At 41.2% G+C, this 72,089-nt stretch overlaps 2 protein-coding genes across 2 annotated transcripts in view; one reads left to right on the top strand and one right to left on the bottom strand.

Moving 5' to 3' along the window:
* Window positions 1-9,748: 9,748 nt before the first annotated feature.
* fbxo41 (F-box protein 41) lies at window positions 9,749-49,243 on the top strand. The gene is made up of 13 exons (XM_073477673.1): window positions 9,749-10,297; window positions 11,342-11,571; window positions 29,418-29,625; window positions 35,863-35,936; window positions 41,007-41,395; window positions 44,904-45,139; window positions 45,261-45,376; window positions 45,842-45,994; window positions 46,177-46,272; window positions 46,399-46,517; window positions 46,896-47,054; window positions 47,270-47,385; window positions 49,181-49,243. Exons 1-13 carry the CDS (start codon window positions 9,749-9,751, stop codon window positions 49,241-49,243), a joined length of 2,508 nt encoding a protein of 835 aa, XP_073333774.1.
* Window positions 49,244-56,124: 6,881 nt separating this feature from the next.
* smox (spermine oxidase) overlaps window positions 56,125-72,089 on the bottom strand; it is a 16,840-nt gene continuing 875 nt past the window's right edge. The window contains exons 2-7 of the mRNA XM_073479041.1: window positions 66,314-66,548; window positions 64,577-64,803; window positions 61,702-61,875; window positions 60,540-61,272; window positions 58,137-58,297; window positions 56,125-56,681 (exon numbers count right to left, since the gene is read on the bottom strand). Of these exons, the coding sequence (XP_073335142.1) occupies window positions 56,529-56,681; window positions 58,137-58,297; window positions 60,540-61,272; window positions 61,702-61,875; window positions 64,577-64,803; window positions 66,314-66,521 (1,656 nt within the window). The 5' untranslated portion in view covers window positions 66,522-66,548 and the 3' untranslated portion in view covers window positions 56,125-56,528. The remainder of the gene's footprint in view (window positions 56,682-58,136; window positions 58,298-60,539; window positions 61,273-61,701; window positions 61,876-64,576; window positions 64,804-66,313; window positions 66,549-72,089) is intronic.

Below are 72,089 nucleotides of genomic sequence, written 5' to 3' on the forward strand. Positions count from 1 at the left end.
GTTCGTGTCACACCTCTATTACAGTCTTGGCACCTCCAGCATTATGTACAGTTGTGTACTGCTAACTGCTAGTTTGAGTTCAGTGCCGCAGCATCTCTGGGTGAAGCTTTGCATAGGACTGGCATGACTGCTGTGATGCACCTTGACTCACTCTGCTCCTCACACCTCCAAGCAAAACAAATCTTTATCAGAGAGCACAGGCACACAGGAATAAATCTCACCTGACCGTGCTGAGTTAGAGCTCCAGAGTCAGTCCTGTGAACCAAAACCGTGTGAAGCTGAGTGACATTTTGCTTGTAGCTGGCGACTTGTATTATTAATGAATGAATTCAGACCAATTTGATCAGTTGGTGTTCATCCTTTAGAGCTGAACTTTTCACAGTCACGTCATTAGCCTAGCCTGAGGGCAGGCTGATGTTTTATGCACATGGTGCAGAGTTTAGGAATTCTGTTGCAGTGACTGCAGTGTAGCCCACAGTGTTTCCACACTGATAATGTAAAGAAATCTAAATAAATAAGTTATTATCGCAACAGTGGTTATTGTGCTTCTGTGCCTCTGGTAATGTCAGCTGATCCTGATGATGTTGTTTTTCAAATGTAAGCACAGTGTAGTCAGACACTTATGCCAAGGGACTGACCATTTATAGAAAATGTTTACAATTAGATTTGGCAGGCTCTGCTGTTTGAGGTAGCTCTCAAAAGATTCGATCAGCAGCAAGGATTCTGCTGGGGGAACTAATCCCTCCTTAATAAACACACAAATGGACATTAAATCTTAGTTAAATCACCAACACCATGAATACAGCACATAAGGTCCTCCTTATGTGCTGTATCAGTGTTGGAATGAGCATATCAGCAGAGTAGCAGTGAGGAGTGTTGTGTGTTACAGCTACATTAATATGACTGCGTTACTAGTCAGCTGATGGCCACACAGATGGGAATAATCCATTGATTGTGAAGCATGGATTAAGAAGGCGATGCCAATCAGCTAATTCAAGTTCAGCTTCAGCGCTGTGCCTGAACTAACACTATTCTTCATTTTTGTTAGTCATTAGTTCCTCTGGTCTTTACATTGGTGACAGTGATGTGTTTTTATGGATGCCACTACATTTCGTGCGGGACCCACCTTACTCTGCATTTAATTGGCTTGCATCTAGCATTTTTGTGTGATGAATGCCTAGATGGCTTTGTGGTCCTGGAAGTCCGTTATGCAACCATAGGGAGGGAGACCAGTGTGGCCCGTGCCAACAGCCGGTGCCTGTTCATTGCTTTACTGTTTAATCACACCACAAATGATACAAGAATTACCTAGCTATTTCCTGACTGTGTTTAGTGGTTTTCTGGTGTTAATGTGCCGGTGTCTTCCTTGCGGTTGGTTTTTAAAACAAACAACCAGTGCTGATACAGCGGATTGTGAGCTGAAGTTTCCCCAGTAACCAGACCGACTACTTTGGGTGGCAATATCTAGGTAAGGCCGACCAGCTACATGGACAACCGATGGGAACCCGCCCTGCAACACCTCTGCCTAGCCCAGAGACATTTGTGCATCGAAGAGTGGCTCCGGAGGATGAATGAGCCTGAGAGAAGCAGCAGACGAACGGAAAAGAGACTGAAGAGGTTGTTGTGTTTACCGGGGAAACTACTGCTCATAAACCACCGTATCAGAACTGCAAGAAAAACAAACATAACCGAAGCTCCACTTTGAGTTAACATGGAGAATTCAACTAACAAAGGCAACCAATCAGAGGCAGAGTAGGTCAGGTGTTGCGAGAAATGCGGTGGGATCCATAATAGCATGACGGTGATGGGCTAGTAATGCTAAACTAACCAGGAATATTTTGGGCAATCATCTCCCTGTATTGAATAACCAGTGGTCTGTGAAAGCTGGGCAAAACCCTCCATATTTTGTGAAATATAAACACTGCACAAACCAAAGAGACACATTTAAACTAGAAGCTCAAGGTTGTTGAGGTTAATGTGCTTGTATGCCTCTTTTAGACGTGTCAAAGGATGTTACAGAGGATGACAAACCTGCTTAGGTAAAGAATAAATGTGGAATGAATCGCAGAATGCCAAACGATTGATAGAATATTCAAGAACATAAAATACTGGGAGATTGCCTGTCGACCTGTACTTTCCCCTTTTTGAACACGATTAGTGTTAGAAAAACTTTTAATATGACTTCACGAAGACGGAGAATTCACTGAGTAGAAAGATACTTAAAAAGAAAGTGACCTTGGATAGGCTAAGTCGGAGGGGAAACCCCTACTGGGATGGCTGAGCTTGCAGTGAGTGCGTTGAAATATTCAAATATGTGGGATTGATCTGCAGAGCTCATGGTTTGATCCAGATGTTAGTGGTGCTACACTCCTTCCTCTTCTGCTCTTAGGCGGATAAAATGCTGCTGTGCTGGACGCAGCAGCACAGCAGGTACAATCGGGGTGTTTGTATGCAGAGCTGCAATAGTGTCCCATACCTCCTAATTAAAACTGCTTAGATACTGCTGTGTACACAAACTGTTAGCTAGTGACCACACACCTGTAGTGCTGAAGATTAAAAGATATAGGGAGAAGGAGAAAATGAGTACAGATGTGTGTCTGTAATGATTTTGGATAAAAGCATCTTAGAGTTAATACCTGGCTTGACATTAATATGAGAGATGTTTCCAGCTGTGTCACAACACTTTTTCTGACTCTGAAGGCCGCTTGCAGGATTTTAGTAACACTATTAAGCATGTGGAAGCCTTATCAACATATTTATGTCTCTAAACTCTGATTTTGTGCTTATCATTCTTGATTAGGGCTGGACGATGGTTGTAATCAAATGGTAAATAGACTTTATTTATAAATTGTAGCTGGAGTTTTCATGCAAGATGCCTGCCAAGTAATCACTATAAACTATCTGCATGAAGAATCTGTTGGCAGGGGACAAGATTTTGGTATCGGAAGTGTTGTGGTTTTGGATTGTAGTCCAAGTAGTATTGACAAATCATGTTTAAGGTACAAGGTATTTATTTATAATTTTACAACACTAGGGTTGCAGAACAAAACTAGGTTTGAGTCATTTTATGCTACATCACAGAAAAAAATCATTAAGTGGAGTGTGGAGGATGGCGTGAGGAGTGGGATGTCTTTTAGTATCCTTTGGGCTCTGTGCAGAAATCTCACTTTGCTGATATCACAGATGCTCTGTAGGTAGGCACCAATGATCTTCTGGGCGGTTTTAATCCGCCCGCTGCACGGCTTTCCTGTCCTGGGCCGTCCACGAACCATGCCAGTTTGTGATGTCTCCAGTCAGGATGCTTTCTATTGCTCCTCTATAAACCTTTATAAGGATTTGGCTCCAGAATTTAGCCTTCCTAAGTTTCAGTAAGAAGTAGAAGTAGCCTTTTCTGTGCTTATTTTTTTTTTATCAGGGTGGAGATGTGTGATGACCAAGATAGGTTCTCTGTCATGTCGATTCCTAGGGAGATAAAACTGGTCACCTGCTTCACCTCAGCTCCACTGATGTAGTCAGGGGTGTGTGTCTTTGCCTCCTTTTTTCTTAAATCAACAATCAGCTCTTTGGTTTTGCTGACGTTTAGCAGTGGACTGTTTATTGTGCATCACTCAGTAAGATTTTTGATTTCCTCACGATATGAACTCTTATCATCGTTTGTAATGCAGCCGAACGAAGACAGCCTGTCTGGAGAGCAAAAGAGGTTGTACGCATTTTCCGAAATGCAGTCTCAGAACTATGCGATCATCTGACGATGATTTAGCTTTTATTTGCTTTTGTAAAATGTATCTGCATTCATAAAATTTAAGAGCCGTGTCTCAACTCCAACTCCATTCTCACGTCTAAGGTTGCTAACCGGGCTGTAAATAATGACCGGTCGATGGTTGAGGAAATCCTTGCCCGGGCACCAGAAGCCCCGAAACTTGGCCATTGCCAACAGTGGCTAAATCATTCTCAGACGATAGCTGATGGGTTCAGAGATTGCTGGTGATCAGTCTCTTTCTGATTTATAGTGTCAATATATTTCAAAACATGGAAAACAAAATGAAAAATCATTCATATAAAACTGGTTGACTTCAATAACTCATTGTTAGCTTTAAGCTTTCAGCTGTATGTTAAAGGTACCCCATAGTGGTCAACAAAGTTATGCTTTATTCTCATTATGTTTACATTCTGTCTTACTTAAAATGGATTGTGTATCTTGAGGCCTACAGTACTTAACTTTGCAGAGGAAGACTTTAAAACCTTCAATGTTTACATTCATGTTTGCGTCCTTGCAGTCTTCTTCATCGTTGCCTTTCTCGGTGCATCGCTACACTTCTTGGCATGTCGCTGCCACTGACTGATACTCAGTGCATCGTCGTGTAAATGCGAGGGATACTAACAAAACAGGGACCTACTCATAAAAACATTGCTCCACACCAAAAAAAACTCTACAAGATGGACATTGTATTATTTCCCAGCTCAACTCTCGAGTGGCAAAACGCAACCAAGCAAAGAATTTTACATTTATTTTGAGATGACTTCTTTAAGATTTGTAAAACTCCACTTTCGCTCTCTGTCTTTCCCATTCATGCAGCTTCCTCACACCCACACCTCTCTACTTCTCCACTCTCGCTCTTTGTCATCACCTTTCTACATCTCTATTCTCTCGGTCTATTTGAGAAGACTCTCCTGTGACTTCCTCCTGACTTCATGCCCGGAAACCTTTTCTCTGTGAGATAGAAATGGACTGCAGGAGTTGGCAACCACTGTGGATCAGCCTCCGTCTTTAAACACCTCTTGACTTCAGGTTGCTGCACTGTAAACATGTAAACGGAAATACATACAGAGTCTTTAAGCCCTGATACGTTCACTCTCACTCATGACCTCGTTTTTAAAGAACCACGATCAAATTTAAATTCTCTTCCATTTTGGACTGACTTTAATGCCTTGTTTGGCCGTCTGAAAGCTTGCATGGGATTGACAGACAATAAAGATGAGATTGTTTCCCAGCAAAGAGCCTTTAAAAAGTGGCTTTCCATTAAAGATCTGTACATTAGGGGAACACAAGAAAGAGAACTAAAACATCCAATTAGGGTGATATTTCTGATGGCCTGTCATGTCAGTCAGTAATGTGGTCTATAGCAGTATGAAGCAGTATGAAGCAGTATTTGGATCTTTACTAATGACTTTATATCCCCATCAGCCCTGGACTTGCAGAAGTCAGAGAAAACTGAACACGGTAAATAAACATTGAAACAGTCGACAAACGATCGAAATGAGCTGCTGATTTAGATCACCAAAACCAGGATGCATAAAATACTAAACACTACCCTCTGTGATATTTTGAACATAGTACCAGGTGGCTGCTCTGTAGAATCATTATGACAGAGCCTTTCTGTGCCTGTTTTGGATCCCAAAATAGTGTCGCAGCACAAAATGTGGCCTTGGGATTGTAGCAGATGTGCTTCTGATCAGTGCATGAGTGACAAAGAAGCACTGAGAGTTTCCTGTTTCCAATCCATCTGCCTTTACCGAAAGGACATCTTGTGCGTCTGATCAGTGTTCACTGTCACAGCTTGTCAGTTGGCAGTAAAAAGGTAGAAACCACTGTATACTAGATGCAGATGGGACAGCTGGTTTGGTGGGGTGATGGTTGCCGGTCGTTACTGATTTTCATGGAAAAAGAGAAGTATGAGTCACATTTATTGCCCCCACACATCATCTTCTAATGTTGGATGAACTGAATGTCAGAATCCCTCTGGGCTGATTGGAGTAGATTCAGATCACCTGTTGTGCAGGGTGTGGAGACTACGTAAACAAGTATTTCTCCACTGGAAAGATAGATAAAATGCATTAAACTGGACTCTAGGAAAGATGTTTTTGAAATTGGTGCTACATGATGAGAGAAAACAGAGAAAAATGTCTATGTTATTCTGTCTGCTCAAAAAGTAGAAAACCTACAACAACCAGAATGCGCCGCACTGGACCAACAAACACTCCCGCTGATGGGTGATATACTGCGATTTAGGTGGTGCTTGGTTTTGGCTTGGAGTCCTTTTTGAAACAGTACACATTGAGGCGGCCAGCTGGTAACAAAAAATATTATACTACATCTAAACAGTACACTAAAATATGTTAAAATATGTAGATACAACAGCCCAGATGGCGGATCCTAGGGCTGTTGGCGCATTTTTGCTGGCTTAAAAGGCTGGGCTTTGGGTGCGGGCAAAAGAAGTTTAACATTGTTCATTGGAGTATACAACCAACAGTGTAGTGATACAAAACTGGTTGAATATCTGCAAAGTTCCTTTTGCCCTCATGGCCAGACAGGCTTTGATGATGACGTTTTGTGAAGGCTGAAGAGAATTAGGGAGTATCACACGCCTTCCTTTACTCTGATCTGTTGAGGCCACATTCAGATTTCTTTGCTGTCTTTTGTTTGTTCTCACTGAGGGAAATCTTGAGCATTCTGCAGCCGAGTTGAGTGACTAATAAAAAAGTCAGCATTCAACCTGCATCAGAGCCTTGCTTTGTGCTATTTGTGCAAGAGCTTAGCTTGCCCTCCAATAGCCCTTTGCCTGCAGGTTTCTTTTGTTGTTTATCTTCACTGAAACCCCTTTAAACCCAAGCCCCTTCATGCACATTTTTTTCCCATTTCATTTAATTTGGGAAACTGTATAGGGAGGTAAAGGGAAGAAATATATTTCAGTTTCATTATCATTGAAGAGACGTTTGTGTGATTTGGGATTCCCAGAAAAGCTTTATTGTATTTTTATGCTTCTCGGGCTTATTTCCACCAGCGCTGCCTCAAATCAAACACAGTCTGCAGGATTAAATGCAAAAACGTTGCTTCTGATGTGTCTGCTACTTTTGCACTGTGATTTTAACCGAGATTTTTTTAAACACACAAAATAAAAACAGAAAATGTCAAGTCTGAAACAATGAGCCCTAAATGCTGTAGATGAGGTAGATGTAGTAGATGTAGTAGAGTTCTCTGTCACTGTGTGATGGTAGAGATACCCATAACTGTGTCTTAACCACTCGTGCCCTATTCACTGATCACAATCAAACATTAAAGACAGTCCTCTGGGATGTCTCAGCTGAGCTTCACCGGCAGGATGTGACATGTGGCTACCAAACAGCCTCACTTCCTTCCATGTCCTGCCTGCTTAAATACCTCACTTAGTAATTTTAAGCAGATGGGGAGGCCTGCTGTCTGCAGTGTAGTGACTGCATCTGTGAGATCCTCCTCCTTTAATAAGTGGGCACGGCTTGCCAGCACACTCCCTGTTCCAGCCTCACCAGACGTCTAATAACAGTCTGTGTGACTTCTGGGGATTTCCAGTGTTTAAGCCCTCTGTGAAGAACGGCCTGCATCTGTGATTTGTGATTTCACCGCCAACGTCTGTGCCCACTACTTCTCTCATTAATCACTGCTGTAGAAAGTTCTCTGAGAGACTTTGGTCCAAGCTCCAGTCTTGGATTGTTAGTTTAGTTGAGATAATTAGTTCTTGCAGTTATTATCCTTTTGGAAATTGACTTTGTGTCTGTATCAACTGTCAGACAAATACAACCACAACAGATAAGACATTACAATAACAGACAGACATCGAACAACACAGTGCTCCACAATAAGAACTAAGTACAACAAAATGCGAGTGACACGCAGCCAACACAACACCACAGCTGCAGAGTCCAAATGGTCCATATTAAAGCACAGACTGTGCCCACTCGTCTGCATGGGCTGCACTTGATATGCAGACCATGTGGCATCATACACAAATCCAAGTTCAGGGCTTGGATCTGTTTTTGAAAGGGAAATTACACCAGTGTTATTTGTTGTATGGGGAAGGTTCAGTATTGAACAACACTCGACAGTGTGGATCTGGGTTTCATTTGACGGGGAAACATAATGTAGGATGAGTTCAGCAGAACTTCATGGATCCATGAAAAGAATGCGAGAGTTGAAGTAAAGATATAAAGTCACCCATATGCAAAGTAAAAGTATTAAAGTACCTGATATCAGATGTTCTTAAGTATCAAAAATACAAATAAGAGTCAATTATACATCTATTTACATGTATGTATATATGCTGTATACTTTTGGGCTCCAGACTAACTTTTTACACTGGTTGCACTGGTATGCCTTACATTTTCATTTAGGTCCACCCTCGCAATAATATTTATTGATGCACTCAATAATACATTTTAACTTAATTTCTTAACTTATTATGTAAATGATTGTAAACAGGAAAACATTTGTTCAAAGGCAAGTGAGACCAATGACACATTTTTGTGGGCGCATTTTGTGACCAAAATAGCATCCTGGTGCCCTGAGAGGAGTCAAAAGTACAATATTCTTCTCCAAAATGTAGTGGAGTGGAAGTGTACAGCGCAGTACTTGAGTAAATGCACTTAGTTACATTACAGCACATGACATGACTTCAATCTTTTACATTTATCATATCAGATGAATTTCTATTTACACTAGGGGCATCAAGTGCTAGGTAATAAACCCACTGATGCAATGTTCTTGCAGTTGCTTGACTTTGCTGAACATCTAGTAGCAAATAGAAATGAAAAATTTACAGTATATGATGATTTTAAATGATCGTATGAATGCAAGGTCTCCTGTTATTCTGTAAAAGTTGATATTCATGCTTTGATTGTCTTTTGGTGTGCAAACATGTGACTCATCTTTTCTTCACTTTCTACTTGGGTGTTATTGAAAATATAAGGCAGCATTGAAAGCTTACAAGAAGAGTCAAAGCCTGGAAAAAGAGCACACTGCTCAGATAACAGACAGTCGAGTTCCCAGAGAGTATTGTCCAGCTGACCTGGTACACTTCAGACTAGCAGATGGGTGTTGCCGTTAACAGGCACTCTCACTAATGGAGCCATTTCCTTTTCCCAAGTCTTCCCCCAGTCTTCCTCTGAGTATTTCAGGGTACAAGTGCAGGAGTTAGCTTTTTAACCCTTAGTCAAATACAGGTTTCATGTTACTTGACCACTAAACCTAAAGATCAATATTCCCACTTTAAGGGTTCAGACAGCAGACTGTGATGTCTGCTGTGTCCAGACTGCTGGAGAAGGAAATATTTAGAGATGGACCGTCACAAGAATGTAACAGAATGCTAATATCATGCAATTAACTTTAAGGAAGGTTTCTTGTTACTGTCGGATGAAAGTTGCATACTAATTAATGAATTTGTCTGATTTTCTTTCTTTGTTTACAACCCAGTCATGGTTCACTGCATGCCAATTTTCCACCCTTTCTGCTCAGTTGAAAGAAGAATAACAAAAAGTTTCAATCTGAGAAGTCCGTAAAAGTTAAAGTAATAGAACTTTTTCGGCCTTGTTACAGGAAAATGCTAAGTATATTTGGTTGCAAGGTTGCAAAAGCACTGAAGGAGGTGATGCGGAAACTCAGGCATGTAAACGAGTACAAACCAAAATGAAAGTATGAACCTGATCCTGAACCTTGATACTCAGTTGTGTTTTTTTGCTCTGTTTCTAGGACGTTACGCAGGGGAACCATGAAAGATGAAGTGAAAAAAACAGCTGAATGTTGCCACTATGTGTGGACGTGTGACTGAGCTGGGCTCCTCCGTTGCACATGGGATCCCTCTTCATCCTACTGACTTGCCGTAGTCGCCCAGTTTTCACCATGAGAGGATCTGTCAGGTGTTTGACCTCCGTGCCCTCATACTGGCACCACTGTTGTGCCGCGTGAGCGCCCCCTCTCCTCCGGCAGTTACTGCACGGCATGGCCTCTCTGGACCTGCCATACCGCTGTCCTCGCTGCGGGGAGCACAAGCGCTTCCGAAGCCTGTCATCCTTACGTGCCCACCTGGAGTACAACCACACGTACGAGACCCTCTACGTCCTCTCCAAGTCTAACAGTGTATGTGATGCCGCTGCTCTGCTGCCACTAGTGGCTGAGGGAGCTCTCCTCACACCTGCCAACAACAACGACCCCTTCGAGCCCCTCCGGCCTTCGGCTTTAAAGGAGCGACGCTTCCCTTGCCGTGAGCTTCCTTGTGCGGACGACCTGAGTTTGACGCCGGCTAACTCCAACACAGCAGCCAGGTATATTCCCAATGTGGAGTTTCCCCTGGGGGAGATTTTCATGAAGAAAGCCATGACATCCGCAGACCCGGGTCCCCATGGAAACCCCAGCACAGCTGTAGCAGTGGCAGCTAATGTAGCGGCCAGTGCAGTGGAGGCGGCTTACGAGGAAGGCCTGGCCAGGCTGAAGGCGCGGGCGTTTGAGCGGCTGGAGCTGGATGAAAGGCTGGAGAAGCTGTCAGAGGAGGTAAATAAACAATTTAAACATATGCAGGCAGAAACTTCTCACAGTTTACTGTTAACAGTAGTAACTGGTCAGATTTTTCCAATGTTGTGTATATCGTAGTAAGGGGACTTATTTTAGGTAACTTATTTTACAAATAAAAGCCTTCTAAAAAACAGGGATCCAGCCAGGCAACATTGAGAAAAAAATAAAATCAAGACACAAATTTTACTCAAGCAACTTAAAGCATAAATAAATGCCAAACATTTGCTGGTTCCAGCTTCTTGAATGGAAGGATTTGCTGCTTTTCTTTGTCAATTATGATAGTAAAAGAAAACTCTCTGGGTTTTGGACTGTTGGTTGGATAAAAGAAGCAAAATATGTGGGTGGCTTCGAAAGCATTTCAGGATTGAATCGCTGTGTATCTTCCTCCTGGTTGTCAGCTTGATTTCAGCAGGTGGGGGTTATTGCACAGTCCAGAGGCCCTGAAGGAAAACCCCCCTTTGTCTTTAACGTTAAAGTACCAGCAGCACTCTTCCTGATGCTCTCAGTCAGCTTTGAACCCTGAGCTCAACAGCAGAGAGAAAACTAAGGAGCTTGTCACAGCCATGCATCATGTGTGATCAGTTACACTTCAAAATCTCTCCTGCATTTTCTCCAGTGGAGCTAAAATGTGAATAACATGTTGCCTGCAGAGAGAGTAGCTGCATAAATGTAATCGGGAAGTTTTTTGGTGACCAAAATGAGTATATAGGGAAAATATTAATCAGGGAATGAAGAGGTTAAGGCTAAGATTTAGTTCTTTGTCACGTTTGTGTACCAAAAAGTTTTCATCTAGGTCATTTCATCAGCACTTTGAGCACTTTTCTGTCTAATTTCACATTGCTTTCCTCAAACTAATGATGCTGTAAAATGTATGCAAAACATGGAGACGTTTGCTGACGAATCTTTGCTAATCAACAGGTTAATTACTTAGTTAATGACCTCATTTGCACAACTACATAGTTCCGTTCACAGTGGGGACTACGGTGGGACATTATGCAGCTCAAAGCACCCCTTGTCTCGTAGGTGGAGCAGAAAATAGCGGCCCGCGTAGGTCGTCTTCAGGCGGAGCTGGAGAGGAAGAGCTCTGAGCTGGAGCGGGCCAAGCAGGAGAGCGAGCGGCTGAGCCAGGAGAAACAGGACCTGGAGGACAAGGCCTCCGAGCTCTCCAGGCAGGTGGACGTCTCCGTGGAAATGTTAGCCAACCTCAAACAGGACCTGGTGAACAAGGAGGAGGAGCTCAATCACAAACAACAGTGAGTGTTATACTCTAACTGTTCCTCAGACTTCAGACTGTCTCTTGGTCTCATTGTTGTTTTGGTGTTAGTTTGGGACTTTGGGGGCTTTCCTTCCTGGTGGAAACAGTTTTGTTTTATTTCTGGCTTATTTTATTTAGTTTTCTCAGTTTTTTGGTTAGAATTACTATAATGATGGTTGCTGGTGTGTTCTTCTTTGGATGATACTTGATTTCGTCCTCATTGCCAGGCCCTACCTTGGCAGTGGACAGGATACTATCTGTGTGGGTGAGGGTGATTTGGAGGTGCTGCATACTGTAGGTGTGAAGGGATTCTTGGTTTTGGGTGTATATTGATGTTGTATTTGTATGTGGGCCCCAGGAAGAATAGAGGCTACCCTGGTAAACACTAATGAGGAGCTAATTAAACAAACAAATAATAGCAGGCCACACAAACAAACAATAAATAGCTGGCCTGTTGGTGAGGAAATCAAGATACAGGGTGGTTTTATGGAGCTGTAATGCTTGGTTGATTAATTAATTGCTTCTTTGATAGATATTTAATTAAATTATTTTATATTTATCAAGCAAAATAGCCAAAAAGTCACAGGTTGCAGCTTTTAAAATGTGAATATTTGCTTATTTTCTTCTATTTCTATTGGTGCAAAAACAACAATTGCACAATTAACAATAGAAAATGAGAAATATTGTTGATACACGCAGTAAGTGCAATATCCAAATCGCAGAAGCTGCAATTTTTTTGATGAAGGTAAAATGTGACAAAACGGCATTATAATGAAGTACTCTAGTTCTGCATTAATTAATAGTTTTTTCAGTGAAAATGAGACTTCGGCCTCTCTGCAGCCCTAGATACAACAATGATCAAAACAAGGACAAGGAGTTTGTTGATTTCGTTGTCCTCTAGGGCTGTAACTAACGATTATTGCCATTGTTGATCGATGTGTCGATTGTTTTCCTGATTAATCCATCAGAGGATGATGCACTCAAATGTTCACATTTAAAAAGCTTGAATCAGAATATTTCTTTTTCGACGGTTTTCAAACCCATAAATCGATTATCAAAATAATTGGCGATTAATGAAAAAGTTGACAACTCGTCAATTAATTCGTAGTTGTAGCCGTTTGTCCAAAGAATAAAAGTGAAAACTGACACACTTAACTGCTGTTTAGATGATTATTATGTCATCTTGTTGGTTGATCCATCTCTCTTGTTCATACGGAGGTTATAGACCACACGGCCTGTGGTGGAATCAGAAGTTGTAGCGGTAACTCCACTCCTGACCCTCAGTACAGATCGCTCTTAACTATTCCTCTCTGCTACTTTCATAAAACACATTGTCATTCATACACACACTCCTCTCCTCTCCTTCACCTCTGCCTCTCTGTCGACGGTGTAATTCTCATCCGCCTACCAGATGTGGCCAGCATCTGTCCCGCCGCTGTCTCCGTACACCAGTGCCCTCCAGGGCTGGTTAGCTGCTCGTGCTGAATGGAGAGTCGGACAGCAGCAGCTGGGGCGGGCCGCCTCTCTGTCAGGCCGGTCCCTCTATAAAGCTGCCATGTTGCTTCATGAACTAGTTAAAACCTGGGCTGCTGTAAATAGAAGGAGCGCTTGGATATAAATCAGTGTGGTGATGCGAGTTATTGCTGGCTCTGAGTCTGATGAACATGATTTGGAGCTCTCCCACAGCATGGCACGAAGACTGACCAGGCTTTGTTTTTCAGGCTTTTATTGAAATTAATCCCAGGGTAATTTATTGTGAGCTCCAAACACTGACGCTATATTTAGCTTGACAGGCTGGAAACAACCTATGAGATATATTATTTTCCGTGCAGATAAGTCAAAATGGTTAAATTTTGATAAAAAATAAACCACCAATGTCAAAGAGTTTTATAGTTTTTATTCATGATTAATTACAAGTTTTAAAGAGGCAAGTCAATAACAATTTATTGTGGAAAAAAGGCTCTGGAAATGAATGTGAAACTGGTTATTTTGTTGGTTGAAGCATCTAATTTTGTTCTCAGAAAATCTAATAAAGGTGTCAGGTGAAGGCAGTGTCCGTGCACTTGCGTAGATTGAGTCTTTTCAAGCTTTTGCAACCACAAACATGAGCTCTTTGCTCGTTTGCTTTGTTAAAGAGATCAACAAGTGTAGATAAGTGTCATTCAAGGCTCATATTAAAGTCAGCCCATGTCTGTGCCGCGTCTGTATCTGACAGGACAGCCAGCGACGTCTTTCTGTCTTCCTCAAGGTTTTTATCTCTTCTCTTCGGTTTCTTTATCAGGCCCAAGTGTCAACAGTAGGTCAGAGACAGAAAGGCGCCTCCCGAGGCCTCTAATCTCAACACACAACTGCACATATCACTGCTCTGTATGTGCCTGTGTGTTTGTGTGAATGTGCCATTTAGTGATTCTCACTGCAGGCACCAACAAATGTCACAAAGTTAATTTAAATATCTATGTAATGGATGGGTTGACAGGAAAGGGGTGAGAGAGAGAGGGGGGATGACATGCAGCAAAGGGCCACAGGTCGGATACAAACCCTGGGCTGCTGTGGCGAGGACACAGCCTCTGTACATGGGGAGAACAGTGAACTGCAACTGTCAACATTATCACTGATCGCACCAGTGCGCCTGAGATTTAGAGATTTATTTTTTAAACATTTGAAATTATCACAGGTTCTTGTTGCATCTTTCATCTTTAAATGAAGAAAAACGCGTTTTTCACCTTTTTTTCTGTTCACAATCATTCAAATAATGTGCTAAGAAATACGTTAAAATGTATTAATGGGTGCACCTAAATTAAAACGTTAGGCGCACCAGTCCAACATGGAAAAAAAACCAGACGTTAAAAACAGCTGGAGAAATCAATCTGATCCCGTGCAGATTTATTTTTTACCAAGAATAAATGTTCATATAAATGATTTTAAAAAGTAACCGCAAATCAAAATCGTCGTCTATGAATGAATTGATCAGTTGACTAATTGTTTTGGCACTGGAGTCGTCCATTGTGTTTCAGTGCTCCTGAGATATTCTGTTTATTGCAGTTTATTTATTTATAGTTTTTATTTCTGTGTCATGCCAAACATCTGCCGCATCCCACGTGGGATTACAAGAAACTGCAAACAGCCAGGTGATACATAAAGAAAAAGATTGATACATAATAAAGTACATCTTTATTCTTCTTTTAAATAGCATATTTGAAATAACAAACTCCAAATGAAAAGAACTGCAACACGCCTACAGTTTATCTTGATTCAGTGTTTCCTCTGTAATTGTTTTGTAGCAGTGGTGGCGGGTAAGATTTTGGTATTTTGTCCTGCATCTACCCCTCTTTGATGATGATTACAGGGCTACATCTATGCACTGGGCCCTGTGATTGTTATATACTATAATATCCAGTTTTCCATTTGATCTAGCTGTTGTGGTAATATACTTACTGTGGATCTCCACTCCTGAATTAATACAGTACAGAGGAAACACTGTGATGAAGAGTCTCATTTTCCAGGCTTTCTCCCAAGTAACAAACTAATCTAAATTTTTTATATGTGAACAGCTTACAGCATTGTTTGTGCATCATCCATATTTACAAACTCAGTATCACTAAACAAAGCATTGCACAGATCTCCTTCAAAAATAGAAAAACTCATCTTTTGTGTCAGTCAAACAGCTTGCTGTGATCCAGTAAATGTGTAAATGCACAGTAGTTCATCTGGGTCATTGCAGGTGTCTCTTTGTGTTGGTTAACATACAAACATGAACATTACAAAATGACTTTATATTTCCCATTCTATAGCCTGTTAGGCAGCTAAACTTGCATTAAAGGTTCACTCGGCTGATCTTGAGATAGTGCGGCATAAAACAGTGTTTCATTGGGTTGAAGGAGCAGAAGACAGGTGTCCTTTTCTTCTATTCAGTCCCTCCTCTTTGTTGTAAAGGTTACAGTAGCTGTGGTGGTCATGTTCCCCAAACCTGGCAGCATCATGCTGGGAAGGTCACTCTCACACTGATACTCCCTGAAAATCCCTGCCTGGGCTGTGTGACTCTGAGATATGCCAGCAGCCTGGTCTCTCCCTCACACACACACACACACACACACACACACTGGCAGTCAAACAGTAAGCTTATTCAGACTCTAAAATACAGAGTCAGTCTGAGGTGGAAAAAGAACATCACAGTCGGTGAATGTTCAGCAGGGTTGATGACTAAGCAGTTGTTAACAGACACAGAGCAGCTTATTGGCTCCAACATGGCTGCCTAATAACCTCAGCTGACTTTAAAAAAAAAAACTTTGATACTCAGGAGCGACTTCGGAGAGACAGGCATCACGTTGCACATCAGTGGTGTCAAACGCTAAAGACGAGAGTCACCTCACTGTGAGAACTGGAGGAAACTCCTACGAAGGGGCGTCTGCTGCAGCAGTGCTATGCATGAAAATATCACAGCAACCTAATGATTTATTCTGCACTCACAAAAACGCTCTAAATAATTATGAGTAGCATCGAACGCCTCAGGTAAAATCGGTCGTTCTTCTAATCTCAGTGAGTGTGCGGTTTAGTTCGTAGCAAAATTAATTCACAGACAACAATACACGTCGCATGCTCCGTAACAGTCACTGGAAATACATGATGATAAACATCACACTCCACTGTAGCAGTCAAAACTGAATGAATCAGAGTTCCTCAAGCATGGATGTTAAGTGGTTTTAATAGCAGATGGAATAAATGAGAGCCGCTGTAATCAGCAGAAAACTGGAGCCAGAGGGGAAAATGAAAAATTGGTGGGTCGGTTATCTCCGTCATTTCAGGGCGCTGCAGATTCACTCACGCTAGAAAAACAGCCTCATTTTGTGTCTGTCTTCCGAAATATGTTGAATACCGTCGTAATCTTTCCAGGCATTAATGATCGCTTGATGACATACGGAAAAGGTTTATTAAGAAGCTTTGAAATTATTACAATCGTTAAAATGCCCGATTGTCTTATTATTGTTTTAGTAGATCACTTTGAAGAGCTATTTCTAATTAACTTCTAATATTGCAGTTCAGTTTGTGATCTCTTTCGTACATGGAAACGATGGCTGGCCTCATTGAGTGCTCCTGCAGGAGGACATATCAGTGTGTGCTCCAGTGGCAGCCAGATTATCAGCTGCTGGTCTTTTAATACTTAATTGTTTCTCTTCTCGTGGGAAAAGCTAGTATGAGACAGTATCGTTTACACCTGGGCAGTATTTGCAATCCAGTTCTCCGTTCCTGAAACAAGTTGGAGCTAAAACTAGGACTGCACAATATGGCAAACAAACATATTGCGATTATTTTGACAGATATCACGATTGAGCGGGAATGATCACTTTTGTGTCATGATTTTCGTTTCCGCTGAGAAAAACTATTAAAATCATGATGAGACATTTTTGGGGGGAGCGAGCACTACATTATGTCTTTATAATGCTGTTTGTCAAACATTTACCCATAGGATTTGCTGCATGTCATTTATGATAGTAAATGAAGAGTCTTTGGGTTTTGGATTGTTCGTTGGAACAAAGAAGTGCTTTGAAGACTTCACTCTGGGCTCTTGGAAGCTGTGATGAGTGACATTTTATAGACCAAAAGATTAACCGATTAATTATGAAAATAAGCAGCAGATTAATCCATGATCAAATGTTCGCTCGTCGCAGCCCTGTTAGTCAGTTTATCATTCGACAAACGAATATTCAGCAACTTTTTAATTAATTATTCAATTTTTTTTATTATTCCTCCGTGCCGACGATAGCCGTGGCCGGAATGATTTACACTAAAGCTGACTTTACTTAAAAGAAAAATCAGGAAACATATCACTGCAGAATTACCAAGTAAAATAGACTATTAAAGTCTCATTCATTTAAGTGAAGTGAAGTCACTTTGTCAGATTTTACAGTGTAGGGTTGTTGTACATCCGTCCATCATGAACTTAGATTTTGGTGGCCATAGGTCAAAGGTCACTGTGACCACTCAAAACACATTTTTGGGCATTACTCAGCAATTCACATGATTCACATTTTCTGCAATATTTCTGCAAAAAAAAAATTAAGAGATTTTATTTAAGCAAAAAGGACAAACATGTCAGTTTATGTTGATTTGCTGTTTTTCTTAGTTTTTACTCTGTTTGAAGACATCACCTTTGGCTTTAGGACATTTTGTTGAGTTTGTTTTCAACATTTTCTGACATTTTAGAGATCAAACCAAACCAACTAACTGAGAATAATCTGCAAGTAACAGATAATTTCAGTAATTGTTAGTTGTGGATCTAAAACAAACACTTTCTTTGTGACGCTTACAATGTTCCTTTTTTGTTGAGAGAGGTGATTATTATGGTAATTTAGCAGCCGTACATTTTGGTATTGTTTTGTCGGATTGTATAATATTGTGATTTGTATTGTAACCACATCAGATGGGTTACTGTACAAACAGGGGAGGGACTGCAGCACAGAGTGAAGGTGTTCACGATCTTTGTATACAAAAGGGTACAGAGAGAAAACTCCTGTCAGGTTTGCATATCTTATTCAGCGCACACACACAGTTGCTGCAGTGGGCCTCAGCCCTGAGGCTTGATTTATTCCTACAACCAGATATGATAAAGTAAGAGCGCCCTGTGCAGCATGAGAAGCTGAAGGCTCTAAAGGCACCCCAGAATATGGGGGAGTTTTGCTATTTGCCGTCACTGTGTCTCCCTCCCTCAAAAAACAAGCTCGTTTTTCACTGAGCAGCAATCGAGAATGCAAAGTGAAGCTGTCAGTGCAGAGAAGGAACTCTGCCTCATTAACGCCAGTGTCTGAGAGAGGGGAGCTCGTACTATCAGCATGCCAAGACTTCTGAGGGCTTTCTAATGAAAAGAAAGTAATAACGTGATCTGCAATACATCTAAGAATGTGGAGGGATTGGATTTGAAATTTACTTTGACACCAGCAATAAAAAAGGACGTAATCAAGTTAACGTGCAGTGAGTCAAAGCATAAGACAGTAAGAGTATTATTAGTCCAAACCCTGAAGAAAGGGATCTCATGTAAGCCAGGAAATTGTTTGAATGACAGTCAAACATTGCAGGACTGATACTTCGAAGAACGCATTGTTCAGAATTTATGTGAAATATCTTTCAACAGAAAATGTCCTCGAATTCTGCACAGTTATTAACTTGACACCTGGGTTGGAGTTACGTGTGAGCCAATGGGAGCTGAGCTCACATAAGGAGGTGTCTAAGCTCCCATGAAAGCAGTAAAATAATACATACGTGGGCGTCGCTAATACATTACCAACAACCACAAATAATGCATTTTCAATTTAATGAGTGTTATTCACATTCATGATATAAATAGGTTAAAAGAAACATGTTTTCCAGAGAAACTCCACACCGCAATCTCTCAGGAATGACAGTGACAGTAACCATGTAATGATTAGTGATGTATCTCTCTCTCTCTCACTCTCTCTCTGGGGTGTGTGCTGTCATACCTTTTTTATATCTAAATTAAAACACTGTTGCTAGATAATAAAGTACCATTTAGTTTCGTAAACCGCACAGTGAACTACATCGTCTCGCTTAATATATGTCACCAAGACACAACATGGTAGAGGAAAAAGTATGAAAAAAGGTAAAAAAAATCACAACAATTGCATGTATGCTGGCTAGCTACTGTTCAGGACTGGATTTACAAGGTTTCCGTTATTGATTTTGGTGAGCGTTAAAGGACCTATTTGTCACTCATCAAAAACTGATGCTTTGAGATGGTAGCCGACCCGTCCTACCAACCCAAAGATTCAGTTTTTGACAAGCTGGGAAACCGAGAGCGTCATTATTTGACGAGTTGGGAATGAGACTCAAAAATAAACTTTTCTTACAAATAGGACCTTTAAATGAGACGTCACTAACAGTACGTTAATGTTCAGTGTGTTGTCTTTCTCATTACATACTTTCACAGTCTTATATTTCAACAGTTTTAAGACAAACTGCGACTTTGTCAAGTTGAAAGATTATCTTTTAATTTGGCAGATATGTGTAATTCATGGCACAATTCAAACAGTGATGATCAAACGGTCTCTAGCCATCAACTACTGTACACATGTTTTCTGAAATGAGATCCTGTGTGGTCCGCTGGAACAGGAGAGACTTCCCCTCTCTATTAAGGCTATGATATACAATGTAGAGCTTTAATAAGACGAGCTTGGAGGGAATTATGCTGTATGTTTACCAAACGTACATACGTAGACTGCATTCAGATTTCCATCAGCGATTTGAAGTGGCTTATAACAAGAAAGGGTTCTGCATGAAATTAGAAAACCCACATTGTGCATGGCTGTTAGCCCTCAGTTAGAGCAGGATTTATGAGCGGAGGGCTGCTCAAGAAGCTGACGTGTGTGTCCTTGAGACTGGATGAAGCGCTTTGAACACAAAGGAAACAGGAAGGATGCTGCAACCACTCTGTCAGTGAGTGGGCACGTCGCTCTTCTTCCTCATTTTGTTAAGGCTGACAAGAAAGGTTGAAGTAACCGTTGCGTGTTAGCAGATGGACTAATAGGAGTGTGAGATGCTTGAAAGATGCACTGGGCTTTAGTTTAAGTATGTGTGTGGTTCTTCAGTGGGAACGTGATATTGAGACAATGCTGTTATGAAATTTCTTCTTTCTTTGCGAGCTGTCAAGCTGTCATAGAGCTGAACGAGTGCTGCTGGTATGTATAGGATGAAACGCCCGAACGCCTTACAAAAGTCTACAAGAGAGCTGAAACGTTTAGTCGATTCATCTAGTAAGAAAGTTGATGGTAAGAAACATTTTGATTTAAAAAATGTGCTGCTTTAATCAGTTCTATATCGCTGTGAGCCGATTATCTCACTGTTGTTTGGACAAAGTGAGCTATCTGAAGACGTCACTGTGAGCTCCGGGAATTTGTGATGATGACATTTTTCTCTATTTTCTGACACTGAATGGATTTAGCGACTAAATGACTCCCTCCTCCACACTCCAGTTACATATCTGTTATTTTTCAGTTGCATTCACCTGTTTTCATAAAATTTAGATGCATGCTAGTTTTCGATAGCATTCTAAAACTAAGGATATGACAATATCCTGAATTTGATATCGTGAAGTAAACAGTGTTTTCTATTTGGTTATTCTGAATTTACTCTGATTAAATGCACAGTACGTAATATCGGCCAGTGGAGGTCTTTAAATCCAAACAAAACAAAAGACGTAAATAGCGTGAGGTCATGGGAGTTGTTGTCTTCGTTGTTAAACTACCACCATCGTAACTGAAATCTATATGTGACTCAGAATAAATGTTCAAACTGGATGTTTCTTTATATCACTACTTTATGTTGTTTAGGTTGAAGTTCCAATTTCTCTTTTGTCACAACACTGCGCTTACACTCCTTTTAGGTTTAGGCACAAAAGCACTTGGTTAGGGTTGGAAATACGTCATGGTGTGGCTTAAAATACCGGTTTTGATCGCCATGCTCACGGATGAAGATGGTCTGACTCACCCGGTCTTCACGCCACAAAAACAGATGGCTATATCTCCGTGGCTCCTTAAAAAAATACCCGGTTTTGTCACTACAAACACCGCTGGAAATGTCTGCAGCTCCCTTTAAAAAACACCCAGTTTTGTCAGTTTTGTCGCCACTAAAACAGCCGGAAATGTCTCCAGTTGTCCTTAAAAATATCCGCCGGTGTGACTCCAACTCTGGCAGCCTCGTTGGCTTGCATCAACGCCATCACCTTCCCCACCTCCTCCTGCACACATATCAACCTTTGACGTTATTGTGGTTTGCAGAAACGTTAACTGCTAACATGATATCCTGGCGACTGAGCTGCGCAACGCAGGCGAAGGGAGTTGAAACGATGAAAGAGAGGCTGTGTTTGTTAATCGGAGTAGGCACGGCTGCATGTAAACAGGAATATTAGTGGATAGTGAAATATCCAGTTTCATTGAAACAGCTTAGTAGGAATATTGTCCTTCTGCATGTAGTCACTGTCATCATTTGCAAACAAGCATTTGAGGACAGATTAATTCTGACTCTAATGAATCCATTTCTGTCATGTTTGTTGAGATGTTCTACATCATCGCCTGTTGTATCTCCAGATGACTCAACCATCTGTGATTTGTCATTGGAGTTTAGATTTTCAGTGTTGAGCCACAATAAAATATTTACTTTCCCCTGATTGATCGGAGCCTAAACCTGGATTAGTGGTTTCTTGGGAAACCAGTCTTTTTTTTTTTCCTGAGAGCCTTTGAAAACAGAACATTTCAGCCTGCATCTCTTTCATCATCCCTTTTCTCTCACCCTTTCATCCCTCTCTGTGTCACATCTCCTCACGCAGCCATACCCCCCTCCACACACCTCCTCACGCTGCCTTTCTCTCTGTGTGTCTAAAGCATACAAATGCGTGACATTATGACATGATGGCACAATGTAGCCGACTGAATGTGTCGAAAAAGAAAGAAAACACTATTTTATCGAGGCGTCAAAACAGAACGACACACGGGCAGCTGTCCTTTGTTACAGCGGTGAAAGCTCGTATTCATGCAGCAGCCTCGTCTTCCTCGAACGGGCCTTTCAGTCAATCATCTCTGCTCTTTAATATTAATGAGGCATAATTTTGAATAAATGGCCAGAGATGATGACAACTGTGAAAGGAGGCTGACCAGTGATTGTAATTAACATTTAAACAGAATCCTTCAGAAGATCATCCCTTATTAATCATGTCTGACACAGCTGGATGTCTTTGCTAGACTATTTGTTATGGCTGTTAAGTGGCAGGGAAATGAAACGTACTTGTCTTGTTCATTATTTCTCTGAGTGTGCATGCAGTAACATTGGGCAATTATTGGGCCTGTTTTCATTCGTTTGAACAAAAAATAAATGTTGCTTTGACGTTTGTTGCGAGCTCTCAAGGCCTACATTTATCAAGACTGGACAAGAAGGCTTCAGATTTAAAATACATCATGCAGACAAGCCACTCGTTCCAGTCTCGCGGGTGAAAGAAAAGAAGATCGGGACCTGTGTCTGTTGTTGGGTGCTGACCTTATTCTTTTTAATCAGTGGTATCGATTGTATCTCAGCTGTTCTGTGTTAGTACAACAGCTTAGCTCTTGTATGTAATTCAGTACACTCGGATCAATTGGAAATGTGTAACAATATGAAGATTGGCGATAGGACAAGATCCTCCGGGAGTCTAGAAGCTGGTGGTGGTGGAGTGAAGCCAGCAGACTCCTGAACATTGTGGAGGGTTGGAATTGCAATTATATTTAAACCTGTAATAACTGATTATGTGGACTTTTTTTTAGGCCTACACATCCAGCTGAGCAACATTATCTTTCAATCATTTTCCTCCTGACGATTTCAAGTCCGACGTTCACTTTCTACTTTTACCTCGACCTTTGGTCTCCACCAGCACCTGAGGGAAATATCTGGCTCTGTTCGCCAGCTAAGTTTATCTGTCCGCTGTTTGGGGCTGAGCAGGTGGTGTACGGGGGGATTTGGAGTTGCATTCTGCAGGCAAAAAGACTATGAGAGCGGTGAGAGTGAGCCAAACCAGTAAAACTTGTGGGCTGGATAGCTAAATGATGAGCTGAAAGATGCAATATAGCTCTGTAAACTCAAGGCGAGCTGCAGATTTCAGTTGCACTTGTTATTTGATGCATTGTTACCACAAGAATATCAGTGAGAGCGGCTTTAAAGCCCGTCAGTCAGTGTTTCTTCCCGTCTAATGGTCAACGTTCTTTCTCAAACAGAGAATGGGGCCGTGGCTAATAGTCATCGATAAACATTACTGGCATAGATAAGCAATAGCATCGATATTAGCACGGACAAGCAGCATGAATATTAGCATGGATAGTGATAGCTGTCACTCAAACAGAAGTTCTTCTTGTATATTGAGGAGCTGCAGAGTTTATTCATGGTCAAACTGTAACCTGTGATGTACATTTACAGCCACTTGACAACCTCTCTGCTAAACTTTCCCTTCTGCTCCGGTTGCTAACACCAGTCTGCTCTGACTACAATCACCCAAGCTCACAAAAATATGAGGTGTTTTCCGGTTTTATTTTGTGGATTATACCCTTGTGTGTCCGAGGATGATGAAAGTCAAGTTTGGAGAATTAATGAGTGTGAAATGTTCTTTATCCAATCATAGTGATCATGGTGGCATTAAAGGGTTTGGCATGAGGAACAACGTCACCTGACTTCACCTGATGGGAAAAAACATACCGCGTCCCGTAGAGATGTGAGAGTCGCATCAATCTTCTCACGTAACTCTTGGCAAGAAAGCGAATAAGCATATTTCCCCAAATGATGAACTATCCCAAGGTTCGTTTCTCTATTTGAAGCTGGACTTGTTTTAGAAAATATCATTTGTGCGTCGTTGGCTCTGAACATCTTCACAGCAAAGTTTGTGTGTGTATGATGAAGTCTGTATCTGGATCAGTGTGTTGGTGTGTGACAAAACTCAGAGGCAGCTTCAGTAAACTGGTCATGAATGTGCGGTTTCCCCTCAACTACGAACATGAATCGGCGTGATGAGGACGGTGTCGACCCAGCGTGGATTCACCGCTGAGTCGTTTTCTCTGAATCATGCCCCGGACTAACAACCTGCATGTTCATCCCCCAGAAAAAAGATGGGCGTCTGCCTTTTTTCAAGCTCCCCCAGCGTCCGGGTAAACACGCGGGCATGTTTGTCACCTTGAGGCTTTATTTCTGTGGTGTCGGAGTGAGTCACGCTGTCAGAGCGAGGTGTGTGTGCGTACATCTGAGAGTGCGCGCTGAAATTAGGATTGACAACAGGAAGCAGCCACATCCCATTTCTCTCTCCTCCTCTTGTCAAACCTCCTGTGCTTTCTGCTTCCACATGACTGCAGATTTTCTGTTTGCTGTCTGTTGCTTTAGCCTCTGCAGTGTTTTCTGCTCACAGCCATTCTCTCCTCTTCATCATCTTCACTCCTCTGTTTTTCTTCTCTTTATTTCTGCTTCCACCCTTTTCTCCTCGCATGTCTCTCAGGATCTGGTGAAGATATTGTTTTCCCCTTCTCTCCCCCTCTGCCCACCCTCAAACACATCGATAACAGTCTCTCAGTCATACTCCTGATTCTGTTCCTTCGGCTGCCAGGCGGTGTGGTGCATCAGTGCATTTTTCTTCCTTACACAGAGGAAGAGACGGAGAGGCTTTCCTGTGTTGCTTCCAACATGTTCCGCCTCATGGGGTCTGTCTCCTGTAACAACAAAAATCTGATACTGTTGAATAATTAACTTTGACAAGTTACAGATGCAGCACAATTTGCATGCCAAAGCACAAATGGCCTAATGTACAGTACAGCTCAGCTATCTCTATTAATAGCAGTTGTGAGGCAGCTATATGTCATTATACTGGAGGCTGAACTAAAAACAGCACTCTGCGTTTATTGACGCGAATAATGAGCGCAAAACTTCCGCTTCACGCTGCTCAGTCATGCATTACTTGCAGCTTCAATCAATAAATTAAAATAGATGATACTTTGCCTTGTTAATTGTGCACTGTAATGAGATGCATCATATACAGAAGGATGAATAAATGGTATAATCTGCTGTTGGCTAATGCTAGTTATTTTGACATGAGCGCTTCAGCCTTCCTTCATATTCAGTGTGTCTTCTGATGTGCATGTTCCCACAGTCCTCAATTCACCGCCAAGAAACCGTCGTGTGATTGGACAGCGGCAGGTTCAGATTTGTAATCCATGCAAACCTGTGTCAGCTTTGATGTTGACTTCGAGCTTTGAGCGAATTCTCCGTGTTAATCTGATTATTTCTGAAATTTAGTCCTTTAGATATCAAAGAATCATTTTAAAGGTGCACTACGTAGCTTTGGGAAAGAAATTGTAATCAGAAGAGAAGGATCTTCATTGACTGATTTGTTTCACGCCCCAAACAATCTAAATAAACAAACTCTCTTTGTTTTCATGACTGAATAAGCTGAATAAACAACCTGACCTTAAAGGACAACACAGTTTAATACTGTTTTACTTTGTTTATGTTTGGCGGACCCTGCCACCTTGCACAGAAACAGCGTTCTGGGGACCTTATTACAGCTTGTTTATTCAGTTATGGAAAAACTAAATATTTCTGAGTTTGTATTATAACCTAATTAATATTGTAAATATTCAAATTCTGAGTTTGAATTTCCTCTCCAAAAACTACATAGTGCTCCTTTAAGGAAAAAAAAAACATAATCATGAATATTATATCCCATTTCTGTCCATAAATCCTACACATTGGATCCTTAACAATGGATCACATTACTATTTGTAATGTGAAGCGGGTCTGTCATAGTAAGAAGAAGAATTATCACCCAACACTTCAGCTGTATGAAGCATTTTAGCATCTTGATAAACGACCCCTGACTCTACTGTTTTGGTTCAGTTTCACAGCTCTCATCAGCATCATTTCCGCCCACTGCACACTGCATACACACACAGCACAAAAAGGCAGACACACAAAGTCAGTGACTAGCAGGTGAATGCAGTGAGTATAGTTTGATGAGGATGAGATGGATGGAATAGCTCGGAGCTGAGACAGCAAACACACACATTCCTCTTGTTTTCCACTGTGAAGAAACGGCGTACAGTAAAAGGCCTCTCTCAGTTACTTTTTACCCTGTTGAATATAGTCCAAGGTAGATAAAAATCATGTTATCTCGCATTATGAGCGATTACCAGACGGATCAGAGAAGAGAAGTTCTTGCCGCTTTGTTTGAATGCCATTTACTGATTCGGGGATTGTTTACTCGCATATGTGGAAGCACATGTGCTCCCGTTCCTCACCCTACGGTCAAACACCTTGACTAATTTTGGAGTCATATTTTTGTAATCTTTGCCTGAGGACAAGAAAAGTTAACTGTGCCAGACGTCAAACTATTTTTACTGCTGACTGCCCTCATTTCAAGAAAACTCACTGTTAGTGCTCTGGGATGGATTGTGGATTGTATAATGGGTAGTAGTAGTGGATGTTTGACATGAAAGTGTCCCTCCCGATGAGCGGCTTGGTTTATTTCATGAGCACAAACCTATTTAAATTGGAGAGACAGTGATTTTATGTCCCCATATGTCCCTGTCTGCAGTGACGGTCTGAACCTTTTAATGGTTCCTTTGGTTTTGTCAAGGTCAGATTTCTGAATTGTCTTGTTAAGCCCTCCTGACTGCATCGTTTAGACAGCAGAGGCTCAGGCTGTTTATGAGGACACAAACAGAGATGCATAAAGAGGGAAAAAAAAGAAAAAAGGGGCCTGGAGGATATCTGCCGCTTCAGGGAATCGTAGAAGTCCCACGTGGAGACAGTTCTGCATTAGCAGGCATGAAAAAGGGAAAAAAGGAAGGTTCTAGAGAAGGGGAATGTGGGATGCTGGGTCGATTTGTGGAGAGATATTCGGATATGAAAAGGTTTGTCTGGATTTGAAAAGAAGTGCTGAAACATGAGTCAGTGGATAATCGATAAGTTAATCTGTATCAAGCAAAAATGCTGAACATATGATGGTTCCAGCCTCTCAAATGTAAGGATCAGCTGCTTTTCCCTGGTCGGACCAAAGCAAGTGAAGGTCTGAGATAATGATTGGCATTTTTCTCCTGAATCTGCAGCTTCCCTAGGCTTTACATATCTTAAAAGGGTAGTTCCAGCTGATTGTTTAGCTGTCCATCTTCACTCTCATGGCTCTCATAGCCACAGCAGGCAGCTGTTTCCAGCAAAAAAGGCTCTGAAAGCCCACTGTAGACTAACAGCTCAGCACCAAACAGCAGACAGAGGCTGTTAGCAGCTACCTGGAGAACAAAGTGGAGCTTTTAAGAGCTAAAGAGCCAGATATTTCGCTCAGGAGTTGGTAGACACCAAAAAAGAGCTAAAAAGAGAGAGTGAATATTGGACAAAAGTTAATCAGGTGGCCAGAAATACAACTACAAAACAATGATAGTGCTGCTCTGTGACTGCTGCATGTCTAATGAGCAAGTTATGGGGCTTTTCCAACTCAAACCATGCAACGCTCATTTGCGTTTTCCGCCTCCAAGCGGTCTGTGGTAGCTTCTCGTAACTGCAGCCAACCCGTCAAGACCGCCTCAAACAAGCCTGTACGACTAGACTCCACTCACATCTGTGCAGGAGACCACAGAGAAAGATCTCAGTACTCTTAAAGCTTCTAACTGAATCTCTAGTTTCTCTCCTTCGTCCCTGTTTGTACTTTCAGGTCTGTTTTGTTTTACTGTTTCGTCGTGTTCGCTGTACAGGAGACAGGAGTTATGTTACTGCTGATGAAAACCCAACTTTTCCTGATTTTGCTGCTTCATAATGAAAGCTTTAAAATAAGAAAAATGACTTTTGTTGTGGGGAATTTATAGAAAATGAACCCTGATATGTTTGATATTTATGATATTTACTGCCATTGCATTAAGTCTGACTTTTATAGTGTAGTGAAATGTATTACTCTCTTCTAATATGATTTTATCTACCAGTTTGATATGCGCTTTATGAGGAAATGTATGTACTTGGTGCTTCTGTAGTACTGTGACTGGATCAGCCAGGCTTTGTCTTCTGATGTTAGCATTTTTGGATGTCATAATCTTATGCTAACGTAAGTTTATAGTTTTGAACAGAGGAATTGTCGTGGCTATTACCTATTATTGCTGATTTTTTGAGGTATATTTGTTGGGGAATGTGACCTTGTTGGATTCTCTGCTGATCAGCTCCTCATTAAAGAAACACTTGTTGGCCATTAAGCACAGATCGAATCTGATGAAGCGACATGCGAAAAGCGTAGTTTGCTCCTCGTTGTTTTTAATGTAATTGTTAATAAAATAGTGTCGATCGTATCCTGGTGTGCGCTGGAATATGGATTTTGGTTCAAAGAAAATGAAACCTGTTTATCACTGAATTAGCCGAGCTTTGTGAGTGCAGTTTATTCCCTAATACTGCAGGGAGGAAGAGTCCCAAGTCGACAAGCCCCATAAAAGGTGATGTCAGTGTTGTTTTTGCTGCCCTCAAGTGGCAAAAAAACACCAGGTTTAAAGGCTGGACAGAGCTGTGTGAGGACAGAGGCGGCATTAGAGAGATAAAGTTCATCTGCATCTCTTTAAATGTCTGTGTTTTCTAATCGTGGCAGCTGTCAGTAAGGTAATCAGTAACATTTGACATTGACATTATTTTTGGGTTTAACTTGTTCCTTGTGGCTAATTTGACTCCCATCATTCCAGAGGCCGCTCTTTGTCACTGGACCGCTTATATAATTCATAATCCAAGCTTAAACTGTTGAGTTAATATGATATGACTAATCATGTCCGAATGTTTCGGAATTTTTATCACCAGACAATCAGATGACACTGAGCAAAATCACTGCAGGGAACGCTGGAAATATGCTGCACGCCGAGCAGCCTGCAGACAACTCCTAACACAGTCTGAATTCCTGGTTTGTTTGCCTCTGCATCTGAGTAACACACTGTCCCTTATAAATGACGGGAACTTGGCCCTGCTGTGCCTGCGGTTGTAAAAATATCCAGCTGCTCTCTCACCCTCTATCCCTCTTCTCTCTCTCTCTCTCTCTCTCCCTTGTGTTTTTATAGTGTATTTATCTCTGTCAGTAACCCTCGGTGTGTCATCTCCATGCAGAAAGCACAGAGAGGTATTAAAAAAATGTTCCCTGAAGTCAAAAGGATCATTTATTTATTAACCAACTGCAGATGTCAGTTCTCGCCACAAGCAAGGTTCATCAGGTCCACAGTTTTCCCCCTGATTAGACGGATTAACAAAAAAGCGATAAGAGATTATACTCATGAGTTTGAAGAATGTCTCATCAATATTGCCGTTCCCCTCTCTGCCCCTCAGGGAAGTGGCCCAGATCGACCAGTTCCTTCAGGAGACGGCGGCACGTGAAGCCAATGCCAAAGTGCGGCTGCAGCAGTTCATCGAGGAGCTGCTGGACCGAGCGGACCGCGCCGAAAAACAGCTGCAGATCATCAGCAGCTGCGGCACCACGCCGAATGGCAGCCTGGGACGCTGCAGCCTCCAGGCCTCAAAGGGCAACGGACGCCAGGTGAGGATATCGTGACTTGCATAATCTGTTGCATGCATGTTGCAGAGCACACTGCGGCATTCATTATGCAATATTGTGTTTCTTGTGTTTTCAGATTCTCCTTGACAACAAAGCATCAGCCATACATAACGACATCTTCCCACATACTTTTATTAAAATGTAAAATTAGATGACTGACTGGTATATAATGATTAATCATATCATAACACTGTGATTCTTTCATCTGCATTTTTGAATTTCTGTTTTTACCATGCAAGACTCCACTTCAAGGTCCAAAGTGCTGCTTCCAGCCTTCTAACAGTCCTTGACACAGCAGCTTTTTGCTTATGAATAGTGCATAAGCATTGATTATATCAAGTAACGTCCCTGTAAAGCACCACGGGTCAAACTCATAATAGACTTTAAGATCCCGGAGACGACAAGTCTGCTCTTCTTCACGCAGCTTAAGAGCAGTAACTGTTGAGGACGTTCCCAGGTGAAATTCAATAAACTAGAATCGCTTGAAAAACTAAACACACACAAGACGAGAGGACGACTGGATGAGGGATAATGAAACGGTACACTTGTGCTAATTACGAGTTTATGTTTAATTTGAGATTTAAAATTAAACCTACAAGCTCAAGCTTTGTCAGTTAAACAGAAGATCACGAGAGTGTTTATGTAAATGTGTTGTGAACGTGTGCTCGAGGTCTTTTAAAGTCATTAAGCTCATTTGTTGTGCCTCCTCTTCCAGGAATCAGTCAGACATTACCTCCTCCATGGCTGTATTACCATGACTTTAATTAAAGCTTGCACAGTTGTTTTTTATAACCTGAAATTAGGAAATGAAGTTACAAAGCATGGATATGAAATGTGTGCTTAAATGACTGCACATGGGATTTATTTTTCTCTAGTATGTAGGTTTCGTTTACATCCCGGACACTGTGCTGTACTCACATGTTTGAAAGGTCATTTTCAAGTTCAACTAGAAAACGTTTACATGCTTTAATGTTCTGAAAAACACCTTGTTTTTCTCAGACCGTCCACTGCTGCGCCCTCTGTCTGAACGCTCTGTTTTAGCTCCTTTTTCGAGCTGGCACCCCCCACCATGTCTTCACATCAGCTCTGCTGGTGTTAGTGCAACCATGGCTGTGCAGGGTAAGGCTGTGACTGTACAGTTGTGACATCACAACCTTATGAAGGTCCTGACAGCACGTTCAAAAGCACAGTTTTTGAATACAGTTTTGATACTTTCACAGTATTTTTATAGCACCTTGTCCTGCATGTAGGGTTGTAGCAGTGGTGAAATTATCCCAGTGACTAATAAGCTCGTGACAACACTGGTAACCTCCGGTAAATGAAAAAACACTCACTCTCTGTAGATCGCCGTGTCAATGTAATGCTAATGCAAACCGAACAGTTCCTACTGCTGCAGCTTCACATTTAAAGCATTTAACAGGCGAAACATGGGTTGACTTTTTTTTTAAGTAGGGTAGACACAAGAAATGCAATGTGTTCAGTGATATTGGCATCAATTACCGCTATCGCTCATCAAAAAGACATCTACAGAGCAAATCAACAGTCATTTTCGGCATCTGTTGACAGTGGATCAGTTTTAAATATACAGGGAGTAGTTTTATTCAGTCTGTGGGTGTAATGAAAAAAAGAAGGAGCAGTAAGATGAAAAGCTGCAGGCGACAGGCCGGACACTTCCTACTTCTTAGTGAGGTAACTTACCTTTTCCTCATTAACATTATCAGGTTTCCTTTTAGCAACGTTACAAAGTACTCTGCTAATCTGTGCTGCGACTCTGCAGCTGGCCCCGCTGCTGCACGGAGTGGCAGTTAAAAGTGTCCGTCGCTGCAAAATAATGGTGGGGGCTGTGGGCAAGTAATGGTATCAGTGTTTGCCCGACCACTGTGTAACACCGGGGACACCGGCTACCGCGGTAAGCTTATCTGCATGTAACCAAAAAAGATAGGAAAATCTTATTTTCTATAAAAAAATCGACCTTTAAATCCTTCTCAGCCAAACGTAGGAACTAGGTCTCTCTCATTTAGTCGGATCAGATTTCAAATGTAACATTTTTATTACCCATTTTCAAACACTGATAAACTGGCTGAATACACTACCTGGCCAAAAGTATGTGGACACCCATCCATGACCCCCTTACACTGTATGTTTTGGTTAACATCTTTTACTGGGCTTCTATAAAAGCCTTAACTCACCTGGGACCTTTAGCCACAAGCGATTTAGTAAGATTTAGGCATCGATGTTGCTTGACAAGAGCTGGTTTCCAGTTTCCGTTTTGGCCCAAATGTGTCTGTGGGGTAGAAGTCAGTGCTCTGTGCAAAACAGTGAAGTTGTCATGTTTAAACAGGGAAGGGCCTCCTCCAAACTGTTGCTACAAAATTAGAAGCACACCAGTGTTTTGAATATCATTGCATGCTGCAGGGTTACATGTAAGAGGCCGTGCTCAAGCAGGCCCAGAACAACAGTACATAAAAATATGTGGATAAGGGTGTCTACATACTTCAGGCCATGTATCTAGAGCATTTTGTTTTCTAATCAAGTGATGCTGACCCACCGCAGCATCTTATCATAGCAAAGTGAAACCAGAGGCTCGATCCCTCGCTCCAACAGTGGAAACAGTGAAGCTCTGCAGCGGACGACATCCTGACCAGAGAGTGTACTCGCATAAAAAGCTGCCTTGTGCTCCGGAAACTGGAGATCAGCTCTTTGTCTGCAGGCTCTCTACAGCTCTCCCCCCCTCTTGCTTTGCCTTATTACACAAGGCTGAAAATGTAAAAGCAGACACTTTCTGTTCTGAAAAATGTCACTTATTCAAATTATCATCCAACACCTCTTGGAAAGAGAGGCGACCTGTTTCATTGCACAGATCTGCGTGCTGCCATGGAAACCAGTTCTTGCTCCTGCTGAAGGTCCAACATGATTTTGAATCAGATGTAATGTGGCTCGGATCTGCCTGTTTCCTTTTCTCTCAGTAAGTGAGAGATTCTCAGTAAAAATCTTCTCCTCAGATCACTGTCAGTGAGCGCAGAGATATTGTTGACATCCTCAGTCACTTCATACTGTCATAAAGTGCGGTGAATACTGTGAGTGATAGCTCTTTTGTAATGCTTTTAGTAGCCTGTGGGAATATCACTTAAGTTTTTATTGCCTTTTGACAAACGCAAGTAAAACAAGAACACAGCATTTTATTTGCGCCAACAGAATCAGTCATTTTTTCCATTGCGAATATTTCCTCTACTATATCTTACCACTGTCGATGCTTTCCTGCCACCTGTGAGTAAAATTCTAACCAGGTAATTATCTTCCTTTAGCAGCCTGTTAGTTAGACTGCCAAGGTTAACTGCAAATTTTACATTTTATCAGCCAGTGCTTTATTTGCATATTAAAACAAACAACTTCAGAGAAACTGTAATACAAAAAATGTAAGTAAAGTTAAAAATGGGGAAGTTTTATGCTGATATTCACCTCTAGTGTCTCCCCTTAAGATAGACCTGTGTTTGTTTGACCTGTGGTTGACCTGAAACGCTGCTACCTAAATTTAGACGTTCTCTCTTTGGATTTAAACATCGTAGGACCGTGAGTAATCAACACGACAAGAACAAATGTGGAATGGTTGGCACCTTGTTACACTGTCAAGGGAAGCCCAGATATGTCACCAAACCAGCCACGCGCCCTCACGACCTCACTTCTGCATCCGTCTGTCACGGCATCAGCCGGGTCGCCCCCATCTCCTAGGAGACAGTTTTCAGAGCCACAGAGGTATTTTAGGACTGACAGTGAGAGAAGCGATGGATGACTTGTTTCCTGTTCTCTCTCTCGTGCAAGCTGAATCATTTCTTTACAGGAAGATAGCTTTACTTCAGTCGTTTCATCAACTTTTAACTCCGGTTTAAGACCAAACTTGGGTCACCAGATTGAAGTTTTGGTTTCTGATGAATGCATTTTCGTTCCATCCATTTCTGGGAGATTTGTCCCTGCTTTGCCTTCGCTGACGGCTGGCCAGGGCTGAGAGCCATGGATGGTGTTTTTCCTGTTTCCTCCATGGTCCTTTTTCACTGGCACGAGGCCAGGAACAAGCTGTGTGAGTAGAAGAGGAGAAAAGAGAGAGAGAGCGAGAGTGACAGTGTCTGTGTTTGTGCACATTTTCCCTCTGTGGCACGTCGCCAGTCTGGTACACAGCGTTCCACCTGGCACTTCTTCACACACACACATAGATACACACGCGTGCAAACACTACACACAGCATAGTTCAATGCACAGGCAGCTCTGAGTGGTGCATGAAAGAGCGACTCGGAGGATTTTGCTCTCAGGCAAACAGAGAGCGAGTAGTGAGCGAGGCTGCACACCCACACCTAAATACACTTGAAATGTTCTCACCTGCTTTCAGAGCTACAACCAAATATTTTGGGAAGCTGGAAAGATGATGAGGGTTTGTGTGTTGTCAGAGTGAGTCCATCCACGACTTGGTCAAGCGCAAGATATCTTTCTTACTGCCCGGGCCAGACTGCCTGGAAGTTTTTCATGGATTTTCAGAATCCCCAGTGGATGAGTACTGAAGATTTTGGTCACCCTTTGACGGTGGCCCCGAAAGCTCAATGCACCGCAGCTTCAGAAATGCATGCAAATAGACAAAACACAAGCAAATCAAGAAGACATCTTCAGCAATTTGACAGCATGGACAAAGCGTTTGGGCCCAAAACACGCAGTAATTGTATCGTGTTGTTCAGATACAAAATGGCAAGAAACCAAGTTCCTTTGATTTTACTAAATTTCTGGACAAAGTGTCACTCTGCTCAGATTATGAAACATAGTGAATAATAATAAGGTTAGGTTAGGTTGTTATGTACCTTTGTATGATTTTTTTGATCATTTCTGGGCCAAATCGAGCCTCAATGCTGGCTAACTTTGGCTCACGGGCCCTGATTTAGACAGAGTGCTGTACTGTAAGTAGAGAAAACACAACTTAAACCAGAAATGCTGCAACTAACACAGACAGCAATAAAAAGCTGTTTCTAGGGGACACTACAAGGTGATGAACACATCTGAACAAACCTATTATTGTCAGAGTTTGTGACCATTTAGTTACTGAAGTCAGTAAGCAGTGTTGGAAAATGAGCTCAAATGTAAGTTTTTAGGGTGAACAACCAGCATGACTTTTTTCTATAAGTTGTCAAATTGAAGATGTTTTCTTAATTTGCTTGTGTTTTGTTTGTTTGCTTGTGCATTCTTAATTTGCAGTGCGTTGACCTCTTAGGGCCACCGTACTGACCTCCTGTAGCATCGGTATTTGGCAAATGTTTTTACTTGTATGACAATAGATATGAAAATCTAATGCACGTTTGTTTTAACATTTATTGAGGATTTTGTTGCTCAACAGAGGGTGAACTCTTCCTGTTTGGATCAGTCCCTCATGTACTGCCACCTTAAGGACAAACTGTCAACTTTGGACACGAGATATTTATTTGTAACTTCTTTGAAATGTTTTACTTGTGCTCACAAATGATGATTTCTAATGGCATCAATCCAACACCAGGTGAAAATGTTACTGTTGAACAGCACTTGTTGATGTCAGAGTATAATAAAAACTGGATTGACTCACCACCAGTCAAGGTTTTCATTTTGAAGGACAAGAAATATCAGAATAAAATAAACATGAAAATGAATCTTTAATGCTCCCCAGTGGACAGTTCACTTTTTGAACTTTTCTTTTTGTGCCCCTCAGGAAAAAATAATCCCAATTATTTTAACAAGCTTCCTCTTCCTGTCAACTGTGACTGATCATCATTAATTCTTATTGTTTTTTGAGAAAGATTTCTCCATTGATGTTCTTGATTTATGCCCGATGCTGTCACCATTCATAATTCACATCCTCAACTCTGTAAGATGAGGTGAGATCAAACCATACAGAAAACCACTTGTGTTACTGGCTGTTGTTTCAGTTTTGATTATTTGTTGAACATCTGAGCAATCACAGCCTTGGATCAGCTTCATAGATATGGAGAAGCTTCCCGTGATAACAGCAGAATTAGGCTACTTTTTGTTTTACTGTCTGATCTTATCGTCTTTTCAGTGGGGATTTGTTAAACAGTGCCACGCTGTCAACCACTGTTCTGGAGCGAATACAGAATCTCACCAACCAATACACTTAGAGGCACTTTTTTGACTAATTTGACTAATAACACTTTTCTTTGTCTCCCTCCACTTTGCATGTTTGTGTCTCTGCAGAGAAACTCCAGCCTCTCTGGGAGCACGAGAGGCATGTACCAAGTGTCAGACCGCCGTTCCTCCCCCAGCACAGGGTAAGTCAGCACGCTGCTCCGATCCCACATTTATAGATGACTTACACTTAACCATCCAGAGGTGAAGAGAGATTTCAATTTCCACATTACTTTTGATTTATGTGAAATCATTTTACTCTTCAGAAGAAAAAAAAAACCAACATGTTTTCAATCTGTGTGTCATTTTATTTATTTGGAAAGAAATAAGGATTCTCATCCAGCTTGAGATTTTGTGGCTCTTAGCTGTCAAGTGAATTTGGTGCACCTCATCTCTCTTACCGTGTGAGAGCTGATGTAGTGAAACGTAATCTGACAGTAATGTGGAAATATAACCGAACCTGTGGAGCCCCAGAGCTTTTAGCTGCTGTTGTTCGCTGCCCCTGGCTTTCGGGTCTTTGGTAACAGCACCTCAGAAGAAAACAATACAAACAGTCAGAGTGCCGCAGTTACAAACTCTTTCATATTTTCCCACATGAGTTGAAATTAAACGTGGATTATACTGCAGTTAAAAAGCAGATTGACATAATATAAGATTAAGTTTATAAATACTAGATTAATGCTAGATTAAACTTTTAAATAGACTTTTTTCATATATTACAATGATTGTTACGATTATTTATCCTGCAAGATTGCCAAACATTTGCTGGTTCCAGCCTCTCAAATGTGAGGCTCTTCTGCTTTTCTCTAATGTTTTTTCATTATAAATTGAATGTGTTTTGGTTATTGACTGTATGGTGGAAAGAAAATGGCAAAATGGGACACAACAAAGGGCTCTGAGGACCTCTAAAAGCCTGTTTTTACTATTTTGTGATATTTTTAAAGCTGCTCTAAGTGAAATTTTTTCATTAGAATAAATGTTAAATAGCTCTATATTCCAGCAGTGATCACTGTTACAGTGTTTGGTCAGTAACCATGTCACTCCTCCTCCTGCTCATGCAGTAAAAGACAAAACACATTTTCTGATAGCCCTGCCCACTTTATCCAATCAGGACAGAGAACTCCATAAAGAGGCGGTCCTGTCTGCTCGTAAACGCACAGAGACCAGGATAATCCTGTATGCTGCAAGTGCAAACGGACAGGAAGTTAGCTATCAGTTGTTATTAAACAATATATTGATGAAAATATCAGTAGTTGCAGCCCTACAGCACTTACACAAAGCCAGATTTACTGCAGGTAGTTTGTTTATCACTGAGAATACAGCGTGTCCTCTTCTAACATGTAGTTTCACACAGTATGTAATTAATATGTAGTGTGGTACTGAACAGTGTGATTTGTGTGTGACGGAATAGATGAAGAGTTTATTTGCCAAAAAAAATGAAGTTAAAATGAATAAACCAACTCCAGTTTGTAATCCTCTGACTTCTAGAAAGGATACGATATAGAAAACTAACTCAAAAACCCTTCAGATCATTTGTTGTCAGTAGAAGCAGTGATGCGCAGGTTGGGCGTCTCTCTGCAGGAGGTCTGACTGAAGTATTTCTGTGTCCCTGCTGGATGTTTCAGACACATGGTCGTGCTATAACACTCTGACTAACACAACTGTCACTCCCAGTTGGTATGCGAATGTGTTTCCTAACGTGACGTCATGCAGAACTTAGCAGGCCTTCCCCTTTGAATCATTGATTGTACAGCACACACACATGCACAGACGCACACAGACAGTGACCCAGCAACAACCCGCTGAGCCTTCTGTCTTCTGGTTATTAATGTCTCTTCATCGGGGATCATAATGTGTTTGCCACTAGATGAAGTAAAGGTTGTAATCTCAAGTGTGCACAAGTGATTTATTGATACTGACGACCACCAGATACGGATGCAACAATCATTAGTCTACATGTATCAGTTTTACACCTCCGATAGTTTTTTTAATTATCACAAATTTGATTAATTAATTTGTATTTTATGTAAAAGTGTAATTCTAATTAACAGTTAATAATAAACATATATACATGACATACAAGACTCTCATAAAAATATATATATATACTGTATATATTCTTCTTAAAGATGCAGTGTGGCCAGAATTTTAGTTTAAACATTCAAAAAATGAGCGAACATTTTCGACAGGATGTGAGGAAACAACAGTGCTGACGTCTATTGAAGTTAGCATGCTAACCTGCTAACCCTGTCCACACTTACCTTACCTCAGGAGGCATTAGCCCCCCATAGTTGGAGCTGGGAGTCGATTGCATTCTCTATGTTTCACAAGTGCTCTTAGCTTTTAAAGGCTAATAAAAAACCCCAACATAAACTCAATTGACTCAAATGTCAAGAAAGGAAATACTGGTTTGACAAAATAAATCCTCCCTAAGTGAGATGTGAAAATATGGCCGACCCTCTCGCCGCATGCCTGTCATGTCCCTGCTGTCAGCTAATAGGGCCTCTTAGCTCCACTGCTAACTGAGCTAACTTGCTAACAGCAGCTAGTAGCTACAGCAAAGAGTATAGTGAGCAGCAGTTAGCGGTTTCTCTGTTAAAATGCTGCGCCCTGTTTGTTTGGAGTGACCTTCGATGGGTAATTAAGTGTTTTTATGGGCTCTTGTGCTTTAATTCCAGACATCCAAGAAAAAAACTGCCTTAAAGCGTCTCATGTAAATATTATTCATCACTGTGGTTCTTTCAAAGTTGCATGAGGACATCAAATGTAACTTTTTATGAGTGTAAAGCCTCCTTTTCATGCTGGTTTGCACATTAAGCTATGCTGTTACATAGGAGTGAGCGTGTTTCCTCCACTGATAACTGAGTTGTTTTATATTCACTCTCTGAGGCTACTTTACATTCTGGATGCACACTGAAATCATTAATCAGCAATTGCTAATTACGAGCGTCTCATGATTAGAATCAACTCACATGATTACGTCTGGCACATTATGTCTTATTACTGATGCAATGTTGACTAAACATTGCGCAGTTTTTTACCAGGTCGCTGCTCTACAACCAACTCATGAGACTGTAACAACTCACAGTTGTGTCATTGACCCAGTTTGGAAGCCATAAACACACAGCACTGTTTTGGTTTTACATAATCTGAATTCATGTAGGCATAACATTCATCTCATCTTCGGCGCACCGCTTTCCCTTGTAAGCGCTGATAAGTGGTACCTTCGGTATCAGCCGTCATTCTCTTTCATTTTTAGTCGTAAATTGATGTACGCTGATGCCTCCACTCTTCATATTATGCTGCGAGAAAGACGAGGGAGAAGGAAGAAATGGAGAAAAGAGAGAAAAATGTCCTACTTTTGTAGAGGCTGATATTTGTAACTGCTCATTACTTGTATTGGCTGGGAGGTTATTTTAAGGACTGTAGCAGTTCATTTTTTTTTTTTTACAAAAGCTGCCCTCATTCTACTATAAATCCCCTGAAATGCGGCTGTTGTTTGTCAGTATTACGGTACCTTTTTGTGGTTCGTTTTGGTTTCAGAAGTGCATCCATTACTGTCAAATTAAATACCAATACTGCTGTTTGCCTCAGTGGACCTTTAAGGATTTTACTTTGTGCTGAAGAGACTGAAGTCTCCACAGAAACAAATAATCAGGAGGAATCAAATGAACAGGTTGCCAAAGGATTCAGAGCAGGTGCAATCTTTTGTCTTTCATGTGTAGTGTGGGTACGTGAGTGTACAATTAGATTGTCATACTTAAGATCACTATCTGCTGTCGGCAATACAATTAATGTTAACGCATGATTAGATAGCATTTAACTCTCTGAAACGTGATGCTACAAGATAATCAAAATCAGGAAACAACAAATATCTGATTGTCAGTCTGTTGACAGAAATAGTAGAGTTAAGCATTTGAGTGGCGATAATCACACAGCAGAAACAGAAACTCATCTTCATGAGTCTGTGCAAAATGTTTTTCTAATTTAAAAATACTACCAATACGCCTCAAGAGCTCTCCAAACACTAATCGGCAGCTTGATTGTGATATTTTGTTGGTTAAAAGCAAAGCTGACGGTGCATCATTAACGGATTAAAGGAATAGTTAAATGTTTTTGTAAAATACACTTATTCATTTTCTTGTTTACATGAGCAGTTTGATACCACTCTCTCATCTGTTTGTTGTAATGAATTTACAGATGGCAGCGGTTAGCCTAGCTTAGCATGAAGACCAGGAAGAAACTAGCTAGCTAGCCTAACAGCAGCATTCAGTTTTTGTGCAACACATATCTGGAAAAAACACTCAACCTCTCAGTTCTTTCAAATCAAGTCTTAAGACTTTACTTCGGACTATTTGTCAAATCTTGCACCACATAATTTTATTGGGAAAACCTTAATTGGGACAGTAAGGTTATACGTTTTATCATTTAGTCACTCCGATGCTACTCTGATGCTTCTACTATACAATATATTGAACTTACAGTAAAACAATAGCCAATGGAAACTATGTTTTTTGTCTTGAAATCACCATAAAAGATGTTATTATACTCTGTGAGACACTCCTGACTTCCTGCCATAAGGTTTATTTGTCTCCTATTTTTTTATTACAGTGTAGTCAAGACACGCTTTCTTTGTCTGTATTCAGTCAGTGTCCAACAAAATCCATGTGGCTCTTTATATTGTCATATTTTTTTTAAATATCTTGTCTTATAAGCACATTGATTTACTTTGTTATTGAGACACAAATATATTTAGCTTACAAATTACAACATTATATCTTGTTTGTTTAATCCATTTAAAAAAAAAAAAAAGGCTATTTCTTGGCCTGGTACAGTGACTTGGCGTCTTCACTAGTTGCTGATCGCTGGCTGCCTGTCCAGTAGTCCTCTTCATGACCCCTGGTAAATCCACAATCTGTCATTTTTACACTTCAGTCTTTAACATGTAATTTAATGAGTTTGAAAATGTTCTTTTAAAAGGCAGATTTTGTTCCCTTTGCATGGAGGAAAGTCAGCTGTTTCCCCGTGTTTCCTTTCTTTGTGCTAAGCTAAGCTAACCAGCTGTAGCCTCATATTTAACAAGCAGACATGAGAGCGGTGTGGATCTTTGCATCTAACTGTCTACGAGAAAGCAAATAAGTGAAATTCCTGAAATGTCAATCTGTTCATTTAAACTCGTCCTTTATTGCACAATTCCTTCTCTTTCACTGCAGAGCGTCAGGGCGGATCAAGTCGGTCTCGCAGGGCTCTGGAGGTTACGACAGTGACAGCGTGGAGATGCATCCCATGGAGGAGTGTCCCGAGGCTCAGTACTATCACATGCAGTGCCGGCTGGGCGAGGGGGGTTATGAGCGCTCCCCTGGATGTGGCGGTGGTGGATCGAGGAACTGGGGTCTCCGTAAACAGGCTATCCAGAACTGGCAGCGGCGACCTTACAGGAACAGCACCGAAGGCGAGGAGGGAGATGTGTCAGACGTGGGCTCCCGGACCACCGAGTCCGAGGTGGAGATGTGGGAACAAGAGAGGAGAGCTGTGGCTGAGGTCCAGCAGTCTTCTGCTCCCTATCCTCACCACGGCAGGGCAGGATATCGCCCTAACACAGGTAACGGCTCTCTGGGAAGTTGTTCCTACCTGTTATTCTTAGAAATGTCACACACTTTCTCCAATCTTACATCCAGCCAGCAGCTCAGGCACATGGGAGCCAGGATTCACAGAATAAAAGCTCTAAAATGACTCCCGTGAGAGCAGTGACTGATGTGGATCTAGGTCAGGTTGAGTTGCAGTGGAGCTGTGCCACTGACCAGAGCTCAGACCACAAACTGAACGTGGATCAGAACATATATGGTAAACATGGAGGAAAGAGGCCCCATTTCTGCTGCAGTGTGCAGACACAGAAATATAAACACTTCATGAAAAATGACTTCAACCCTGAAGTAATTTAATCACAAACACTGCCACAGATGTTGTCCTTATGCAAATGCTCTATGGATAGAGGGTGATATATGATTTAGAGACACTTTTAGAGACATTTAAGAAACAAACAAAAGCGTTTAACCATCAGAAACAAGATAAACAGTTTAGGGTGTGTGCGTACAACCTCATAATCCAATTTGGTTGCGATGATTTCGCTGGTGAGTTCATCAGCTGAAGTCCTTCTTCATGAAGTGTTTACGCTGTGTTGTTCACCACCAGAATGTCTGTTAAAGATGATGAGTAAACTGATTCATACATGTTGCTGTATTTGTGAGATCGCTGTTTGTCAGTTGTATCATCTCAGTTGCTCGTCTCACTAAGCTTTGCTTCTGCGGCCGAGCCAAGTCAGACCGCCAATCATGCCCGCACATTTCTTCATATCCACCACAGATTGTACATCTCTCTGTTAACTTCCCACCCTGCCAAGATCCTTAAACTCACTGCTGCTGCCCTCCATCTTTCTCCACCTGCTGTCGGGTTTCTTTTAAACACCAGGTGGACTGAGGAAGTCAGTGAAGTAGCAGAACTGGGCCAGAGCCCTGTGACAAATTGGTATGAACTGCTATGACTGCCTCATTAACTCAAAGATTTCTCTCACGTAACGCTCTACATGTTACTGGCATTCCTCTGCTCTGACGTAGTTCTCCTTACTGGGAGAGCCTCTGCCAGCTTTTATCAGATGGTATGTATCTACAAGCGCGCAGTTTTTTCGCAGCATGTAACACACAGCTTGGCTTTTTTAGTTCATTTGGCAGTCTTGAGCGTAGGTGGTGTGTGTGTGTTCGAGAAAGAGAGAGAGAGAGAGAGAAAGAAGTAAAGAGAGAAAGAGGAAGAGAGAGCAAGAGTGTAAGTAATGGTTCATAGCCCTGATGGTTTCGAGCAGACGCCTTCCAAGGCCAAAGATGAAATGAGTCATCTCAGAGCAATCTTGCTGGGAGGAATAAGACGAGTCTGGATTGGACACAAGGTATCAGCCAATAGAGAGAATGAAAAGATGGAAAGAAGGAAAAAAAATTATATAATCTCATTTAGTGTCTTGTTGAAGGTTGGCGCCATCATGTGACAGAATGTCTTTTTAACATTAAGTGGTGTCTACTTGTGTGTGTTCTTTAGAAAATTGGCTCGTCTTCAGAAAATAGAAGTCAAACAAAGTCCGTCTCTACAAGCTTTGAATTCAACTTTTTTTTAAATGTATGATAATAATAATAGGAACTAGAATGGCACTCAGGAGAGCACATACCTCCGCCAAAGCCCAACAGGCCCCTTTAATACAATGGAGAAAAAAGTTTTTTTAAAATTAAGATCCATGGGTTGTTCCCTGAGAAATTAACAAAAATGTCAAAACAACGTCCCATCTACCAACGTTAAAGAAAGCGAGAAAAAGTTCCCAAGACTCATCCTCCATCCAAGTTTCGTGGGAATCTGTTTTGTAGTTTTCTTGTAATCCTGTTTACAAACCAACCAACCAACAAACGGACAAGGGTGAAAACACAGCCTCCTTGGCCAGAGGTAATGAGGTTTATTTATGGAGCAGTTATCAAAACTACAAAGTGCTTCACAAAAAGCAAACAGAAAGCAATGAAAAGTGATGAGAACATCACAATCAGAAAAAAAGGAGTAAATACTAATGAAACTTTTTTTTAATACAAAACGATGCAGAAAAAGATGCTTGGGGTCATTTATAATGGTCAAATGTCCAGTAAAGTTTATTGCAGAATTGATATAATGTCTTTTTTTCCCTCTGATATATGCATCAACATCAGCTCCAAAAATCTAGTATCGGTTGTAAGACATAACAAGACATCTTCTGTGTTTGTCAGCAGGATTACACAAAAACTACTGAACGGATTTCCACAAAACTTGGATGGAGGACGGGTCTCGGCCCAGAATAGACCCCATTTTTGGTGGATAAAGGGACGGATCCAGGAAACTTTATCTCACTTTCTTTAACGTTGCGAGATAGGAGATGTTTTCTAACATTTTCATTGATTTCTCAGGGAATAATGCAGCGATATTGATGAAAAAAATCAGACGTATTTAGGCCACTGATATCGACAAGTGAGTCCAGTTTGTTTGGATCCTAAAAAAATCTGGATCCAGTGGATTTAAATATGTTTTCATGGAAGGTAGTGTTTTTTCAGCTGTTATATGGTAACAGCTGTGTGCACCTGAGCTTTTTAGCAACCAATTATTCCTCCACAACATTATGGAAATAATGATTCCTTAAATTATGGTTAAGCAGTTATGGAAGGCTCAAAATTGAGTGTGATACAGGAATAGTCAGTTTGATATTGGATTAGACTTGATTGATTTGAAGGGGACTGTTGGACCTTGGCAAAGGTTTGCCCTCTACAGGGAGCCATCCTAGTTGAAAATGAAATGCAAAATTTACCATTCCCACTAAAATCTTGATTCGTGTCGGGGGCCTATCCTTCAGCCCTCGTAGAAAGCAAGCAGGGTCCAGGTCAAGTAAAGTGCCAAAAGTAATAAGTCGGATCTTAAAATCCGTTCTAAAACCTACTGGCATGCAGAGTTAGAGCATTTAAAGAGGAGTGATTCAGTATGTTCTCTTTTCTTAGTTTTATCCAGAGTCTCACAGCTCCAGGGCGTCCTGCACAGTTTGGATTCTGCTGATTGTTTTTCCTGATTTTATGCCCATTAAAAGACAACAGCAGTAGTCTAAACGTGAGGAAAACAAAGCATGGATGATGGATTTCGGAGTCAAAAGATAAGATGGTAGATGCCAGTTTGGCTGATATAACATGTTTAAGTGCAGAGGTAGTTGTGTAGATAGTCAGGGCCAATGTTAAGGATTTGGACTCTGTAATATTTACATGTCCAGCTTTAAATTTAGCATCATTTCAACCTTGTTCTGTCCTGTCTGTGGGGCATTAGACTGCTAGCAGTATGACACATGAGTGTATGTCTCAATAGATTAGACTCTTGTCTTATGTGCCACTATGATGATTTTAAGAAAGAACTTGAAAACAATCGAGGTCCAATACATGGCGTCCATAGTCTGGTGTTCCAAAATTGTTACAAATCCTTGAAAACGAGTCCCTTTTTTTAACTTGTAATAACCCACATTGGGTTGAAGGATTAGAAGACTCAAATAGACTCTGTTTATCCTCCCACAGGTCGGTCTGAAGGAGTATACAAGCCATGCCGCCATGAAAAGAGCCCATCCAAATCCAACGAGGTGATCAGTCCAGAGATCCTGAAGATGCGTGCGGCTCTCTTCTGTATCTTCACCTACCTGGACACCAAAACCCTGCTGAGAGCAGCCGAGGTCTGCCGTGACTGGAAGTTTGTGGCCCGTCACCCGGCTGTGTGGACCAGGGTGCTGCTGGAGAACGCTCGCATTTCTTCCAAGGTGCATAGTGAACATTTAGTTGTATACACATGCAGCCAGTAGCATTACCAGAACTGTAGCATGCGGTGCAAAGCTGTATGGTTTTGAAGATTTTTCACTGATCCCCATGTTTGTCTCTTAGTTCCTGAGCATATTGTCTCAGTGGTGCACTCAGACGCACTCTCTCATCCTGCAAAACCTCAAACCAAGACAGCGGGGAAAGAAGGAGACCAAGGAGGACTACCTGAAAAGCACACGGTGAGACACATGTAGCACAAACAGACACAGTAGGAGGTCACAGCTGCACTTACTTACTTACTATCATTAAGCAGTAATTAGGAGGCCTAGTAGTTGCAGAACAAGGCATTAATAAGTGCTTTATAATTACACATAAAGAGCCAATATGGTACTATTAGGCGTTCTAATAAACAACTAATTAATGTGTTCCCTCATATGCAGGGTCAGCAACGCTCGATAGGAGTGGTTGGCGTCTAAATGTTTTGTTTGAAAGAGACAGTGGATATTCCAGCTCGAATCTGCTCTTAAATCTTGCAGACAATACATAAATATGCTGCGTCCTGCATATATTGCTGCCAACATCGCAGGAACATTTTGTTTTGTGCTACAAATGGTAGAAGTGCTGTTCTGAAGGACAGGAGAATTACTCCCTCTGCTCTGTCTGTCTTTCTTTTTTGTTGACCTTCCGCTGCGTTCTCCTCTAAGTGGCTGTCTGGAGGAAGGTCTGGAGGCGTTGTTAAAGGCCACAGGAAGTAACCTGCTGATACTGAAGATTTCACACTGCCCCAACCTGCTGACTGATCGCTCCCTCTGGCTGGCCAGCTGCTACTGCCGAGCTCTGCAGGCTGTGACCTACAGGTACACCAGTACACCCAGCAGCTCCCGCATGTCCCAGTCCACTGTAACCTGCACTTATATTTTTCCCCAGTTACTTTGCTTTCATGCATCAGTAAGACTGCACATTGTTGTATGCTGTAGACATACAGTGTCGCATGTATGTAAAATAAACACAAACTGTGTGGACATTTGCTGTGCTGCAGGAGTGCCACGGATCCAGTTGGCCAGGAGGTGATCTGGGCCCTTGGAGCAGGTTGTAGAGACATCATCTCCCTACAGGTGGCGCCACTACACCCATGGTAATATACAGAGAAATATGCTGAACCTCTCATACCTCTGGTTCATGCCAGATATTCTATCTGTTGTGATATCAATGCTGTGTGTTATTAAACGAATGACCTGGGACTGTTTTTTGTCTCTTTTAGTCAACAACCTGCTCGTTTCAGTAACCGGTGCCTGCAGACGATTGGAAGATGTTGGCCACACCTCCGTGCTCTTGGTGTGGGTGGAGCTGGATGTGGCATTCAGGGTCTGGCCTCTCTAGGTAAATGTTGCTTTTGTGAAGTGATTTATTTTTTACGGATATTCATGATAAGACCGTCACACTGCATCCTCATTCATGACTGCAGTCGTATCAGAACATAAACTAGGACTGCACAGATGCTGCATTAAACCAGCATCTTCTTTGCGCCTTCACTCCCACAAAATGTGACTTAAAAGAAAAGTCAAAAAAATAATGAAAGCAATTTGTTTCTTGCTTGTAATAAGTAAAGATTTCTGTGAAAAAGCGAAGTGAAAAACATCTCAAAACAAGTGTAACTGTGTCATTTATTCAGTGTAATTCAATATTTTAAGTAGAAATAAGAGTAATCCCATACTTATCCTCCCCATCTCTACATTTGCTTACCTCCATTCAACCCAGCGAGGAACTGCATGCGCTTGCAGGTGCTTGAGTTGGATCATGTGAGCGAGATCAACCAGGAGGTGGCGGCAGAGGTTTGCAGAGAGGGCTTGAAAGGCCTGGAAATGCTGGTGCTCACATCAACGCCAGTCACTCCCAAAGCCCTGCTCCATTTCAACAGTGAGTTTGAACACTGGCTACAGTAGGCCCACTGTCTGCAATCCTGTTGAGTAGGCTACTCAAACACTTTGGGTTAAGCTATAACTTTTGTTTAGGGTTATTTATAAATCAATTTCCTTATACTGTTCATAACTTTAAATACAGATTTCTAATATGAACACACTGTTGACTACCAGATAATTATTGCTGCCTAAATCCTCCTTTCGCTCGTGTAGGTGTTTGCCGCAACCTGAAGTCCATCGTCGTTCAGATCGGTATAGAAGACTACTTTGAGGACCCCAACAGCCCTGAAGCTAGGAAATTATTTGATGAGATGGTGAACAAGCTGCAGGTAACAGCACCTCTCTGTCTCACATCGCACCCCAGTTTGACATACATCGGCTGATTAAACAGACACAACTCAACTCATACACGTGGAAAACTGCGGAAGACTTTTCTTCTAATCTGGCCGAACCTTTAATTTTTCAGATGAGCAGATCACACTTGTTGTATTCACATAAACAAATAACATTTCATGTGCACATTTATGCTCCCTACAGGAAGACAGTTATTGTTTTTAGTCACCACATCAGTTTCCCCTCAGCGCCACCACACACTTATTATTTTACTCTGTAACTACTACTAAGTCTGCTTTCTGTTGAGCGCTCTCTTGTGAATTTTGTTTCTTTTTTTAACACATTTGCCAACAGTTGTTCAGGGGATAAGATGCATCTATTTTTATCACAACTACACTCCGTTTAAACCATGACTCAATGCTTGAAGCCCCAGTGATGGCTGGTTTGTGGATGGTGCTAACTCACTCGAGCAGAGGCTCGCTGCGAGAGGCTCGGGTCATTGTTTCAGCCGACCACACACACAAGCCGAGATATAAATGCTGTGAAATCCCAGTTTTATTTATGTTTTGTTTTTATGAGTCAGTTTACAGTGTGTTCATCTTGGATGAAACACTCAAGATGGTGGGGTTGCTCACAGCAGTTAGGTAACCTCTCCAAAAGCCACAAACAGCTATGATTTATTTTTATCCCTCCCTATTTAAGTTTGCTGTGAAAAGGCAGCCAACATTTTCCTCTCATGCTTAATCATCCATGTTTTGAAGCAAGTTCTGTAGAGGCGAAGCTTATGAAGCAGGACAGTCATCCTAACCTGCTGCACCTCAATGCTTTACAGGTTTTATAGTTTTCTGTCATGCATCATTTAGTGTACGCATTTCATGTAAATGGAAGAAAACATAAAGGCATGAAGACAACGGGGAAATGGAGTATTTTGACCGTCCAAAAATCATAGAGGTTGCCTCTCAGAATAAATGTATGTTTCTGCGTACCACAGATATGTTGAGACTTTATATTTCTTTACGCTGCAACTCTTAAGTTTCTTTCGGTTCAAATTTCAATGTCATGCTGCGACAAAGCTATGGTGCGGTTAAGTTTAGGCACAAAAAACACACATCATGTATTAGTTTACCTGGCTCTGTCGGCACAAACATGGTTTGAAAATGTCCCAACGTCTCCTTATAAATATCCAGTTGTTTCAGGCTTACAAATGTTTCTGTCTCAAACAGTGGCTACTGACTCGGCAGCTGTCTCAAAAATGGAAAATGTACTAAGGTATCATAAAAAATATCCAGCTTTGTTAGCACTTACACGGCTGGAAAATATCCCAACATTCCTTAAAAATATCCAGTGGTTTCCGCCTTGAACACGGGTCTCTCAATGGGCAGCCGTCCTGACGACTCGTCAAAAATATCCGCTAACATGGCTTGAAAATGTCCTGAAATCTTGTTAAAAACATCAGTTTTTGTAAGCACTAACATGGCTGGAAAGTGTCCCGACGTTGCGTTACAAATGTGCAGTGGTTTGACGCTTACAAACGTTAAAACGCTGTCTTGAACAGCTGTCTCAGCGAGCTGTCACCCCTCTACCATCCCCTCTACCTTCTGACATGAAGTCACCTCATATGCTTGTAATGTGAACTTGATAAGACAGGTATTGTAAAGATGTTTACATGATATGTATAACATGTGCAAATCTTAATGTATTAATGGTGTGTAGATTGTAGAACATTTTCTGGCGACTGAGCTGCTTTGGGAAAATGAGATTCTGATATCCCTTCCTGCCTTTTTGTTTCAGGCTCTAAAGAAGAGACCGGGCTTCTCCAAAATCCTCCATGTGAAAGCAGACAGTCTCTGCTAACATCTTTTGAGCGGCTCCTTCAAGCCTGGAGAGGCGCCATCTTGGCTCCAGTCGATCAAAAAGACCCAGCTGTTTTGAACCCACTCCAAGGGGTTCAATACGTCTGCAGCACAGACAGAAACAACAGAAGATCGGCATGATGAACCAGGGCCGAGGCTCAATGTGCATACTCCACTAATACAACCTTCAAACAGAAAAAAACTCATTCCAGTAAGGGGAACTCAATGTTTCCTTCATGTTGGTTATGACTGAAACCAGTCTGGAGGCTGATTTGGACTTACAATGACACAATATACCACAAAAAGGGCCTGTCTTTAACTTTGCAGACTCCTAATAACCCAACAAAACTGTCAGATCCTCTTTATCAGTCGTCTTTCGCTTTAACATAAAAACGGATCACGTCATCGCACAGAGTCAGCTCCCTTTCTTGAAACGCCTGGAGCCTGGTGACAGTGCTGTATTTAACTGTCTGCACCCACATAATGTTTGACATATACTTGAGACTACCTTCAACACCAACAGCTCGTGGGCGGGAGCACATTATAAAGCATACATACTTTCCGCTGAAGTGCAAGGTTAAGAGTCTTGAGACGGGAGCTTTATGTATGCGTGTGTGCACATTGAATAAATGGGTTTCATCCTGGCTGTCCTGCAGTACTGTGTTTTGGAGCAGGACCACGGACAACTTTCAACACTTCCACCCTGGACAGAAACATGCTGCACCGGTTCCAGGCACGGAGAGAGCAAGGACAGCACTCCCTGTACACACACAGACCTTGACAGTCTTCTAGCCACTGCATGGCAACGATGCATTTAGCCTCTTCTACCATCCTCTGCTTCCTCGTGCGATCAGAATCTGGACTCAGTGTTTCTTCGGTGGTTGTAGTTTCCCCCAGACGGAAGATGACCCATAATGCATTACTCTCAAAAAACTGGTGCCATTTGTAACAGTGTGTGTCCTCATTCCAGTGAGCATTTTCTCCAATGTGCCATTAATGAACGGGAAAGGGACCATGTGAGGCGGATATTTAATGTCTTGAAGTCAAAAAGTAACATTATTGGAATTTGATTTGATTGATAAGGGTGTTGTGTTTAATATGTGACATGGTCACCAGGTGTATACAGGTGTTAGTGTTTATATATCATGTGAGTTTCATACTTCATACTGAACAGTGCCATTCCTATTAATAGCAGCTGAGGCCCTGAATAATCCTGATTTATATTTCTCTGCTGACATCCTCTGGCTCCCTCTGCTGGTTTTTCCAAGCACCTACACAACCAGCGGCCAGCTGGTGTGATATGACACTTTGTACTCATTGCATCATGGAACATGTGTCACCTTTACTATGTTACGAAACTCAAAGCCGAGGGATCGGGTCTTCAGTATCACCTTCGGATTTGGACTTTGATTTGGTGTTGCTAATGTAGTGAAGGGTATGTTGCAGAGGTTCTTAAGAAGTACAAGTAGCAATACTTACTGTGTGTGCTGCAGAAAACTTAAAGGAGTATTCCAATGTTTTTAAAAATCAAGATCAGTTTATAATTCATAAAGATTACAACTCATTCTGTGAAAACAGTCGTATCAGCTATGATCTTCTGTGACTCTCGATGAGCTCTGTCAAGTCAGAGAACAAAACATTCATAATGATATCAGGAAACTACAAATTTATAACACAGAAACCTGCATTTCAGGCTCTTGGTATGTAGTTCGAAAAATGTGTAGAGATGTGTTTACAAGGAATAGAGCATGGCTGCCCAAAGTGGGGCCAGTGGGCCGAAGTCGGTCCTCCACAAGGTTCAGTTTGCCCTGCCAGATGTTTTGGGTGAAAAAAACAACAAACATTTAAAAATTATAGTATGTTTATGCTGTTTTGTGAGTTAAAATGCTCTTTGAATATGACGGATAACAAATTCTTAATTATTTTTTCATAATCGAGTCAGTCAATTACGGCAAATTTGGATCCTAGAACAATTTTGAATCTTAATAATACAATAGGTATTTGTATGGAAGCCCATTTGAGCCAGTTAAAGATTAAATAAAAAGATGAAAACTAAGAAAATGAAAAATATTCTCATGAGTCATAACTCAGATGAAAGTCATGTATATAAGAGTCAAGTCAAAATTTCGGATAAAAAGTTGAAATCATGTGATAAAGTTGAAATTAGGAGATTAAAAAAAGTCATAATTATGAGAGAAAAAGTTAACATTTATCTCATAATTATGACTTACCATGGCAACTCACCAACGCTTCAAGTTTTCATGAATTTCTTTTCTTTAACTGGCTGAAATTGGCTTCGTTGTGTTTGCTTTTGGCCCGTGGCCCACCATTAAGTTCCAGTTTTGGCCCTCCAAGAGAAAAAGTTTCGGCACCCCAGGCATAGAGGGTCCATATTTGTGGGAAGGGTAGGATTCAGAATTGGCGCAGTTCTCCCCAATAAAGGGACCAAAATCCAGGATTTTTCTGCCTCTGCTGCGTTTTGTAATCAGTCTCTTGCAAGTCCCCAAACATCATGAAGTACAATACTAGATTACTGTTAAACAGTACCCCTGTTAGACTCTTACAATCACTTTGATTCAAAGAAATCATGCACACCGCTACGAAACGCATCAGGCAGAACATCATGTCTCTTCCAGCGACATGTTTTACCACAGGTCTCTTAACAAGTTGTTCATTTTTACCTGGCACTCTCCATTTGTCGCAAGGCAACAAGCCCTGTCTCTTCAACACATCTTAACATCCGAGTGTGCAGCAGAGCACGGTGACAGTTTCCAGGGATGCTGGGCTGGCATTTAAAATTCAAAAACTCACCAGTATGGAGAGCTGCTGTTTTTGCTCTCTGCTTCATAGTCGGAAAACTTTCACGAGGACTTGTGTAGCTGCATATTGTAGTGATGATGTTCCAGTTCAATGTGTGAGATCAGTTGTGGATGTCCATTTCTTCATGATCTTCCAGTACTGATTATTCTTATTATCCTACACTGGTCGGTTTTCATTGAGGGAAATAATGTTAAAAGGTGTAAAAACTTTGCTGACACAATAGAGAAAACACAAAGCACTTGTTGATTTTGAGTTTTAGACAATCCTGCCTTCGCTATCAGCTACTCTGTACATAATGTTTGTATAAAAAAAAAAAAAAACAGCCACAAAAACAAGAAAAAAAAGGACCAACATTTGATGTTATATAATATTAAGGTCATACTTCTGAGTGGAAAAAGTTGAAGTTTACAGGTCATTCTGTAAGCATTTTCTCTCCAAAGTTGAATGAAAGATAAATATAGAGAACTATATTATGTATAACAGTAGTGTTGAAATTGCAGTTGTGTATTAGATACTTTATATTAAATGTGCATCAGAGTCATATAGAGATGGAAATTATTTAAGAAGAGGATAAAGACGATAATTCAGCTATTTATTTCTATAGAAAAAGAGCGATGTGTATAATGTTGGCATGTTTGTGTTCAAGCATCAATCATTAAGTTGCCTTCTTAACTGTTCTGCTACTGTGACGAGAAAATTATTAGATGTTTAAAGAGCTTTGATTGCCTGCAGGTTAATAACGTTTCTCTTTATTTGATCCAGTCTGTTGTTGCACTAGTGAGAAAAAAAAAAAAGATATTTCAGATGTTTATTATAAGAGTGTTGTTTTTAATGTTCAGCTATTTCTCAGTATTTGACAAAATATGATGCACTTTTTTTCCTGAACACTTTTATTCGGCTCTCCGGTCGTCAGTTATCTGTCAGCGGGAAGCCTGGCGGCGTTTTCTGTCGTGGTGAAACCGACGCACATGTTCGGTTTCGTCGGAAGAAGATCTTGGGGAAAGAAAAAAAACAGCAATTACATATGAACTTCTGTGACTCAACAGACGTACAGTTAGCCTCTTCTCTCTTACAGCGTCTCTCATATCTCATTGGTTGGGAAGTTAAAGATTGAAACTGATTCAACGACATTGAAGTGCTTTTTCGGTTCATTGCCAAATGACCTTATGCTCACCTTTGCATTTGTTACTGTCTTTGTTTTTTTGCTTTGCATTATTACTGTAGATTTCATCCTCATACCAACAGTACATTTGCTTTATTGTGAAAATGGACCTGCTGAAGATGTTACAGAGCCTGTAAGCTCTGAAACTGCAGACTAGAGGTGCCAAGTACGCCAGAAAAACTTTTGGCTTACATCTCCATTCTCTGCCTCTCCAAATATAAAGCAGAATAACTTCTAATTTATTTATTTTAATTCAGAAACTGAAACATCACTTATAAACCAGGTGTTTCCTCAATTCATTCCATTATTTAATATTTTAAATTAATTCTTATTCCTGCTCTGTTGCAGTAACACCCATGTATATCATACAGTGCAATTAAAAAGCAGTGTCTGAGTGTTCATGTACCTCTCTGTACATATTTTATGTATGAATGATTGTACTCTGCCCATTCATCTGAATAGTAATTTACACATTACCTCAACACTTATCTGGGCAATTAAGTGTGCCGTTTGTCTTTGTACCTTTTCATTTCTTGACTGCCATCGACAGGTATGCCAATCGATCCATGATCTTCATCCATGTTTCTACGACGACACAGTGGATTCTGTTGCTGAAAAAACTTTCCCAAAAAGATGATCAGCCTTCTATAATGACTGCAATAGATGGAAATGTTTTACTACTCATTTTCACTCATTTGTTGTCATCAATAAAATTGCTTTAAATTGTATTCGCTCGTACTTTCAGCTGCTTTTTTATTATGATTTTTAAAATAACTAGGTCATGTTAAATTCATACTCGAAGCTTTTTCACAGTGAGGTCTGTCTGGTCTGACGTGTCTAGATGGACATGCTGCCGTTAAATTCTTTATATGTGATTTTTCTGAGGAAGTCAATCACAACACTATGCTAAGTTGCAAAAAACAAACAAAAAGACACTTGTTTGGGGTTTGGAAAAAATCCAATTTCGCAACTACTTGAGGCGGCAGATGATTCGAACAACAGCGGTGTTGTAACGTCACTGCAATGGAACGGGGGAGATGGAATGTCACATTTAGTGGCTGGATGTTGTCAATAACACCTTTAATGATAGTAACTATAATGTGACACATGACATTACACTTCACACAAAAATCTACGCCACCTAAAATGACAAAACTTACATTTTAAATGGTCATGTCATTATTTACGATTAATTCATCCTATTAATTCTGAAATATCAGTGCACGTCTTGGACATCAAATGTATTCAAAGCTGGAAGTGAAATGAACTAGATGCAATGAAACTGTAATTTAACGTTAGCCAGGAGGTGGTTGAATGCTAACGTTAGCTAATGGGTTATGAAAAGTCTTGCTTTCAGTTGCAACCTGGACACTGCAGCAAAACATCTGACCAGAATTCAAGCTTCCCACCCTGAGCATGATGTCAGAGGAAAATGGCCGCCATGTGAATGAGGTCCATTTTACTCTAAATGGGACTATCATTTACAAAATGAACATCACGCTGTATTGAAGAAGAACTGAGAGGTTGCAACCATCAACTCATGAGGGAACTGTTTCCAAAGGTAATACGTCAAGTGAGAAGTCAGGTCATTTCCTCATAAGCTAACATACAATTGGACTTCTTTTGAAACCAGTGAGGTCGGCCCCTGCTGGCCATTAGAAAGAATGCAGGTTTAAGGCACTTCTGCATCAGCTACACTTTTCAGACCCAGAATCTTCGTCCATATCAATGTTATCTACATTCTGAGAGTCATTGTACTTACCCTGTGATGGACATGACATGGCATGGCATACTCTCATATTTTATTTATCATTGGTCCCTCACAGTAGTGTTGTAGTACTTTTAACTCAGTCTCTTCTCTGTCTCAGACAAAGAGGACTCTGGAATGTATTTTAAGACCAGTCAAGACCACAGCTGCAGGTATACCACTGAATTGTTTGATACATGCACACATGCATTTCACCTCCGCAATGCTTTTTCATTATTTTATCAAGATGTTTCTCATGGTGCACTTACACATACGCATGGCAATAAAAGAGGTGAATGAAGGAGAATTTTTATTTGTCCTCTGTGGGCGTTTTTTTTATGTGATTGTGGATCTTTTAGATCGATTTTAGGAGTGCCTATGGTTTACATGTTTCACGTTTACGGTAAGTGTGTCATGCAGTGTGGGGATCGCACTGGTCTTGGTCTAGACTCGGTCTCAACCCCTCAAAGTCTTGGTCTTGTCTCAGTTTCAATACGCTCTGGTCTTGGCCATGGCTTTGTCTCAGTTTAGGTGATCTTGACTACAGCACTGCCTCACAGCAGGCGTCTGAGAAGAGGGCGTGAACCGATGCTGTCACATTCAAAGAAAGCTGTGGTGGTGATTTCGTGGTGTTTGTTCATTATTTTGCCACTGGCACATGGTAAAATGTAAAATAATATGTAATGTGATGTGTCCTCTTTAAAACCATTGTGAACAATGAGTAACCACATAACTGTGAAATAAGTTGTTAATAAGTGGGCAGGAAATACAGGATTTTAAAACTAATTCCCTTGTTTTCTGTTGCTAATTAAAACGTTCCCACTTCTTTTCAGCCTCTGATCATGTTTGTCACTGAAGAAGAGGATTAACACTGTTGTCCTACAGAAGTGAGGACTGGGTTGAGGTCTGTTCTCACACCATCTGTCACTTTGGCACAGTATTATGGAGCCTTTTCTTTTCTTTCCATGTGCACTGACTTTCTGCCTTGCTCTCACTGATTTAAATAGACACCAACATGGTGATAGTATGGAAACCTCTCTTGCCTGTGGTTGTACTTTCCTGGAAAATATTCATGAGGAAAGAAGTAGATGCAGAGGAGATGTCGTCCGTGCAATGTTTAAATGAATAAAAAAATAAAAAACTTGTCTTGTTAGATGATGATAGAATTTTTATTTTGTTAAAACCTTCTCAATTTTTATTAAGTGTTTCCATAATTTTTAAGATAACATAACGTTACGTACAGAAGGCACTTACAAAAACAAGTTAAATTACAGATGTTGTTATCATAAACATTAAATTACTGATTAATTAAAAAAAACATAATGACAGAATGATAAAGACGAGAAATGACAGCACCATTGGCAACTTTTGAACAGTACATCTCAAATAAAATTTAGCATGATTCGAATCTACAATACAATAGAAACAATACTCATTTGTTATCAATGTAATAATGCCCGAGCTATGTTTTTAAGTATAACTTAATCATCAAGATAAAAAGCTTAAATCTCAACAGTTTTGTATTTTATTTTTCACTAGTCAGAGGTTCGTTTTATTTTACATATTAGGCTTTGTGGTTTGAGCTCTGTGCAAGTCCTGGTACATCTCTATTAGACGAGTGGCCTCCCTCTGTCCTGACAGCAAAGCACCATGGGTAGTGGAATAGTATTTTCTGTGGGTGGCCTCTCCAGCGAACAGGACCTGTAGAGGCTGAGGAAGGAGGGGGGGCAGAAGAAGAAGATGATATAAGCAAAGACAAAAGGAGAAAAGGAAGCCAGATTCAAAACAAGATCCCTCAATGTCATCCTGACGTACTTTTGGCCTCTCGTACAGTCTTTTCTATTTCAATCGTTTGTCAGCGCCTTACATGCGGCAGGCTACGGTAACTTTCCCGAGGGCTCTGACAGGACTTCGGCGGAGGGGTCATGCCGTTCCTTCAGCACTGTCAAGTGAGCACACGAACCCCTCCGCCCTCCCACCCCCCTCCGCCCTGGACGAATCAGGTTTCATTGGCTAGACTTCTAGCGAGGAATCGACCTTCATAACCCCCCCTGACACCAGCTGTATTTGCTCTGCATGTGCTGCGATGTGACATGCTAGTGATGACACCGCCGCATTAGCCAGATGCTCTCAAGAGTGCGAGCAAGGGATTGTAAACAACCAAGTGTGCAGTCAGTGAAAACACCGCTGTAGAGGGGAGCATTCAGATTGAATACTGTGGTGACACTTTATAATAAATGGCATATTTATACAATACATAAATGTTTATTTCCTTACAATAACTGTGTTTATAGATGAACTACACAGTACTTATTAACTATTTACAATGTTTAATAAACACCAGTTGCAACTCTACCATAAACAATTGCTTAAATGGTTAATAATTAGGATTAACTTCAGTGTCTCCAAGTTGCATTATCGTTGGTGCCACTGTTGCAAAGACACCTGGATTGTTTAAGTTTTCCTCAGAGTCGCAAATAACAACAACACAGGACAAAACGTGAGTTTATTCAATCAGTTAGTCTGTAAGAGAAATGGATTAGTTAACCTTCCTTTTCCCGGGAGGTTTCTTGCTTGGTGGCGGACCAAATTGTACAGTGATAGCGAGGTTTATAGAGAGAAAACTTGTCTATTGCCAGTTTAGCTTTAAATCTATCATTTATCAATGATTGTCATTATTACGTGCTACCAAGAATTAGTTTTAAAATATTAAAGTAGCATTACACTTCATTCTACATGGTCCTTGTTGACCCATCATTTCCTAGAAGGGAACTGATCTGTCACTGTAAATTCAGATTTCTACTTTTTTTCTTTTTTTTGTAACAAGGACACATAAATGACGATGATACGGGTTAAAAATGCAGATGTGCGTGGAGAAGTTTAGGCATGGAAGTATTCGAGTCATTAACTGTGTTTACATGCGCACGAGGATCCTGCTTTTGAGTATATTTGGGATACGGTGTTTACATGGATGGTTATTCATGTCTCTGTTTACATGATCATTACAGTGTCCACTTTGAGATGAAGATGAAGGTTTTTAGACAGAACTCTGTAATTTAGTTATAATTCCAGAGAAAATAGAGACCGTTTTAGTCAGTACACTGCCAGTCAGCTGAACGTACATAAATGAGAATTTTGTCAAACCCCCTGTGTGTGTTGTCTTACCGAAGCCTTGGTGCTGTTGGCATAAGGCAGCGGCATGGCCAGCCTCTCGCAGTCCTCGCCGCTGGATCCGACCCTGGTGAAGGAGTAGGAGCCTCGGATGAAAGGGTTACTGCCCCACGATGAGCGCAGGACACGCCAGGGCTTTGGAATGTCAGGGTTCCCTGTGGACAGACAGACAGACAGACGAGGGTGAGTCAAGACAGATAGTGGACAGACAAACGGGACATTACAGAAGCAAACCAGGCTGTAAGTCGAGGCCTTTCACTAGGACGTCCAATCTGCCAGCACTAATCAACTCGTGACCTTCTGCGAGCAGCGAGTCTATATGTAATTAAGCAACAGCTGAGGGGATTAAAGCATGTTGACCTAAATGAGCAACGTGTGTGAATGTGTGGGGGTGTAGTTTCTGTGTGTGATTTACAGACTGTATCTATAGGAAGCCCGCTGACCTCATCATGAAGTGACAGTCACTGTTTCTGCACCCACTCTGTGACCTATTTCTGAGGCAATCACTTTACTGAGTAATAATCTGAGCCTTTTCTATCAGCACATCCCTGATCTGCTGGTTGCCAGATGACAAATAGTGAGTCAACCCATATTCATCCTGTACCCTGTTACAATCAATGGTGCAATCACCTTGAAACAGCTCTGTTTTCTTTTGGATACACCCAAAAAATCCTTCTCTTGAGCAGGAAGTGGTGTGTTTCAGATAACTAACAGCAGCAACACTGGATTGAAAACACAGAGCCTGTGCTGTGTGTGTTTGTATCACAAGACAAAGGGGGGATTGATGAGATGTCAGTTAAAGTAAAGGCCTCTTCACCTGATCTAACAGGTCAATCTTTCTACTCAAATGTTTTGTTCTTTTGTGGTATTGACACCAAACCAGTTAGCTGCTGCTCACCAAACACAAAACCAGCACCTGAGTCATTTAGCAGATATTTTTCTTATTAAAAGTTACTGACGTCACAACTGACCCAACCCGAGTCATGGATTTTGTGAGTCACTGAGCTGACAGTTTCAGCCTTCCAAGGCTATCATGTTAGTTCTAGATTACTGAGTCTTTGCGTGAGCTTTACTAGAAGAGAGTTATTAAAGCAGTGGGATCTTTTACAAAAAAATAACTTGTCATTGTGAGAAGTTCTTTGGCTGGATAATGTCACTGTTTGGGTTTTTTGCTTTGTTGGTTTCCTGTTTTATTTTGTAGTTATATCCTCATGTGTCTACTTCCTCACTTTGTCTGTTTTCCCGCACTTTTTGTTCCCAACCGTGGGTTTCATTAGTTAATCAGTGCCTGTGTATTCAGGCCGTGTGTCCCCCTGTCTCTTTGCTGGTTCCTCTGTTTTGAGCCTCTGTTTCCTGGTCCTGTCTTACCATCAGGTTTTCCTGCATTTGCTTCCTGATTCCTCGTGTTACATTTTGTTATTTGCTCTTGGATTACTCCTGTTTTGTTGTGTGCCTTTTGTCTGCCATTGTCGCTCGTATTTTGGATTTGGGTTTTTGGACAGTTTTCGTCAAAGCTTGCTTTTTGTTTTCAACCAGCCTGGTTTTCAAGTGTCTGCATTTGGTTAACTTTGTGTTAAACCTGACAGATAATGATTGTAAATAAACCAGTCAGAGTATCTAAAAGTGTAGATAAATGCAGCTCAGTCACCAGAATACAATTTCTACAATTCGTGACTTCTAAGCCAGTGACCACAATTCAATTGTGCATTTTGACACGACTGGGTATTTTTAAAGGAGGCCTCAGGACAATTTCCAGCCGTGTTTGTGGCGACAAAATACTGGTGTTTTTAAGGCCCTTACCATTTGTGGCAAAAAATTTTAAGCCAAAAATGTGTTTCTTCCTTAACCTAACCAGAATGAATGTGCATTGCAAACGAGGGGTGGAAATAACTAATTACATCCACTCAAATTACTGTAATTAAGTACCCTGACATATGGACAAAACACAAAACAGTTCAGCAGGCGCAGGCTTGGAGGCTTGACAATGACCACTCAGCAGAACAGATGAGGAGTTGGGAGTAATTTAGACCGAAGATTTTTGATTGAATGCCTGCTATTGATCATGCATTGAACAATCAACGGGTAAAAAGTAACTAATACTTTTGGTAGCGTTTGAGAAGAACACTTTGTTCTTTTACCTCGTTATTATTTTAATAGTAGCAACGGTAATTTTACTTGTAATTGAGTAATATTTCAGTAATGTAACTGTACTCATACTTGAGATTTTCAGTACTCTTTCCACGACTTTTGCTGACATTTATTCTGGTGATTTAGAGCATGAGATCATCTTCATCTTTCTAGAGAACCCACACAAGCTTCTGTGGTGTGAACAGAATGTATTCTGTGTAACATTTGCCCACAATGCTCAGCTGTTTCCTCTTATGTGCATGTCCTGACCTGTAAAGCGCCTCAGCAGCTCAGTGCAGGTCTCAGCCACTGTTTCATCATCGCAGCGCTCCATGTACAGCGCCTCCTGCCCACAGATCCAGCCACTCAGCATGTAGCCGTAGCGCTCGGGCGGGTAGAGGACGTCAAAGCTGCAGATCTTCTTGTACCACAGCTCCTCAGGGTAAGCCAGCTGTTCTAGCTGAGCCTCATCCTCCCACACGAACTGGATGCTGTTGCACTCTGGGCTCCAGAAGGGCTCCTCGAACTCTAGGAATATCTTATCGGTGGTGCTGATGCCCAGCTTCTCGATGGCGAGCACTTTGTCCTCAGGCAGAGACGGGGAGAACATGGCCTCGTGGTTCCCCTTCAGGACGCCCAGAGACGCTGTGATGATCACGTGGTCGGCTGCGATCCACTCCTCGTCCTGGCACTCCACGTAAATGGGATGACCGAGGATGAGAGGGTCGTCATGAGGTTGGCAGCTGTGGTTGTTCTCGTTGTGGTTGGAGTCGCTGCTCTTGGCGATCACCTCCCGATGCTGGGCTGAGTAGTTCCAGTGGATGCAGCGGACCGGTTTGCTAAGGCAGATGGTGCGGGAGGGGATGTCCTGGGCCAGGAGCTGCACGATCTTCATGAAACCTTCAGGAATGACGTAATGTGCACCAGGGATCTCTGTCCACTCACCAAACTCACTCAGAGACACCTCATCCATACTGGGAGAGCTGCTTTCACAACTCTCCACCTGAAACATGAGAACATTTCAACACAGAGTCAATTGTATTCTTACCATATATCTCCACAGCATCAGTCTGACTGAACATGTTTAAACATGCTGGGAACACATATGCTTCATTGAGACAACACCTGCTCGTGTCGGTTATCGAAAAGCAAAAATATGTTCCTGTTTCTGCCTCATTAAATGTGTGCCAGCATGGTCGAGGTTACCTGGTGGCTACTGTGCCACCGTCTCTTCACGGCTACATTTTCACAACACGTTTCCTGTGTTAGTAAGTGGGCGGGAGCGTATGGCGGAGCACTAATAAAGCACTCACGTAGATATACTGAATGTCTATTTAATGTTTGTTTTTAGGGAAAATTAAAAGAGAATCCGAGGAGGTGATACAGTGTTGGTCATTAACAGGTAGACATGGATATGAACACACACACACACCTTGAGGTATTGTTGAAGCATGGACAGTTTGAGCTTCTTGGTGCTCTCAGAATCATCGGGATCCATCGTGATCTTCTTGCGCACCACGTCTCGCGTAAACACGCCGACGCTGTTCTGGCTCTCGGCGCAAACTGGCTTCCCATTCTGGAAGAACTCCTGAGTCAGCTCGTACACCTGCAGGTGGAAGACGAGTGAAAGGTCAGAGATGGAGGGTATTTAGGAGGAAGAGGAATGAGGAAGGATGTAAAGAAAGCAGAGGAGGTACATTAAAAAGAAATGTTGGACAAGATGCAACTTGAATGCTATGTTCTGTTTCAGTAACTTGACTGTGGTTACTGTTAATAAAGTTTGACTTAAAAGGGGCTCTTTGTAACTTTAAAGGGGCTCTATATAGCAATTTACCTGTATTCATCACTGTTTTTATTGGCCATATGTGAGTGGATTGTAACATAACGTGAAAAATTGCCGTTGCCTATACAAGCCTGTGGACAATTTGTTTATGTGGTTTAATGCTGCTGAACTGTGGATTGCTTGGGGAAGGAGTCAGGTCGGATTTTGCGGTACAGCCCAAAAGATGTGACCTGATGCACGTCATCGTTAAAATTGTTTATTTTTTATTTCTAAATGTCTTAATTTTCCCTTAATTCAGGTCATAAGATGTGGTTCTCTTAGTGACAGTAAAGTGTATTTACTGTATTCTGAATTAGTAAACTTGGGCTCCTGACAGCATTTTTTTCTATTATTCTCTGACATTTTATAGACCAAATGATTAATTTAAAATTAGATAAATTAAAAAGGATCAATAGTAAAGTAACTGCACATAAAATAATGCTCCTACTCAAGTAGAGAGGAGCTTAATCAGCTGCAGTGACAGTTGTGGTTCTGGAGAAAGAAGGTGACAATAAGGAGTGGAGCTCAGAGTACAATGACTCGCATACTGTATATGATGATGACCATGAAGATCATCAATGTGAAAGGCAGACATCTCTCTGCATTGTGTCATTCAGGGCTGAATGGCATCACAGGGAGTGATGAAGGTGTGGTGACCCTGAAGCATGGCCTTTTTGATTTCTCTTTTATTACATAAGCTACTAAAAAACACACACTGGAGATGGCAGCTTGGTGTCTTTGCACGTCTAGTCAAGTCCATTTTATTTATAAACCCCACAGTAGCAAACTTGTCTCAGCTAGCTTCACAACAAGAGAGCATGATGAAGACAATAGCTGAAAGAAAACTGGAGGAAGATGACTGACATGGCTGCTGAATGTACCAGAGGCGAGAATATCTCTGAAGCTACCTCTGTGTCTCTGAAGGGGTTTGGCGTATTAAGAATATTTGTCACAAGGAGACAGCATGTGTACTGAGGTTACACAGAAAACACAGATGTACAAGGGTTAATGAGAACAAAACGTGTTCTATACCTTCCCTCTGTAACTGCTTTTCCAGACGTGACCTACTTACAGTGCAATAGTCGTGCTCTAACAGGAGCTGCTACAGAGCAGAGAGCAGGGAACTGGACAAGGGAAAATGGCTAATCTATTAAATTCAGCATGATTTGTTGGATTTTATCTCAAGATGGCTGAAGATATATTTAATAATGTTGCCATTGATGTTTTGTGCCTTTTAACATTGTCATGGTCCTGAGTTTTGGTTTATTTCCTGTTTTATGTTGAAAGCCTCTCCTCATGTGTCTCATTTTACTTTACACTTCCTGTCTTTGTCTTTTCCCTGCCTGTTTTCTGTGCTCACCTGTGTTTCATTTGTTAATTAGGCTCTGTGTATTTAAGTCTGTGTTTTTTTCTTTCACTCTTTCTTGGTTTGTCTGCGTTCTGTGTCTGTTCCCCTGGTCCTGTGTTAGCTCCTCGTGTCCCTCGTGTTCCTGCTTTTGTTCCCCTTGACTTTCTGTTTTGTTCTTAGATTTTTGTTTCACTCTTTTGGATTCTCTTTAGCCTGGTTTTGTTGCATGCTCTTTTTAGTCTAGATTTTGATTTTTGGGCCACTTCAGCTTTGTTCATAAAGCTTGCCAACATCCAGTTTCCCCTTACACTTTCCCCTTGCGTAACTTTAATGACGCTGCATGTTGTTTATACTGAGTGAAATATTCAACGTCAAATTTCTATTTGCAGCATTCTATAAAGCTGAAATACTTTAAATGTCTTTGTGCATCATTTGATACGCATTTCCCCAAGTTCAGTCCACTGTATTCAAAATGTTGGGATCTCAACTACAATTTGAAATACAGTTTTATAGATTTTAACACTTATTGGCTGCAGAGCATTAGTTTTTACCACTGGTAACTATGGCTATGTGACATATCTTACATATTTTAAAGAAACAGTTAACCTAAAAATGAAAATTCAGTCATTATCTACACATGCTGATGGAAAGCCAGGCGAAGTTTTGTAGTCCAAAAATAATTTCTGGAGCTTCACAGCAAAAACAGGTGTAATCCAAGTCTCCAGAAGCTAACCCTTTTAGCTTAGCAGCGAGAGTGAAGAAGGCTTAAAAAAGCATATAAAAATATTTTCAATCAATTTGGACTCTCAGGGGTTCGACAGACTTAGATTAGTTAAGGCGAACTGTCTGGAGCAATTTAATGCTTTTTTCCAGTTGTTTTTTTACATTTTAAAACAAGTCTCCATCTACTTCAGTTACTTAGTGGCTGTGAAGCTCCAGAAATGTTTTATGGAGCACAAAACTTCAACCAACTATCCATCAGCATTGGGGTGAGTAGATAATGACTGCATTTTAATTTTTGGATGAACTGTTCCTTTAATGTTCTGCAGGCTGAACAGTTAGTCCATGTACACATTCATCTGTGCACATAAGCATGAATTCACATGTGTACCTGTGTGCATATGTGGCCCCCCTCACCTCGTTGTACAGGTCACTGAACTCCTCCACCAGGTCCTTGGGGATCCTCTTCCCGGCATTGGTCTGGTAATGAGCCACACCATTCTTGGCGTACAGGCTGATGCGTCCCACGCTCCTCTCCTCGTCCGTGGTGTCCTCCAGCAGCCCGTTGTCCTCCGCCAGGTGGTACACTGGGTTCCCATTGGCACCATGAATCCAGGTGGCTCCAAGCTCCAAAGTTGCTGTTCCTACAAAAAAAAAAAACACACACGGATTACTATGAATTTGGAAAAAATGATCTCTTTCAAATCAACATCTCCTGAATGAAACTTTTTATCACTCTGCTTTTGTAAAGGCACATTCACACTTGAGTGTTAGATAACTGGACAGTTCAAGAGGAGGTCAACTCTATTAACACACTGCACCCTGAGGCCCACTGGACTACCATTAATTTAATATTCTTCCTGAGGATGATGCCATCACACACTGTATGTTTTGTACAGCCGTTTATATAATAAAAACAGGCCACTGCAAAGACAGAATTGGCAGAAATGCATCTATGATTATGTAACGTCTAAGCGCATAAACACGCATTTACATAACAGATGTAGTTATTTGTGTGCCTGACATATGGCTTTACATTTAACAGCGCAGTATGAGTGTGTTTCTACATGTGACCTCTTTTATGGTCATATGGTTTAAGCACCATGAGCAGATGCTGTTTCATGCTCCTTTTGTTCTTGCCAGCTGAAAGTATTCACATAATGGAAATCACCAGCATTCAACTTTCGTCGACCTGCAGTTCAGTCGACTTTGTTGGGAAAATCTACCAGCGTCGCTCAAGCATATCAACTGAACAAACTCTGTTATTTCCCTTGGAGCCAGACATGCGTCCAATCCAAGTGTATTAATTCAGCTTATTTAGGGGAAGTTGATGGAGCGATTGTATGGCTGGCTGATTGGACCGTTTTCTAAAAGACGTACTGTACTTAAATATTAAAGATAAAACTGTTTGTGCAGCATGGCTCCTTAACGTGTAACTTCAACTTGTATCAATAGATTCTTTGTTCATGTATCAGCAGTGCTTTAGATGGATCTCTAAATGCAAAAACAATCTCTGGTGGCCATAGTATTATTACAGCAGTAAAGAAGTCAGACTAAATAGTCGTGAAGTTACGTCACATACATAACGTAACTACGGCTCGGCAAGTAACGTAGGTATGTTCGTAACTGAATGTACATAAGTAATGTAGTTATTTTAACCCAAACAACCATGTTTGTCGAGGCCTAACCAAGCAGTTTTCTTGCCTAAACCTAACCAAGCAGCGAGCGTACAACAAACATCCAGTACGCCTGTCACTGATATGCTGCAACAGTCATGTTGTTTTGGGAGTGACTGGTAATCAACCTATTCACTTGTTTTGATGTGAGCATATATTGCTTAAATATTGCTTCAAAACTAAAGTTTTAGACATTTAGATATTGGTTGGAGAGGAGAGGTAAAGTCTATAACAAACCATGAAATTGCGATATGTTAAGAAGAAAAAAGATAAGGTAAGTTAAACCTTTCGTGTAGTTCTGTGTTCTGTGAATGTGTTTTAACAGTTCACGATTCAGCCTGCATGTGAATTAATGCATTTCACTCAGGTTTTATACTGTAGGTGTCTATTTTGCACACTTACACTGTTAAGGCGTCATAAAAAAGTTTAACACAAAGTTTAAGGTAACAACAAGTAAACAAAGGGCACATCTTCTCACCGTGCTGAACACTTTGAACTCTCCCGCCGACGTGGTCTGATGCCTCTAGGACAGTGACATCCGTGAAGCCGTTTTTCAGTAATGTCCTAGTCGCAGCAAGGCCGGCCAAGCCAGCGCCGATCACTACTATTCGAGGCTGCCGATGTGTGCGTAGGCCGCTACTAAGAGGATCATCAGTGCTGTCTGAGGAAATTTCACAACTTTGCATGCCGTCCAAGCTCCTCTTCGATTAAGTCTGAGGACAAAGGAAAGAAAAGGACCCGTTAGTTAGATGCCCATATTAGCAGAAGACAATACTGAGTGAAAGAGAGATTTTTGAGTTGTCTGAAATACCTTGAAAAATATATACTGTATCCTTTGATGTAGCTAACTCATGACTGCAAACACTGCTGGGTTGGGTGACATTTGGTATTACCTCCTGTGCACTCCTGTATCATATTCCCGCTGGTTATTTTTTAGCTACTGATCACCGTTGCTGACACAGACTGTTTGGTTGGTAAATGTTGTCCACATTTAAGCGATTACCAAAGTCAATATAAAGGATTTTTTGAAACATCACAGAAAAAAATCAACAAAATTGTGTTCTGAAACTATGGAGCACCTGAAGTCCTGATAGACTCTTCTTTATCTTTAAGTCTCATGCCTCACAAGATATGGATCTTATCTGCACAAGGTCCTATCTCGCCAAAGTGAACCCAGTGTACCTCCTGGCATGTAATATATAATCTACACGATAACACTTCGTGTAAGCATGATATTAGATTAATCTTGTCAGCACAAAAAATTATCTTTTGCTCACAAGGTATCAACCTTGTGAGCAAAAGATAATATGTTGTGCAAACAGGTTATTAACCTGTTCACACATGACAATAAAAAAAGTATGCTGTAAAAATGATGACGATGAGTTGGATGACTGTACTGTACAGAGTTCACGTCATTAAAGAAACATAATCAGCATACAATTGGCATTGTTTGAGAGTTAAAACTCATCTGAGACAACTGTGACAAAGTTGATGTTACTAAGTTGGGTAAACTAGATATTTTAGGTAGACTCAACTGTAGATGAAGTACTTTAAGCATCAGAATTCCAGTTGAAAGAAATTAGGAAATTGTGTTGACTCAACTAGACAATTCTGTAGGAAACAAATGTTTGTTACGTTACGTAAACCGAAGAATTTAAGAACTGAATTAATATCAAGTTTATATGACAAGAAAAATTTGTTTTGAATCATAATTACCTCAACTTGTCAACTCAAATTCAGTCAACTTAAAACATTTAAAGCAGCCTGCACACAAACTTTTATTAAGTTAAAACAACTTTTTTTTTTACAGTGTAATTTCACTGAAAATATATAAACCGTTGCAGTGAGATCTGTGGATTATCCAGAGAGTCAAAAAGACAAAACACATTGTGGAAAGACACAAAACTGTCAATGTTTAAATCTGATATTTCAGTGCTGTGAGGCCCACAAGCCAAATCCCCCTTACCTCCACTGTGGAGGCAGAAATCTTAGAAACGTATCTCAAAACTTGGCATGACTAGATACAATTTTGTTATACGAACCGATCCTTTAAAGAAAAAAAAAAGATAAATGCAGCCTCAATTTTTCACACAGATAATTTGGCCTCTTCGGAGCTCTTGTTTCTCATTAAGTGCTTACTACACAGAAGCCTTTTACAGCTGATACGTTATCAGCATTCACCGGAATATGACCTACATTTACAGCTGTATTTGTAACAGATTAACTTAATTAAGAATCTTTCTACATGACAGGATTTCATTATTCTGTCTTCCTGCTGTTGTGTAACCTTTTGTCCGACACTGTTTAGTGAGCTCAAATCAGAAGTCCTGACACAACCTTGTTATTTCTGTCACAAAAATAGACAATATATACAATCAAAAACTACATTTCTCTAAAAATTATGCTAAAATTGTTCAGGGACACTAACATTCAGAGTGAAGAATAATACAAAACACAAGCAACCTTGTTATTCCAGTACACAAAGCAGCTTGCTGTGAATGTATGGACAGCTGTGTGTGAGAATAACACAGTGGGAGTCTATTCAGAAGACACCCCTGTTAACCCAACAGAGAGATTTACAAAGGACAGTAATGGTAAGTGGCAGTAAGTGTTATCTGAGAGCTTTAAATATGAATTGGGTCTGTTTTTTCTAGGTCTGACATGTAGGAGAAACAATATCAAGTTCTCCGAGGCCCTGTTACACAACACACACATGCACACACACACATACATGTATACTCCCTGCTTTGTTCCCACAGCAACACTGGACACAGGATAGTACATATGGTGTAGAAAATACACACTGAGTTTCCCTCAGCGGATCTGAATATCTAACTGGAACTGGTGCGGTGCCATGTTCATCTGTTCATCTTAAAGGAGACATTTTATGCTCATTTCCTGGTTCAAAATTTCATTTTGGGTTGCTACTAGAATGGGTTTATATGCTTTATACTATGAATTTTCTCATAGTGTGCAGCGGCACTGTACTCCCCGTCTGTCTGAGAGGCTTTGTTGCAGTTCTTGCCTCTTTAAGGCCCCTCCTCCTGCTCTGATTGGTCAGCTCATACATGCCTGAGTCAGCTTCCAATTAGCTTCACTTCGACCGTGAATATAGGCATAAATTATGAAAATATGTGACATGGTGACGTAGGGGGATGTCAAAAAGTCACAGATTTAAAGGCGGGGCTACTGACGAGGCATTTCAGGAGCAGTGTTTTCCGTGGGAGAGACGAGCTCCTGTTGGTGTGATATTTGGACTTTGTAAAGTCACACACTGAAGGAAAGGAAAAAAAACAAAAAAGCCTCCTTTAAATTATATGAGGTCCTCTGATTGGCAAGAACTCTACAAATCAAAGCACTGGGATTACAGATTACTGTACCCAAGATGGAGGCTATCATCACTTGCTTTGAACCTTGACTCAACTTCTGAGAAACTGTGTTGTAAGCAAGTTGTCAGTCTTGACAACTCAGCTGGATGAGTCACATGATCAACAAGAGCTGACAAAGAGGAAGCAACCAGCCAACTCTGCAAGAAAAGATGCTTATGGATGACATATGTTGAAGTAAGAACGAAACTGTGATGTCAATCTAAAGAGGACATATGCAGGGATTTCTGTAAAGCTCTATAGGTTCCTGTTTCATACTGACCTCCTACACAGATGTTGATTACAGCTGCTAATCTGGAAGGGTCAACACGCAACATCTGACTTCATGACCCTCGTCCTGAATGTGGGTCGGGCTTGGCACAGATTTATTGAGCAGGCATTTCTATGAGAAGTGTTATTATGAATTCTAATTTTTCAGGAAACAAAATCTGTCTGCTGTCTGAGATTCTGTTTGTAATGGAGTTTCCATCATCTCATTTCCAAGAGTTTTAGTCCACTGACCCATATTGCGAAATCGACTCCCAAGACTTCCCAACACATCACTGCTAAACCACAGACTTACACTCAATTACATCGTTGTACGTGCCAAATGAAGCCTAGTTTCAGTTTCAGTTCTGTGTCTTCCTCTGAAACTAATCTCAGCCATGAATGCTTTGAATTAAATCTGTGCAGTGAGGACGATGTTAATCATCAGCTGGGTTTCCAGAATCTGACCAGAAAAGTTGATGCAACACCAACATGAATAGACTCATTCTTGGGCGTCAAAGAAAAGTACAGGGTGATGTAAGGTGATGTTGGTTCAACCTGTCTTTGTGTATTTTTGTAACAACAATATTAATAGAGGAATGACAGTCAAGCCTTTCTGTCCCTTGTACATCAGAGTATATGAATAATAATGGTTTTATAACCTCAGTCACGTGAAGTTATATAATTGCTATAGGGTACAAAATGCAGATATATGAAAATGTTCCCCAGGGACCAGCTCTCTCTTTATTTATTCATTTATTTATTATGTAGCTTTAAAGATTCAGTTTTCACTCAGAATGTATGTCTTATTGTTGGGCTTGGCCTATAAAATAAAGCTTGTTTCATTCAAAAATCCACCTGTTTCGATTAAGATTTTAAAACTAACGACGGATCTAATTCAGAGGCAGCGCCCGATGACTTCACCCTCTGGCCTCTCTGACAGATTGTGCATCACTCCCGTGGTTGCTTGTAATTCCACGGCTGGTAAATACACTCGCCACATGCCACCACTCTGCGCTTTCCACCACCACCACCGCAGATTAATGTGTGGGCTGGCCTTGGGTAGATAGACGGATCAGGGTGGGGAGGATGAGGAGGGAGGGAGGGGGCTACCACTGACCTAGAAATGGCAGTACAGTGTGTCTGCTGGTGGCCTTTTCAGGAGCAGGACCGGCCTTGAGCGGGAATATCTGACATTACTGCGTCATCTCTCGGTGTTACTCTTTCCAGCTGTTTCCACACTCACATCTGCATTTCCTGTATCAGTCCCATGTGAGTATCAGCATAGGGTCAAACATTTCTACATCATAAGAAAAAAAAAAATTCCAGTGGAGCCTCAGGGCTTCGTGCCGAGGGCCAGACATTCCACACTTCTTTCCCAGCTCTACTTTTCCCAAGCTGGGATGATGGAGTGGAGACACCACCACCAACACCAACACCACCGCCACCACACACACACACACACACGCTCCACCGCCGTGCTACTGTACACCACACTGGTTGTTTCCTCGGTGCAGATAAAGAGTTCCCTGACACTATTGCAGTATTCCCAAAGACACACACAAGTGACAGAGACTCAGAGAAAAGGCTCAACATGTTTAATTCTGTCACTTCTTGACATCACACTGTCACCATGTCAACATTTGTATCATTTAGGTCTATTTTCACGGCAGTAAGGAAGTTAACTGGAAGCTGAAAACACAACAGAGCCGACAGGAAACACGATGAGTGGCGCTGACTCAGGCGTGTGTGAGTTGACCAATCAGAGGAGACAGGGAATTCGGGGGTGAGTACAGTGCTGCACGTTTTCAGGTTTTCAGCTCGAGAAAACTGATGTGTTTTCGATCACTAAAGCATTTAAACCTAAAAATGAGCCTAATATGTCTCTTAAATGATCCAATAAAATACAAAATGATTTTAAGAAATAAATCGGAATTCTACTTTGTTTGTTTTCGTAATACCGTCGTGTGACATGGCTCGTTGTGACGTGCGACACTGGATGCGATGCGCCGTCTCTTTTGCAGTCAGTGCTTCAGCCAGTATCCATATTTCAGTTTCATGTGTACACCTACACTAAATGGTTTAAAAGGGTATGTGGAGAACGACAGACTAATAGCGTAAGATAACGTAAGAGAAGGTCCTCGGGGGTAGGAATATACAAAGAGAATAAAAAATAGTACTCAAATAAAATAGAATATAAATGCTATATACAGTAGATGGATATGTGTGTATATACCTGTGCAATGTTGTGTTAATGTGGAAAAATGTCCCGAGAAATGTTCTGAGGCCTAAACAAAGTGACATTTTCCCCTTTAGGCAAACTTTAACTTTGTGGTCGCGAGTCGATTGTGTGCGCTGATTTGTGAAAGACAAACACCCTGCTGTGAGCCTGTGGTGAGAAACTACTAACTGTTGTCTTTTGTTACTGAATACCTAACACACCACACAAAATGTTGGACTGTGTGTTCTCACGTCAGCTGCACCTTCGATTATTATAAATTAATTAATCATTCACCAATGCTTTATAGATTCATTATGAGTGAGGCTGTAAGAAAAAATGTGGTTGCACTTACATCTACTTTCAATAAACAATTTGTTCACTTCTGCAGGCTTTTCAGGCTG

This window comes from Pagrus major, chromosome 1 (assembly GCF_040436345.1).
Source record: "Pagrus major chromosome 1, Pma_NU_1.0".
Lineage (NCBI taxonomy): Eukaryota > Metazoa > Chordata > Actinopteri > Spariformes > Sparidae > Pagrus > Pagrus major.

Bases quoted from the DNA above. Each gene is read 5' to 3' on its own strand.
- fbxo41 (XM_073477673.1), top strand. From the start codon at position 9,749: ATGGCCTCTCTGGACCTGCCATACCGCTGTCCTCGCTGCGGGGAGCAC. The intron at 45,995-46,176 runs GTACACCAGTAC...GCTGTGCTGCAG, and splicing joins CTGCAGGCTGTGACCTACAG to GAGTGCCACGGATCCAGTTG. The intron at 47,055-47,269 runs GTGAGTTTGAAC...TCGCTCGTGTAG, and splicing joins AGCCCTGCTCCATTTCAACA to GTGTTTGCCGCAACCTGAAG.